General features: G+C 50.0%; 2 protein-coding genes across 8 annotated transcripts; one reads left to right on the plus strand and one right to left on the minus strand.

Moving 5' to 3' along the window:
- The first annotated feature begins 1,483 nt into the window (after positions 1–1,483).
- On the plus strand, positions 1,484–42,356 carry BPHL (biphenyl hydrolase like). Of its 6 annotated transcripts, none has more exons than XM_012521544.4 (8): positions 1,720–1,870; positions 4,400–4,531; positions 7,725–7,828; positions 10,692–10,858; positions 12,998–13,151; positions 25,393–25,524; positions 29,738–29,861; positions 41,948–42,356. In XM_012521544.4, the coding sequence occupies exons 1-8, from the start codon at positions 1,848–1,850 to the stop codon at positions 42,033–42,035; spliced, it is 924 nt and encodes a 307-aa protein (XP_012376998.2). In that variant the 5' UTR covers positions 1,720–1,847; the 3' UTR covers positions 42,036–42,356. The 6 variants fall into 6 exon arrangements, 5 of the variants coding, with proteins under 5 accessions (XP_058141163.1, XP_058141164.1, XP_012376998.2 ...); XM_071210954.1 differs by lacking the exons at positions 1,720–1,870; positions 41,948–42,356 and adding exons at positions 3,576–3,905; positions 36,905–37,067; XM_058285180.1 differs by lacking the exons at positions 1,720–1,870; positions 4,400–4,531 and adding an exon at positions 1,484–1,639.
- A 759-nt stretch (positions 42,357–43,115) lies between these two features.
- TUBB2A (tubulin beta 2A class IIa) lies at positions 43,116–46,984 on the minus strand. Of its 2 annotated transcripts, none has more exons than XM_058285178.2 (4): positions 46,843–46,984; positions 45,566–45,674; positions 45,125–45,235; positions 43,116–44,382 (listed from the first exon to the last, which is right to left on the minus strand). In XM_058285178.2, the coding sequence occupies exons 1-4, from the start codon at positions 46,897–46,899 to the stop codon at positions 43,322–43,324; spliced, it is 1,338 nt and encodes a 445-aa protein (XP_058141161.1). In that variant the 5' UTR covers positions 46,900–46,984; the 3' UTR covers positions 43,116–43,321. The 2 variants fall into 2 exon arrangements, with proteins under 2 accessions (XP_058141161.1, XP_058141162.1); XM_058285179.1 differs by lacking the exon at positions 46,843–46,984 and adding an exon at positions 46,051–46,065.
- Positions 46,985–70,281: the final 23,297 nt, after the last annotated feature.

Genomic DNA, 70,281 nt, shown 5'->3' on the forward strand with positions numbered 1-70,281 from the left:
TCCAGATATTAAAATAAAATATCAAAAGGTCCAGGTTGCAACGAAAGATTACAAAACATACAGAGAAACAGGAAATGATGGCCGGTGGAAAGGAGCAGGATAAAGCATTAGAAACCATCAATGAGCACCAGACTTGGGACATACCAGACAAAGACTTGAAAAATAGTCCTAAATATGCTCAAAGAACTAAAGGAAATCTGGGCAACAGAAGATGAACACAAAGAGAATATCAGTAAAGAGATGGAAAGCTTGAAAAGGAACCAAACAGAACTGAAGACACTGTAACAGAAATTAAAATTTCCCTCCAATGGGTTCAACAGCCGATAACAGCAGGCAGAAGAAACAGTGAACTTGAAGATAAGATAATCAAAACCATTCAGTCTGATGAGCAGAAGAAAACAACAACAAAAAGAAGAAAAGCAAACAGAAGACTGAGGAAACTGTGGGATACCATCAAGCATTCAAATAGACACATTGTGGGAGTCCCAGAAGGAGGGAAAAAAGGGCAGAAAGAATAACTGAAGAAATAATGGCTGAAAACGTCCCAAATTTAATGAAAGACGCATGTCTCAGATTAAGTGCCAATTTCTCATCAGAACCCAGGAAGGCAAGAAGGCAGTGGGATAGCACATTCAAAGTGCTCTAACAAACAAAAAGCCAATCAAGAATTTTACAGCTGGCAAAACTGTCTTTCAATAATGACGGTTTAAGGCATTCTCAGAGAAATAAAAGGTGAATACATCACCATTGGACTGGCCCTACAAGAAAGCTAAACAGAGTTCTTCAGGTTAAAAGGATACTAGACCATAGAAGGAGATCGTACAGGGACAGTAATGACATGATCAATATAAATGCCAGCGCTATTGAACTCCACTTTTTTTTTTTTAACTTAACCCTTTTTGTTCCACGGACCCCTTTGCCAGTCAGGTGAAAACCACAGACCCCTTACTAAGTCCACACTACCACTATACTGTGTGTCATTCAATAAATATATCACACCCGCACCAACAAGTCCGGGCAAGAATTAAATGTTTTTTCGAGTTTCAATTCAAGCTCACGGGACCCCTTGTTAAGAAGCCCTGTCCTACAGGCTCTGAAAAGGCAAATGCATAAAGTAACGATAAGTCAATGATTTTGGCCTCGTAATGTAAAAATGTATAATTTGTAAAGAGAACTTCATAAAAGCGGGGAGAGAGAAGTGTATAGGAACATACCGTGTGTGCGCTAAAATGCATGCTCCCTCAAAGCAAATGCACTACCTTGGGCCATCATTTACCTGGACGCCCTGGTCCAGCCTGCACCTGGATACAGGTGCGAACCGGTGGGTACAGGTGCGGGCCGGGGTGGGGCCCTAGATGACACCGAGAGAGCCAGCCCGGCGGCGGCGCGGGGCCAGGGCTGCGGTCTGGGCGAAAGCCCCGCACAGCCAGGCGCTTCCGCCGGGCCTGGGGAGGCGCGGGCGCGCGCGTTAAGGCCTCGCACCCGCGGCGGCGCCCGGCGCATGCGCACTGCCGACGGTGCGCAGCATGGCGCGGCTGCTCGGGCGGGCCTTGCTGCGGCTGCGGGCCACCGGCTCGGCGCTGACGCCCCGGAAGGCGCAGGTGCGTGGGCCCCGGGCCCAGCCCGCCGCCGCCTGCAGGTAACGCGCCCGCCCCCCCGCGCGTCGGCGCTCGGGGGAGGCCGAGGGGCTGGCAACGGGCCGGGGCCCCCGCCCCCTCGGCCTTGGGGGGCGGGCGCAGGTGGGGCCCGCACAGCCAGCCCTCGGCGCGGCCCGGGAGCCCGCCGCCCGCCTTCTGCGCCTCGCGAGCTTCGGGGCGTCCCGGCGGTCGCGCGTGCAGCCCGCGGTCATGCAGGCGGGAGAGCCGGGGAGGTAGGGTGATTGGCTCTGAGCCACGCGGCCCCTCGAATCCCAAGCCCATTGCCCTGCCTTGCCCCTCCACACCTTCCCGGGCACAAGGACCACAGTCCCTCCTGCCTCACAAAATAACCAGCCCGAGGCTGCTGTATTGAGACGGGCCCAGTCGGGGGTCCCAGGTCCCCTGAGCCTTGTTCTTTCGGAGTTGGCTGGTGTCAAACTTTCCAGTGGAGAAGAATCACCTTGGGGATCCCCTGGCGATTCTCGGTCCTCCCTGCCAGAGGTTCTAATAGTGTAGGTCTATGAAAATGCCCAGAAATCTACCTTTTTCTTTTCTGACCCCAAACCCCCTTTGAGATAAAACAGCAGCACACCCACAAAAAAAAACAAAAAACAAAAAAACACAACCACCCAAATCTGGATTAATCTCTAACCCACTGTCTTGAAAATGGGCATCTTTGTTCCCCAGAGATACTGGTCAGAAAATAGAGAGTAGCATGAAGCTCTCTTTCCTGTGTTCCCTGCAAACATAAATGCACACACACATGTGTGCAAGAAACTCCTCCTGGGGTCGGTTCCGTTGATGACTAGGAAGAAAAGTCAGATAGGTGTAAAGCTTTCCTTGGGCTAACGTGGAAACTTCTTTTTTTTTTATTTTTTTTTAAAGATTTATTTATTTATTTAATTCCCCCCCTCCCCTGGTTGTCTGTTCTTGGTGGCTATTTGCTGCGTCTTGTTTCTTTGTCCGCTTCTGTTGTCGTCAGCGGCACGGGAAGTGTGTGCGGCGCCATTCCTGGGCAGGCTGCTCGCTCTTTTCACGCTGGGCGGCTTTCCTCACGGGCGCACTCCTTGCGCGTGGGGCTCCCCCACGCGGGGGACACCCTTGCGTGGCACGGCACTCCTTGCGTGGCACGGCACTCCTTGCGTGGCACGGCACTCCTTGCGCCCATCAGCACTGCGCATGGCCAGCTCCACACGGGTCAAGGAGGCCCGGGGTTTGAACCGCAGACCTCCCATATGGTAGACGGACGCCCTAACCACTGGGCCAAAGTCCATTTCCCCGGAAACTTATGATTTGAACACTAATTTGGAAGAAGGAGAAAGGAAGAAAAATCTGACCTGCCTTTTAAGTTTTCATATTGTGACTGAGTTTCAGATCAGATTTAGGTCCTTTGACAATTACTCTTAATTTAGAATTTTTAGAAGATTTTCAGGACGGTTTTGATACAGGTGGAAAGATCTGTTAATGGCCCCAGCTCTGTAAATCAACAGTGGAAAATGAGCATTTCATCCAGTTTCTTGTTTGTAGAAAGGGACTGAGATAAGGTTCCTGTGATTGTACCAATATTAAAGTTATGCTGGGTTGTTTAGTAGATGAGGGAAGGCCCAGTCACTTAGCTACCATACTGATTCTTCTTCCTAAAATATCTCTGTAAAACAGCCTTCTCTGGATTTTGAGCTGCCGTTTTATAAATGCCGTTGCAAGTTGCCGTGACATGTAATCCAGGAAAACAGCCCGTGGTGTTAGTTGATCCTGACCCGTGGCTGCACTCCTGTAAAAACTGCATCGGAACAGCCACCCAGCAGCCTGCAGTTGTGTTCCAAAACCTTGTGCGGAACTCTGACCCATTTCTGATTTCACAATTTGTCACTGTTCCTGGGTCAGGCCCAAATAGCCCTTTGTACCTGAAATTGGACTTTGTGTTCAGTTACGGTGGTTCTAGTTTACAGAAACTGAGCCCCGGGAATAACGACCTGCCTGGAGAACCTGTTTAACCTTGGGATGCTGTGGCAGAAGCCCGTCCTGCCCTGGGGACTTGCCCCCACCCTCGTGAGGCAGTCCCAATTGACTCGACTCTCCTGGGACCTCTCACACCGTGAGGTTAGGAAAAAAGTCTGGACTCTGGTTCAAGTGGCTGCATCGCTCCTTCTGAGCCACTTCTGAGGGTAGCTAATGCTTCATTGCAGTTATTGGTTACTTTAGAGAAAATGAATATCCAGAAGAAATAATTCAACGTACAGGATACAGATAACCTGTAAAACTTTCGAAGTAAGATGAGTCTTATTAAGTAGCCCCCATTGTTTATCTCTTAGCAAAGTGTTTAAGAGCGGTGGCCCCATGTCCCATACTCCAATCACCCAGATGCTAATCTTGGCACCTCCCTGAATCCTAAGTCTTTCCTCTATTGTAAAATGAGGATAAGTATGGTATGCATCTCCTAGAGAGAAAAGAGATAAGTGGAGCTCTAATCTCATTTCTCAGATTATCTTTTCTCTCTTTTTCTCCCTGTCACTTGCTTGAGGCCATAGTTACAAACGTTACTTTTAGTTTAATTTTTGCCCCAGGCTCTGATATCTTGCCTCACCCCATGGTAGACCTTCCCCTTTGAGAGGAGCAACTGGGCCCCCTCAGTCAGGAACTGAATGGCAAGGCCTGTTCAGCCTTCCCAAAAAGGGAGTCAAGAACAGAAAGAGGCCTGACCCACTCTTGAACAGGCCTTCCCACAAACAAAAGAAAAAAGAACCCTTTTCTCCTCTTCCGAGAAATGAGCTCCGTACAGCCGTTCTCAACCTTGGTTGCCTGTTGGAACCTCCTGGGGAATTTTTAAAATTCAGACGCCTGGATTCCACTGCAGAGACTCCTGATGTGCAGCCTGGGCATCTGGAAATGGAAAGGTCTGCCAGACGATTCGCGTCTAAGTTGGAGCTCCACGGATTTAGCAGGACGGCAGCAAGTACCCTAGCAATCGCGGGCTCGGGCGGGCAGGCTTGCAGGTGTTGGGGGACTTGATATCTGCCCCCTTCACCCCCTGGTCTCCTCCACCCCCCAGTTTCTCTTTCCCAGTACTCCTCACACTGCCTAGTAAATGCTGGTGGCAAGTCTAATTATTCACCTTCCCCGATAGACTCCCAACGACAGGAGAGCCGATCTTGAGCACCATATATGAATGAATGAATCGTACAGTAGAGTTTTGTTTTGGGTGTTTTTTTTTAAGGTTTATTTTATTTATTCCCTTCCCCTTCCCCCCATTGTCTGCTGTGTCCATTCGCTGTGTGTTCTTCTGCGTCCACTTGCATTATCAGGCGGCACTGGGAAACTCTCTTTTTTGTTGCATCGTCTTGCTGCGTCAGCTGTCTGTGTGTGGCGCCACTCCTGGTTGGGCAACGCTTTTTTCACGTGGGACGGCTCTCCTTGCAGGGCACGCTCCTTGTGCGTGGGGGACCCCTACACAGGGGCGCCCCTGCGTGGCATGGCACTCCTTGTGCATGGCAGCACTGTGCGTGGGCCAGCTCACCACATGGGTCAGGAGGCCCTGGGGCTCGAACCCTGGACCCTGCATATGGTAGACAGATGCTCTATCAATTGAGCCACGTCCGCTTCCCTGTTTTGGGTGTTTTTGAAAGCAGATACTGGGGCTCTATCCCCCAGATTTACTGAATCACACTGTCCAAGGTACGTATATGTTTAGATCTCCACAGGTGATTCTGCTGAACACCTGGATTAGAGGAGAGCTCCTTAGGAGGGGAGAAAGTGGTAGAGAGGCACATTGGCAGCCCGTGGGAAAGGGATTAATTTTTGTTCTTTAAAGTTGCTGAAGTTCTGTCCTTTTTCCTACCTAAGAGTTTGGGAAATGTGATGCCTTGGCTGAAGCCCTAGTAACAAGCCAAGGTTTACAGCACGGTCTTCTTTCACCCTCCCCATGACTGTGTCTACCCAAGGTCTCAGCCACCGCTCCACAAGGCACCTTGCAAGCCGGAGAAAAAGTGCGCCACGTGCTTCAATGATCTCGTGTTTATGTGTGGAAATAAATCAGCACTCGATCACTGTTATCTTTAAAAGTAAAACGTTCCCTTCTATTTGCAGTTGATTTGCTTTCGTGCATAAACAGTTCTCTATTGTTTCCCCGGCTTGGAGATTAACAAAAGATTTTGGCAGCCTCCGTGAACCCTACATGACAGGCTGCTGGGATAATGCCATGCTCCTCCGGTGCGCTCAACATACAGGATGTTGATGATGCGGTGCTGGGGACAGTTGAAGAAAACTCATATCCCAGCTGCAAAGCCCTTCTACTCTCAGCCCCGATCTTAGCTCCCTCTTTGCCCCACAGCCCTGCCAGGCCGAAGACTAATGCTAGCTTCTTCCCACGTATGCCCCTTGCTTGTGGACCTTGGATCCTGCTCTTTTCTTCTGCCAGAAGTGCCCTCCCCACCACATTCTTTCCTCAGAATTTTACCCATCTTTGGAATTTCATCTCAAATGCTACTTTCTCTTTGTTCTCCAGTTACCTCTGCCCCATCCTGCTATGATCGCTCTCTCTCCTCTCAAGTCACCTTCAAAGTCTTCTTCCTTGGTAAACCTTTCCTGACATTTAGTTCCTATCCTGCAAAATTCTTGGCTATGTGGTTTTCCTTCTGTATGCTTCCTAGGTAATCAAAAAAGTATTGGATGGCAGTAATTAGAGAAAAAGAGCTTTGAAATGGGGAGTCAAAACACAGATATGGCACAGTGCAGAGGGAAGGTGGAGACTTTTTGTGAAAGGACCTGGGAATGCTGATGCAAGTTGAAGGAACCCTGGAAGAACAGTGAGCCAGTGCCCTGGGCTGGGTGGCCTGTGGGCCTCAGAGAAATGCAGAGAGCAAGAATGGACACCGGTCCAGGAAACAGACAGGTTTTGGACAGGTAGAAAGATGTTGATCTCACACGCATCTTTTCCCAGTGCAAAACGACTTTGACACGCTTCTCCTTGACACTGCAAGGAAGGGAGTCCCTTAAAAAAAGTCTTGGGCACAAGGTGTAATAAAGAGAAATGATGGTATTGCATGCGTTATTACTAACGTGGCCTGCAAGTGCTAGTCATTTCTGCTTAGGGAGTTGCCTCATTTTATTTGCTAAGTACTGAAAATACTAATAAGAGCTTTTACCCCAACTGCATGCCTCAAGCTCATTTTTTTCCTGTTGTATATTATCCTCCCCTCTTGGTTTGCAGAGCACATTTATGTCTTCTTTCCTACGAGATTGTGAGCAAAGCACATGTGCCAAGGAACAAATGTTCACTGAAATGAATTCTTATCAGTAGAGTGGATTTACTGACTTTCATTGTGATCCTGAAGCCACCTTACTCATAAAAATGAATTAGAGGAGTGGGACGCTCATAATTAAATTGGCAGTGGCACTGTGACGACCACGTGGCCATCTTCCTCCTTAGCATTTTTGTAGATGAGCTAATAGTCATACAGGCCTTATTTCCAACCTATTCTGGGTTCCAGAACTGCGTGTCATTTAAGCATTCTTAAATGAAATGGGTGAATGAGGCAAAGCCCCAAGAGGAGACAGGATTTCATCTTTACAGAAGTTCTCGCTTTTCAGTAATTATGGTGGCGTGGGGTAGAGGTAGTGGGTAGTATGCTTGGCTGGCCAGAAAACACAGGACGCCTACATCGAAGGGTCCCCTGGCTTCAAGGCTGCCCCCCTGCATCTTTGGGGCCACTTAGCCAGGCAGTCAAAGGTCTGAGCAGCTCCTCTAGACCCGCTGAGGCTCAGACTGATGGTGCTAGGGTCAGGTGCCCTGCTGGCTGCCAGCTCCCCTGGCCTATGCCCGTCCCTCCCTAGCCACTGATTCCAGTGGGCATCTCAGGGCTTTGAGAGGGCAGTCCAGTCTTGCAAGTCTAGTAAGGAAGATACAAACTCATGCCATTTATTTTTTTTAGGAGGGAAAGTTGAGGCACAAAGCCAAAATAATCCAAGAAGCCTGGGCAGGGTGCTGGAGCTGACTTGTTTATATAAAAAGGCAGTGTTGTCATACTAACTTTGTTGTGCTAAACAAGTTGACTTTGGGGATGGGTTTTGTTTTCTCTCTCTCCCTTCCAGCACCGCAGTAACTTTGGGTAAAGTGGACGTGAACGGCGTGCGCCTGCATTACCAGCGGACTGGAGAGGGAGATCACGCGGTCCTGCTGCTTCCTGGGATGTTAGGTCTGGAAGGTTTTTCATGGCCTCTTCTGCATGCCCTCACCTGCGACACAGTTACAGCCTGTACTGCCAACGCGTGATCATTCCAGTGCTTGGCTGAAACGGTTTAAGTAGCATTCACTATTGTTAAATTTGCGTGATGTTAAAAAGTCGACAACCTGCTATGATGCACATTTTAGAATTTCCTCTACGAACCCATTTTCCCACCTTGTGAATGCAGAGAAACCACAGTTGCCAGCAGTTTGGGGAGAGGAGTGATGGACCAGGGAGCTGGAGATGGGACGCAGGGATGGGTGACGGCAGGTGGCTGGGGGATGACGGCAGGTGGCTGGGGGATCAGCCTGGGTTTTCCAGAACACGGAACTTCCAGTGCTAAAACCAAGGAATCGGTCCCCCGGGTGGTGGTCGCTTATCTGTTTGATTTGTAATGTTATACCGCTCACCCCACGATGGCTGCAATTAAATAAACGTAAAATAACAGCTGTTCCCATGGCTATTGGGAAATAAAGATATCTTATATATTGTTGGTAAAAAAAAAAAAAAAAAAGCTAAGAATGAGCCTTAGTTTGAACCCTTCTTGAAAATCAAACTTAGATTCACCTATTGCCCTCTCTTGTGTGTGGAGCGTAGAGATGTGAGCCGATGGCAACGTCGTGTTACAGGGCAGTAGTTTATGTGGAGAAGGTTCAAGGAAGGAATTCTCAGTGATCCCAGGACATTCCAAACTGGCTTTTAAGGGTTTTAGTAGTGTTTTGTTTTTTTTTTAAATCTGATTCAGTGATCTCAATGTTATTTTCTTATGATTTGCTTTTTTCCTCCTAAAAATAAAGTGCTACATTTTTTTGATTAATTGGTGGTGCCACTTAACCAATTTATTTTTTAGAACAGTGCTGTTCTAGCTTCTGAGGCATTCTTTTCTGGATAGTACTTAGTCCCATTCTTTCCTTCGACCTATTATAATAAAATATAGCAGAGCATTTACTCCAGTGGCTCCTGTAGAGCTGAAGTTATCTGTAAAACCAGCGAACAATTTATTAGCTTAAATTTCCATGATTTCATTAGCCAGGCATAAAAAACAAAAAGATTTTAACTGTTAAAGTTTTGTTTAAGTAAATCCTTAACATGATTCAAGATTTTAAAACAACATTAGACCCTGCTCCAGCCCCAGGCCCTCCCCGCAGGTCAGCGGTGTTGATGTCTGTACGGTCGGCTGTCACACCCTGGCGCATGGTTTTACTGTCCCAGCGACCAGAAAGCAGCGGCTTGTCTGAAGTTGGCCTGGAGCCTGGCTGTTCCCTTCCCCGACCTCGCCCCTCACACCCCCTTCAGAGTAGCTCAGACCCCCGGGGCGGGCCACCAGCGGCCCGGAAGCCCCTCCAGGCGGGGCCCAAGAGAAGGGGCGGGAGCCGCGCAGGGAGCCCGCCGTGGGGTCTTGGCCTGCGCCTTCCCGAGGGCGTGACCCTGTCTTGGGAAAGGCCTGTCCTAGAAGGACGAAAAACCCCGGTCATGTTAAATCACCCCGTACCCCCTCGAAAGACATTGGCTCAGAGAGCCAGTGTGTCAGGCGAGGCGCTGAAGTATTCGTTTCTGGCCCGAGCTCTGCGTTCTCGGAAATACAGCTTCCGTTTGAAGACACGGTTCTTGGGGATCAGACGTGGCTCAAGCAGTTGAGCACCTGCTTCCCACGCGGGAGGTCCCGGGCTTGGTTCCCCGTGCCTCCTAGAACAAAACAAAACAAAAGACAGCAGGCAAATGAATGACAAAAACCGACCAGGGGGGCTGATGTGGCTCAGTGGTCGAGCACCAGCTTCCCACTTACGAGGTCCCAGGTTTAATGCCTGGGCCTGGTACCTCAAAAACCCTTACAACACAGTTCTTACTCGAGTCCATCACCGGCACTCAAGTAGGGTTCTGCTCATTTGTACTGTTTTACTGCAGCAAACTCATTTACCTTCTTCCCCCTCCGATTGGAGTGTTTTAGCCAAGTTACCGGCTTGCTAATTATAGCCAGAAAATAAAATCTGCAGGACTTGTCACATTTGCCTATGCAGAATATCTAGAATTTTGGAATTCTACTTTGAATAACTTGGACCAAATCTTATAAATTTCCCTGCAGGTATTTCTGAGATGGCTCCCCTTTGTACCAGTCATTTAAAAAGCAGAAAGAAAGAAAGTAAAAAGTACCCGGAAGTATCTGACAGCTGTACGTCCCTTTCTCTACAGTTGCATTAAATCACCCAAGACGAAGGGGAGGGGCTGAAATACAGAGGGATCAAAAGTGAGGAGGCAGTGGGTGGAGCTTGGTGGTTGAGCGCCTGCCTCCCACACGGGAGGTCCCAGGTTCGATCCCCAGCCCGGTACCTCAAAAAAAAAAAAAAAAAAAAGTGTTGAAATAATACAGGACCAAATAGAGGATCAGGCCTCTGTCCTCCTCGAAGGAGCCGCTGGGGGGAGCTAGGAGACCAGCGTGCACGCTCCCAGCGCGGGGATGCGGCTCTCGCACTCCCTCAGCCGGCATTGCTGTGTAGAAACAAACGGGCTGCTTCCTTTCAAGAGTGTGGACTGCCAGGGGGAGCACTGTCCGTGTGGTGCAGGTGCTCCAGCAGGTATTCGCCAGGCGCAGTGGATGTGCCGCGACGGTGGAAGAGGTGGTTGATGTGGGAGGGGTGGGGGGTATCTGGGGACCTCATATATTTTTTTTAATGTAACATTTAAAAGAAAATGAAGAAGAAAAAAAATAAAAATTTTAAAAAATCATGAATAATGCTACTATGGGGGAAAAAAAAGAGTGTGTCTGTGCTTTCACTGTAATGTGTTGGAAACCACAGAAGCCTTCGCCCTGGGGTAACCATGGCTCTCCCTGTAGGAAGTGGCGAGACTGATTTTGGGCCGCAGATAAAGAAGCTCAATAAGCAGTGCTTCACGGTGGTGGCCTGGGATCCTCGGGGCTACGGCCACTCCAGGCCCCCGCCTCGGGACTTCCCGGTGGACTTCTTTGAAAGGGATGCAAAGGATGCCGTTGATTTGATGAAGGTAGGCAAGGGAAGGCTGGCTGGCCTGTCTTCAGTCATGTTGTTTAATCTCGTTTTTTTGCAAAAGGATAACACAATGTGCTTCCTCTAGAAAATTCAGAAAGTTCCAATCGGTATAAAGAAAAAAGTAGACATTCCCGGCACTCCTGCTTTCTAGAGATTCCACTACTAAGACTTGGAGGCACTGCCTTTTGGGCCAGTCCCACTACCCATATAATTTATACCAAGACAGTGTCTTACCATCCATGTAATGTTTACCCAATCTCCTCTTATTGAACAAGTTTTCAAGGAGCTACTTCCACGTTATTATGTGAATTTACACCGTCTTACGATGGGTGTGTAGTATTCTAAGGCGTGATGTACCACATCTGAGCTCACCTGTCTCCTAATGGCAGATACACGCTTTATTTTTAAGTGTTTTGTTGTTATGATTATAAACAGTGTGCCACGAACATGCTTGTTCATGGACGTTTTTGTGGTTCCCAGCTTTTGTAATTACAAACAGTTCTGCTGCGGTAATCCTGGGTATCTCTCCCGGCACGCATGTGCAAGAGTCTCATAGAACTTTGGGAAGTGACCTGCTGGGTTACAGAAGATGCGAAAGCTTGTTTTTACAAGGTAGTGTCAAATGATCAGCCATAGCAGTTGATGCCAGTTAAGTCCCATCAGCTGATGTCTTGGACTGGCCTGATATTTGTTAATTCCTTAACCTTAATTTTCACTTTCATTCTATTTTTACTTCAAGGCAGCACCTCTTAGATTTATATTTTTTCATCTTCCCTGCCGAACTCATTTTCCAGGCCTGGTCGATTGACACTACAGCTAGCGTAAACCTCCCGGTGATACCGTTCCCTTCCCACCTGTCTCTAGCCAAGTCTTTCTCCAGGTGCAGTCAGTGAATTTAACAGCTGCAGCTACTTTATTTCATGTTGCAGATCTCAGGTGTGCCACTCTGCTTGCATCCTGCCAGACTGTTCTCAAAGTCCTTGCACACACACACACACACCCTGCACGCTGTGTTGGTCGTATCGGAGTACATAAAACTCATCTCTGAAAGTGGCCACAGTAGTTTCTGAGGGCAGGGAGAGGGAAGAAGAGATGTGAGGTGGGGGCATTTTTGGAACTTGGAATTGTCCTAAGTGATATTTCAGAGACACATGCAGGGCATTATATATCCTTCCATAACCCACTAGGTGGACTGGGGGAGAGAGTAAACTACAATGTAAACTATAATCCATATGGTGCAGCAGGGCTCCAAAATGTATTCACCAAATGCAGTGAATGTGCCTCAGTGATGAAAGAGGTTTTTGATGTGGGAGGAGTGGGGGATATGGGGTATATGGGAACCTCTTATATATATATATTTTTTTTCCCCTAAAGATTTATTTATTTATTTATTTCCCCTCCCCCCTGCCCCTGTTGTCTGTTCTGTGTCTATTTGCTGTGTCATCTTCTTTGTCCACTTCTGTTGTCAGCGGCATGGGAATCTGTGTTTCTTTTTGTTGTGTCATCTTGTGTCAGCTCTCCGTGTGTGTGGCACCATTCCTGGGCAGGCTGCACTTTCTTTGGCGCTGGATGGCTCTCCTTAGGGGGCGCACTCCTTGCATGTGGGGCTCCCCTACACAGGGGACACCCCTGCGTGGCAGGGCACTCCTTGCGCGCATCAGCACTGCACATGGCCAGCTCCACACGGGTCAAGGAGGACCGGGGTTTGAACTGTGGACCTCCCATGTGGTAGACGGACGCCCTAACCACTGGGCCAAGTCTACTTCCTTCTTATATTTTTTTGAATGTAACATTTAAAACATAAAAAGACCGTAGAATCAAAAAATGAAAAACAAAAACAAAAAAGCCTCATCTCTGCTGATTCTGTTACTTAAGATTTTATCCAACCAGAAGATTAGAGCACCTTCATCGTTCAAAACAATACTGTGTAATCAGATTTTTATGACAATTTACACCAAAACGCAATGAGAGAAAACCCAAGGTCATCAAATGCCCGATGCCAGGCTTTTTCTTTAATTATCAAGTGAGACTGCAGGCCCTGCCCCCGGTGTTCATCTTGCTCATTAACCCCATCAGTTCTTCCCGCAGAGAGGGGCGGTAACGCGCGCCGCGTGTTTTGTTGCATTTATCGCAGGCACTGAAGTTCGAGCAGGTCTCCCTGCTGGGCTGGAGTGACGGCGGGATCACTGCCCTCATCGCAGCTGCGAAATACCCGTCCTACATCAACAAACTGGTGGTCTGGGGAGCCAACGCCTACGTGACCGACCAGGACGAAACGATCTTTGAGGGTAGGTTCCGTGGGCTGGGGGAGACTTGGCACCCCGAACCCTTCTCCCCTCTCTTCTCAGCCCTTAGTGTTGATGTGCGTTGACAAGTCATTGCTCACCTGCTACGCAGGAAGAATTATGAATTTTTAGAAATGCAATACAGTTGAGCCCGCCTGTTTTAAAGCTTTCTCTTGGCAGGAGCGAAGCTTCGATGGCTCAGGAAAAGGCCAAGTAACATCACTGCTCACACTTACTACTGATAGTGACCCTCGGGGGAGAGGGAGGCGACATGAAGCGTTTTTAATAGCCTCGCTTAAAATAACGTGGCCGTGGACGAGGGAACGCGGTATTCGGTATCCGAGGCCTTGCATTGTTCAAGGAACTGCTGTCGCGTTTTTGAAGGTCGTCCTCGAAGCACGCCTTTGAGGGTTTTTAGGGCAGGGGTCTGCAGCCGGCGGGTCACACGCAGCTGGTTTTCCTTCCTTCCGGGCCTCCGTGCAGCAGGCCGATGCTGCAGGCCGCTTGGACCCAGCCGGGTGGCCATTCCCGGCAGCTCAGCCCCGGCCCCTGCCTCCCTTCCTGGAGGACAGCTGCGCCTTGCCGCCGCCCAGGGCCCACCCCGCGGCCCCCAACCGGCTGGCGGCTGTTGCAGTTGTCGGGCGCTAGGTCGGGACGTCTGGTCTGGGGTGGGCAGGTCAGCGAGTCACCTGCCCCTGGCCAGCTGCCCAAGGCGAGACAGCTGGGCTTCCCAGGACGAGGGGGCGCCCCTGGGGCTGGGGGCTACTGGGATAGGGTCAAACTGAGAGTGGTGACCCCACATCCCCCCACGGGCCCCAGCCCACCAGGACCGTCCCTCCTGGGCAGCCGGTGTTTGTCCCAAGTATGTCCGTAGCGGGCTGACGGCAGCCCCAGGCGGCCCATCCCAGGTAATCGAGGCCAGGGGAGGCAGGTGCTTTTTTCTCCTTCTGTTTTGCCTCTCGGCCGGCAAAACCTAAAGTATGTACTTTAAGAAAACATTTGCGGACCCTCTGCACCAGAATATTCACAGGTCTGGCTGAAGACAGGCAAGGGTCGGAGTCCTCTGAGTTCTTGTCTGTGTTACAAAAAAAGATCTGTTAAGTACACACCAGTTTAGTTAGGCCAGTAAAAAGCATTTATTGGGAAATGGGGGGGCGAAGAACAGAGCTTGCTGAGAAACAGGAGAGAAAGATGGAAATACACACCGAGATTCGGTGCAGGCTTCTCCAGGCAGAGAGAGTACCCTGGCTTCCGGGGTCGCTTTTAGTAAACTATCGATTACCCCTTCCCTTGCCGGTGGGTGCCCCACCTGGGGTGGGGGGGCACCAATGATGAGCTCTGTTGGGAATATCTGGGGCCAAGGGGAGGTCCTGGAAAGAGAAACTGGGACCTGAGTGCAATCTCGAGGTCCAGCGAGGCCCTGCAGCCCCGTGCTGTGGCTCTCTTCCCCTCCCTTCCCGTCTCACCTGCCTCGTGGTCTTTTTCAGCTCTTCTGCAGTTCACCTGACTTGAGCAAGCTTATGGACAATGTTCTGGCATAGAACCTTAGTTCTTTTTCTCTTTTTTAAAGATTTAGTTTATGTATTTCTCTCCCCTTCCTCCCTGTTGTCTGCTCTCTGTGTCCACTCGCTGTGTGTTCTTCTTTTGTCCACTTGCACCCTCAGTGGCACCGGGAATCTGTGTCTCTTTTTGTTGTGTCATCTTGCTGCGTCAGCTCTCCGTGTGTGCAGCGCCACTCCTGGGCAGGCTGCACATTTTTCTCATGGGGCGGCTCTCCTTACGGGGTGCACTCCTTGTGCGTGGGGCTCCCCTACGTGGGGGACACCCCTGCATGGCAGGGCACTCCTTGCGCGCATCAGCACTGCTCATGGGCCAACTCCACACGGGTCAAGGAGGCCCGGGGTTTGAACCCTGGACCTCCCATGTGGTAGGTGGATGCTCTATCGGTTGAGCCACATCTGCTTCCCTAGAACTTTAGTTCTTTACCCATCTTTCTGTGTTGTAACAAACTGGGAAACTCTTAAACGGTGAATCTTAGTTTTTCCAGTGCTCACCTTTGCTCCTGCTTGTCCTTTTTGCTTTCCTACCTGGTTCAGAGGACGCGTACCTGTCCTGTGAAGGTAAACCATCCAGCTTTGGTTTGGGCGCCGTCTCCTCCCATTCCATCCAGGACCTCAGACCTTTGGGCCTCTCTCTCTCTCCTCTCTTCACTTGATCTATCCTCTTGGCCTAAAAAACAAGCATAGCTCCGAAAAGCGGTGAAGCAAAATATTTCATTTTAGTTTATCTATTTGTTTTTTGGCTCTGTTTGTATTTTTTGGTGATGGCTTTATACATGTTTAACTTTTTAAAGACTACTTAAAATTAATTTTTTACCACTTCAAGTAAATGTGGAAGCATTCAGTGTCTCCTTTTCTAAGTTCCTCTGGCCAGAAAGACAGGTTTCTCCCAGGCTTTTAGCCTCCCTTGTTTGTGATGCACTTGTTTACAACTAAGACCATCTTTGGGGCAAAACGGCAGGAAAAATCAAGTGAAAAAGGTATTGGAATAAATCGACTTATAGAGGTGAAATTTGAGTAGTGGTTATGTAGGGCTAGGGAAGGCATGCCAAGGGGTGTGGAGTTTTTCTTTTTCGGAGTAATGAAATAATTCTGAAAGTTTTCGTGATGATGAATGCACAACATTGTGCTTACACTAAAAGCCATTGACGATACACTTTAGAGAGACCATGTGGTATGTGACTGTATCGCAGTAAAACTGCCTAATAAATAAAAAATTGTGCAAAAGTAGCCAGAAATAACAGCTGTGTCCAGCAGGGGAAACAGAAGATAGAGAGGTGAGGAATTTTCTTGTTTGCTTGTCTGTCTATTATTATTGAAATAATGACTGTGCTCTCATAATGAATGAAGCAATGAATGCACACCTGTGTGATTATCATTGACTGTACACTTTGGATGAATTGTACGCTTTATTAATATGTATCAATGAAATTGATTTGTTAAATATGTATGCATATGCATATATACACATGCATATGCATATGCATATACATATACATATACATATACATATAGGAGATCTCCCCCAATCTCCAGCCAATGGGAGCCACTCTTCCCGGCCTCTTTGGCCCGAGATGGGGGCCGCCTCCTCCTGCGGATCTCAGGATCTGGCCTGCCCCTCTGCCAGGGCAGCTCCAGGGAAGCTTCCCAGCCTGGGCTGGACAGGGACAGAAAGAGTGGGAAAACAGAAAGCCCAGTTTCTAGCATGCCGAGCCGCCTCTTCTCATCCTCTGACTCAATACAGAGGGCTTTCTCCTGCAGTTCTGTGTCCCCCCACTCCCACCCCACTGGCCTTAGCTCAAATTTAGGACTCACAGGAAGAAAAGGAAAATGAGAAACCCTTACCCTTTATGGGCCATTCTTCAAGTTTTGATTCAGCCTCCAGTCTCCAGCTCCTCTTTCCTCTCTGCAGTCCTTAGGGAGTTGCGTGTTGTGTTCTGGCTAGAGTTTTTAGTTGTGATTATTGGGAGAGACAGGCTGTAGCGGGCTCACAGCACCCGGCAGCCTGGAAGCCCAGGAGATGTTCAGCCCTCGCTGGAGCAGACATCTGTTATGAACTTGACTCTGTTAATCACTCCTTTATTTAAATCCCGTCCCTTGGGGCCTCTGAAACGGCATAGCTTTCTGCTGCTTCTTGTTTCCTCCCTCGGTGTTTTTTGGGGTCCAATCCTGCCCTGCCCCATCTCATGCTGTTCGTTGTCCCAGGGAAAACCATCAACTTTTAACAGCTTCTGCCCTGGCTTTTGTGCTGATGGTTTCCCAGTTGCTCTCTTGAGCCAGACGCATCCACTCCTGGAGCACCCCCTCTGGATCTGCTGTAAGACGTCCAAAGCGGCTCCTGCTCTCGACCCTTCCCCGCCCTGCCCCTGCTCGCTGGTTCCCTCCCCGCCCTGCCCCTGCTCGCTGGTTCCCTCCCATTGTCACTCCTCAGCTAATGGCCCGCAGGCTCCCCAGGCGTCCGTCTGACTAGGACAGGATTCTCTGGACACCTTCTCTCTCCCCTGCCCCACTCTCCTGGGCCAGGCACCCGGCCTCTGACGGTGGTTTGTCTTCCATGTGAGAGCTCCCGTCTAAGGCCAAACTCCCGTCATCTGGCTTAGCCTCTTCGAATCCCCCGGCGGCTCCAGTGGAGTTCGCACCTCGCCCGGGCCCTGCGCAGCCTGCCCCTGGCAGCCTTTCTAGCCTCAGCTGCCCCTTTCCTCCGTCCGTCCCGCGTGCCTCCCTCATGGAATACTTGCCACCCAGGCACCTGCGTTCTCCCTGCCTTTGCCGGTGCCTTGTGAATGGAGGCTTCGCCCACATGGCCGTTCAGCCGCGTCCTCCCAGGAAATGTGTACTTACCCCCAGTCCCCAGGTCCCGCAGCACCTGCCTTGTGAAGGCGTCCGAGCCCTTGGGTTACACTTGGCACGTGCTTTTACTATGGCCCCTTTTATAGAGCACTACCAGCTCTTCCAGGCCTCTGCCCCGGGCTCCGCTGTGTGAACTTCCTGCGCAGTGACTCTGAGTATCCCTTCAAGACAAACAGGGGGACCTCTCATAGGCCTCTCCTTCCTTCCCCGCCATCGTGCCCACTTCCTCTTACCTGTGACGAGGTGGCCCTGGCCACGCTTCCCGTGAAATCAGCACCTCGGTATTTGCAAACCCACCGGGCGTTGCATATTTGCAAACCCACCGGGCGTTGCTGCTGCCTTTTGTGTCCTGGGTCATGCCGCGGCATTTGAAAATATACACATGCTGTGTTCATTGCTCACGCTCCTCTTTCTCTCCTTGAACTCATTGACACCATGTTCTCTTTTTTTTTTAAAGATTTATTTATTTCTCTCTTTCTCCCCCTTTGTCTGCTCTGCGCGTCCATTCGCTGTGTGTTCTTCTGTGTCCGCTTGTCTTCTTGTCAGTGGCACCAGGAATCTGTCTCTTTTTGTTGTGTCATTTTGCTGACTCCGTGTGTGCGGTGACATTCCTGGGCAGGCTGCACTTTCTTTCGCACTGAGCGGCTCTCCTTACAGGGCGCACTCCTTGCGTGTGGGGCTCCCCTACGCGGGGGACACCCCCGCATGGCAGGGCACTCCTTGCGCGCATCAGCACTGCGCATGGGCCAGCTCCACACGGGTCAAGGAGGCCCGGGGTTTGAACCGCGGACCTCCCATGTGGTAGACGGATGCTCTATCAGTTGAGCCACGTCCGCTTCCTGCCACCACGTTCTCTTGACTCTCCCACTCCTTTCTCTCCTTGTTCCCTGGCATTGATGGGTGCCCATTCCTTCAGTGTTGGAACCCTCCGGGGTCATCCCAGTGCCCTGAGCCTCTTCTCACTCCTACACCCCTGGCTTCACCTGATTCCCAAATCCCGGATGGTCGGCCTTTTACCCAATTTTATTTTTCACACCCTGTTGCCCCACATGTACGTTAAACTCAGTGTGTCCAAAAAGAACCTCAAAATCTTTCCTTAGGACCTGTTCTTTCTGCTAAATTCCTGATCTTGGTGAATGATAACCAGTGGAGTAAACTATTCTCCCTCCAAATGGTATTTTTGATGACTACGTATTGCGCGGCGGGTGCGTCCCCGGGACCTGAGCTGAAGTGTCGGGTCACACAGCGTCCCTGTAAAGTGGCCACTAGCCTGTTTCTCAGACGAGGTACCCCAGGCTCAGAGAGGTGAAGCGCCCGCCTGGCCCTGTGCTGTGGTCGTCCCGTCCCCTGCGTCCTCCTCCCTGCTCCGTCTGGGAGCCCATGCCCGCCTCCGTTTCCCCACGCAGAGCGACTCACCGTCCTTTCCTCCGGCCCCCCCTTGGCCTCTCCCTGAGTCCCTTTCCTGCACTGCTCTGAAAGGAGCTTTGCAGGATACCAATCTCATCGTGCTCAAAACGCCCTCAAGGATTCCCCTGGCCCTTGGGGATAAATAGAGTCCTCGCCCTCGGCTTTGCTCACCGAGGCCCCTGCGGCCCAGGCCTCTGCCGCTGGAGCTCGTCTCTGTGCCCCCCACAGTCCCCCTTCCCTGCAGCCACCTGGAGCCGCAGATGGAACAGAAGGGGACGCCCTGCTGCTGCACCTGCTCCTCCTGCCCCCGCCCCCGTCGGCTTACTGGTGTCCTCCCCGTTAGCTCTAGGAAGCCCCGACCCCGCCGCCCCTCCCCATCGCCCTGTGTGCTCAGGCCGTTGCTCACATGCTGTCAGGCCGTTACTCACATGCTCAGGCACCAAGGCCGTTGCTCATATGCTGTCAGCTGGACTGTGCGGCCCTCGAGGGCAGCGGCCGGATCTCATCCAAGTCTCCGTCTGTGGGGACTCACACATAGCAGACTTCAGAAATTCATTAGCTAGGGAAGCTGGACTTGGCCCAGTGGTTAGGGCGTCCGTCTACCACATGGGAGGTCCGCGGTTCAAACCCCGGGCCTCTTGACCCGTGTGGAGCTGGCCCATGCACAGTGCTGATGCACGCAAGGAGTGCTGTCCCCTGCGTAGGGGAGCCCCATGCACAAGGAGTGCACCCTGTAAGGAGAGCCGCCCGGCCCGAAAGAAAGTGCAGCCTTCCCAGGAGTGGTGCCTGACACAAGATGATGCAACAAAAAGAAATACAGATTCCTGTGCTGCTGATAAGGATAGAAGCGGTCATAGAAGAACACACAGTGAATGGACACAGAGAGCAGACGATGGGGGGAAGGGGGGAGAGAAATAAATAAAAAATTAAAAATCTTTAAAAAATAAAATCTTTTTAAAAAAACTCATTAATTAATGCTGAGTAAATGGGTTTCCTTCACCCCCACTCCAGGGTTTAGCACAAATTACTTGCAAACAAATACTAATATATCACTTTCTCTGAGATACAAATATTCTATCCTGGATCCACAAGCGATTTGATTCAAGTGGTTATTTGGGGAACTTAACTTTGAAACACAATTGCTACTTATTTTTTAGTGGTAATAAGGCTTTGAGGTAAAGTGGCTTCCTCTTGAAACAATACAATAGAAATAATATGTAAAAATACATGCAATATTGCCCGAGTGCTTGGTACGTACTAGACACCATTGTTAGCACATTTCATGTATTAGCTTATTTCATGTATTAGCTTACTCTATTCTACCTGTATTATTATAATTCTCACTTTTCAAATGAAGAAACTGCAGCACAGAAAGGTTAAGGAACTTGCGTAAGGTCACAGAGCTAGTAAGTGCCGGCGATGGGATTGAAGCCCCAGCGGCCTGACGTCCAAGCTTATGGCCTTAACCACAGGGCCTGCTACAGCACCTGCCTTAGCTCGGCTGCAGCGGGAGGTCCCCGTCCCTGAGCTCTAGATACTCCCTCCAGTTCCCTCTAGATACTCCTTCCGTTGCCACGATGCCTCTCACACCACATACCCGCTTTCACCGAGTGGATTTGCTGTAAGGATTTCTTGCTGTCCCAGGAGGAGGACCTTTCATTTTAGCAAGAAAAAAAAAAACCCTTCCCACGGAACGCCAGCCAGCCTGGTCCTGGAAAGGTCTTCACCTTCAGGCCACAGGCGACTTTTTTCCTAGTGGAATTTTTTATGGGGTTGGGTAATGTTTGATACGTAGAATGCAGTACACGCGGCATGCTTGAATGATGACCTCTGCCAATGCGCCACGAACCACGGACAGACCAGCGCGCAGTGCATGTGTCCTTCTCCACCATGGCACCGGAGTCTCCCGCGTGCCGCTGTGAACCCGGTGCCTCACGTATGTGTGTGTTCCTGAACAGTGTGGTAGTTGAGTCTGATTTGGTTTTGAGCTTCACGAAGTGATTTCATCCCGCGTAGTGTCCTTTGACCAGCTTGCCATCTCTATAAGATTCACTCAGGATGTCGCCCGTAGCCGTACTTCCTGGTTTTCACTGCTGTATTGCAATCCACTGGATAAATCGGCCCCGTTTTATTGGCCCATCCTTTCATCGACAGACGGTTGGTTTGCTTCCAGCGTTGCTGTGAACATTTTTGCCCCTGTTTCCTGGTGCTCATGAGCAGCGGGTCTCTCCAGGGTGCGTGCCTGTAGGCGAAATTGCCGAGGAGGGTGACAGGTGAGGAATTGTTTCCCAAAGCAACAAATTTACACCTCCCCGGGAGACTCCTTCGTTTACCTCCTCAACAGAACATGGAGTTATCCGACTTCTAAGTATAGCCAGTCAAAGGGTATAAAATGTACTCTTATTATGGTCTTAAACTGTAATTTTCTATTACTAGTAAGGTTGAGAATCTTTTTGTGTATCTGTGAGCCATTTGGATTTCCTTTTCTATGTTATGACTACTCATGTCTTTTTTTTTTTTTTAAGATTTATTTATTTCTCTCCCCTTCTCCCCCCACCCCCACCCCCCCCCCCCCCCCGCCCCGGTTGTCTGTTCTCTATTTGGTTGTCTGTTCTCTGTGTCTTTTTGCTGCTTTATCTTCTTTGTCCGCTTCTGTTGTCAGCGGCACGGGAATCTGTGTTTCTTTTTATTGCGTCATCTTGCTGTATCAGCTCTCCATGTGTGCAGCACCATTCCTGGGCAGGCTGCACTTTCTTTCGCACTTGGCAGCTCTCCTTGCGGGGCGCACTCCTTGCCCGTGGGGCTCCCCTATGCGGGGGACACCCCTGCATGCCATGGCACTCTTTCGTGCATCAGCACTGTGCATGGGCCAGCTGCACACGGGTCAAGGAGGCCCGGGGTTTGAACCGCGGACCTCGCATGTGGTAGGTGGACGCCCTAACCACTGGGCCAAGTGCATGTCTTTTTATTGAATTTTAAAAATTATGTAATATCTGAAATACATAACGTGTAACAGGTATAACTTATGACGTGTAACAACAAAGCAAACCCTCAGGGAGCCTCTGCAATTCACTAGAGCACTGCCAGGACACTTACAGTGTCATCGATTTGCAGGACTTTTTTCCTGATCTGATTACTGGTAGGTTTATACATGTTGTAAATATCTTTTCACAGTATGCAGCTTGTCTTTTCACTTCCTTTATGGACGGAAATGTTTAATTTTAATGTAAGGAAAATTGTATACTTTTTTATTTGATCATTACCTTGGTGGGGCTGTTTGTTTTTAGATTTACCAATATGTTTGTCAATTTTTTTACCACCCCCTCCATTCCTTCTTTCATCTCAGATATGTCTTCTAAGATCATTTCTTTATTTTTAAAGAAGCTTTAGATTACACAAAAGTTACATCAGACATACAGGGGATTCCCATATACCGCACCCCTCCCACCTCCCATTTTCCTCTATTAACAACATCCCTCATTAGTGTGTACATTTGTTACGATTGATGAACACATACCGAAGCATTGCTGCTAACCATGGACTACAGTTTACATTATTGCTTACACTTTCTACCGTTCCATTGTATAGGTTTTGACAAAATGTATAATGGCTTATATGTCATGGCAGTGTCATGCAGGACAATTCCAGTGTCCCCCAAATGCCCCACGTTACCCCTTTTCCTCCCTCTCCCGCCCCTCAGCACCTTGCCACCCTCATCCTGGAAAGCTTGCTTGGCCGAGGCCAGAAGTCTGAGTGGACAGTTGTGTCCTTTATCTTCCTCCCGCCTTCTGCCTCCTCTGACTGCTGCGGAGGGGTTTTGGTTGGGCTCACTGTCCTTTCTTGGAGAGAGCCTGTCTCAGCTCTCTGGTTACTTTTCACATTTTCTCTGCATCTTTGGTGCGTTGCAGTTTCACTGTAATATGTCTGCGTGTGGCTTTCTCTTTATTTATAAGGTTTGGAATCCCGTATTTTCTTCAAATATTACATCTTGTCCCTTCTCCCTGTTTTCTTCTCCTTCCAGGATTGATGAGTCTCCATTAGACCTTGTCTTTCCATCCTACATATCGCTCTTTCATCTCCTTGTCTCTCTGTGTGGCAGTGAACATAAATTGAGAATACTTTCCTTCAGGGAGAATTTGTATTTGCTTCTCTTGGAAACCAGGAGGCAATCCTAGTTTGGGGCCACTTTTATCTCAGCTTAATCCAGGAATCTCAGGTTGAGCGCTCCCAACCCCCCATGCTAATATTTACATTTCCCCTTGGAATGGCCCTGGCTTTTGTGGAATCTGAATAGTCTGCTCTTGGCTCTACTTTCAGGCTTCTCTTCCTCTTACACACACACCCACACACCTATACACTCTTACACATCCATCTCGTAGCTTCCGTAAATTACTGCAACTCCAACAATGCTGCGAAAATTACGTCTGATGAAGGAGAGAGTTGTTTCACTGCAGAAGCCCCTTGCAGAGGGTGCGGCCTGCTGTGCACCCCAAGTGGAAGTATCCCTGGGGCTGGGGAAGTTGCTGGCCGTTATTTCATTTCAGTAAGCACATACTGGGAGCCGCCCCCGCCCCGTGTGCCTGGCACTGTCCAGAAGTTCTGTATCCATTGTCGTTGGATGAGAGCACATATCGTCAGCGGCCATTCAGCAGAATCGCTGTATCGAGGGCTCCCATAGACAATATTTAGCAGGCTAAAGAGGATTCGAACCTTTAAATTCTGATGGAAAGAACCAAAGAAAATGGAAAGGAATGAAATTTAAAGAAGTGCCAAAAAGTGTAGGCTAAATAACTGAATTCATTCATTCATTTATTTTTAAGATTGATTTTATTTCTTGCCCCCCCCCACCCCCTCTCATTATTTGCATTTGCTATCTGCTCTCTGTTCTTCTGTTTTTAGGAGGCACCGGGAACCAAACCCAATCACCTGAGCCACCTCTGCTCCCTGATTGTTGTGACCCTCATTGTGCTTTCTTGCTGTGTCTCTTTGTTGTGTCATCTTACTATGTCATCTTATTGCATCTGCTCGCCATGCCAGCCCTTCACATCAGCTCACTGTCTTGTTCGTTATCTTTAGGAAGCACCGGAAACTGAACCTGGGACCTCCCATGTGGTAGGCAGGCACCCAGCTGCTTGAGCCATATCTGCTTCCCTCGTTTATTTTTTTTTTAAGATTTATTTTTTTGTTTATTTTTCTCCACTTTCTCCTGCCCCTCCCCCCCATTGTCTGCTCTCTGTGTCCATCCACTGTGTGTTCTTTGCTTGCATTCTTGTTAGGCAGCCCCAGGAAATCTGTGTCTCTTTGTTATATCATCTTGCTGTGTCAGCTCTCTATGTGTGCGGCACCACTCCTGCACAGGCTGCGCTTTTTTCATGCAGGGCAGCTCTCCTTGCAGGGTGCACTCCTTGTGTGTGGGGCTCCCCTATGCGGGGGACACCCCTGCATGCACGGCACTCCTTGCGTGCATCAGCACTGCATGTGGGCCAGCTCACCACATGGGTCAGGAGGCCCTAGGTTTCAACCCTAGACCTCCCATGTAGTAGGTGGACGCACAATCAGTTGAGCCAAATCTGCTTCCCTCATTCATTTTTTAAAAAGTGGTTTTTAGTGATTACTTTCTTCCTAACAGTGAATCGGCTGTAATAGAATCTGAAGTTAGGAGCTAATGATTTAGGCCCTTATTTTTTCAGCAGTGGAAATGAGAATGAATAGTCTGTGTGCTTTCCTCAAGCAACAAAAATACAATTCTTCTATATCAGTCTTATTCAGGAGAACCTCATTAGAGGACTGTTTTCTTTTGTAGCTCCAGCAGAAAGCATTACCTGCAGCTCTCATTTCCTTCACCTGGTAGGTATTTACCAGGTGCCCGTTTGTGCCAGCCAGTGTCGGGCCCAGGGGTTCCCTGGTGAACAAAGCCAAGTCCTGCCCCCGTGGAACTTGCAGTGTGGGGAGAGAGACCGGCACACCTGTAGGCAGAGGAGATGGAGAGGGCAGCCCGGAGGCCCCTGACACTTGACCGGGCGCCGGGTGGGGTTGGGAGTGGGCCACAGTCCCACCTGGGGGCAGCGGGCAGGCAGACGGGCAGCAGGTGCACAGGCCCCGGCAAGCGTGTGCGCGGAGCACGCGGAGACCTCAGGACGGAGCCAGCCGCCGCGTCCACGCTTCCGGTTTTTTCGTTTTGTTTTTTTCGGTGTTGCATTAGTATTCCTTTAATGCCTGTGGAATCAGCAGTGGTTTTCCCTTTTTCATTTATTATATTGGTGGTTTCTGTTTTCTCTTTTTCTCCTGATCAGCCTGGCTAGAGGTCTACCTTTTTTTTTTTTATCATTTTTTTTAAAAAGATACATAGATCACACAAAATGTTACATTAAAAAATATGAGGTTCCCATATACCCCACTCCCCACACCCCCTCGCTTCTGCTTTGCAGGTATCCGCGATGTCTCTAAATGGAGCGAGAGGACCAGAAAGCCCCTGGAAGCCCTGTACGGGTATGACTACCTCTCCCAGACCTGTGAAAAGTGGGTGGAAGGCATCATGCAGTTCAAACATCTGCCAGACGGTAGGTCACGTGAACTGATCAGTGGTTCCTTTAAACCAGAGAGGGTGAGAGAGGACGCCCGAGCGTCTCCCCTGGCATTTCAGAATTCCCCAGTGATCCTTGAATTCACTGATTATCTTTGCATGTCGATGGGAAAAAAGAATACTAGTATTGTTTACAGCACAAGTTGGTGTACATTTAAATCTGCCTTAAACTCGACCCAGAACTGTGTATATAAAGGTTCATATTGTTCAGTCTTTAATAGCAGATTGTTCTTATTTCGTCCCAGTCCTTTGTGTATGTGTGGTGAAAGAAATAATTCTCTAGAAGCCTTGAATAGTTTTGATTTTCTCATTCCTGCATAGATCATTAGAAAACAAAACAAGCCATAACATATCCCATATAGTTTTCCTTTTCCCACATCACATCCTCTGTCACTAGGACATTTTTTTTCTGTCATGACCCTCAGCCTTAGCAGAATTAGCAGGAGGATGAGAATATTCCATTATTTTCCCACCCTCAGCATGACGGTGTATGACTTTGGCCATGCACAGATGTCTCTCTGTCTATATTTGAAAAATTAACTAGTTTCCTCTCAATAAGAAGAATTGACATTTTCAAGAGAAATTCTGAATTAACATTTACATTTACAATGCTATTTATGTCTGTACCCTTTTCATTTTTGTTGTTAATTGCTGAAAGAATAGAGTAGTTTAATCTTGGTGCATACTCAATTACAAAAAGACTGTCATTGAAGGACTGGTTTGATCTATTAGGTAGTCATTTTCAGAATGAGTCATTTGTCAAATCTTTCACAATGAAAAGGATATTTGGAAATGTTAGTCATTTTGGTATAACTTCAAAACATTGGATATATGCTTTGTAATGGTCCTATTCAAATGCATTATTCATACATAGAAGAAAGTACTTGAACTATGTTTCCCTCAACTCTTAAAATAAAAAAATTCCATAAAGCAATAAAAAGGCAAATTGATTAAACGTTAATTATGTTTTATTGAAGGGAACCATGAAAAGTAAGAAGATTCAAAAGTAGAAGCAAAATTAAATTGGCGAAAGTCACAGACCTGGGTTTGAATTCTGACTTTGCCACTTCCTTGCCATCAGAATGGATTTGGCCAGATTAGGTTAGCTTCTCTAAGCCTCAGTTTCCTTATCAGTAAACTAGAGGTAGTAATACCTGTCTCATAAAGTTGCTGTGAGGATCAAATGAGATCATATATGTTAAGCTTTGGTATAGTACTAAATACAGATTAAATGTCCAATGAAAGATTAGTGTTACAATTACTATAAAGATAATTAATTTTAAATTATTGTACATACCAAATTAGTTAGAACATGCCACTACTCTAGGTGTTCAACAGGTACAACATTGTTGGAATAATTCCCAACACATGGTGAGTGCTCAGCAATACTGGCTTAAACCATTCCCACCACCACCATCATCACTCCCATTATCACCATCCCCACCATCCTTACCCCCACCACCATCACCATCAGCTCCATCAACATCACCATCCCCACCATCCCCACTATCCCCACCATCCTACCACCATCACTTCCATCATCATCACCATCACCATCCCCACCCCCACCACCATCACCATCAGCTCCATCATCTTCACCATCCTCACCACCTCCATCAACATCCCCATCCCCATCATCCCTACCACCATCACTTCCATCATCATCACCATCCCCACCATCCCTACCACCATCACTTCCATCATCATCACCATCCCCACCATCCCTACCACCATCACTTCCATCATCATCACCATCACCACCATCCCCACCCCCACCACACCTGCATCGCCTCCATCATCATCACCATCCCCGCCATTCCCACCACCATCACTATCACTTCCATTATCACCATCACCACCATCCCTACCCCCACCACCACCGCCATCAGCTCCATCATCTTCACCATCCCTACCACCTCCATCATCATCACCATCCCCACCATCCCTACCACCATCACTTCCATCATCATCACCATCACCACCATCCCCACCCCCACCACACCTGCATCGCCTCCATCATCATCACCATCCCCGCCATTCCCACCACCATCACTATCACTTCCATTATCACCATCACCACCATCCCTACCCCCACCACCACCGCCATCAGCTCCATCATCTTCACCATCCCTACCACCTCCATCATCATCACCATCCCCACCATCCTACCACCATCACTTCCATCATCATCACCATCCCCACCATCCCCACCCCCACCACACCTGCATCGCCTCCATCATCATCACCATCCCCACCATTCCCACCACCATCACTATCACTTCCATTATCACCATCACCACCATCCCTACCCCCACCACCACCGCCATCAGCTCCATCATCTTCACCATCCCTACCACCTCCATCATCATCACCATTCCCACCATCCCCACCCCCACCACACCATCACCTCCCTCATTATCACCATCCCCACTATTCCCACCACCACCACCATCACTCCCATTATCACCATCACCACCGTCCCCACCCTCACCACACCATCTCCATCATCTTCACCATCCCCAGCATCCCTACCACCATCACCATCACTTCCATCATCATTGCCATCACCACCATCCCCACCCCCACCACACCAGCATCACCTCCATCATCACCATCCCCACCACCATCCCCATCACTTCCATTACCACCACTACCACCATCCCTATCCCTGTCACCATCACCTCCATCATCTTCACCATCCCCACCACCTCCATCAACATCACCATCATGAGTGTCATCATTGTCATGTAATCAGCAGGTACGTGTCAGTCCAGGACAGGAAAGGGCAGCTGCACAGACCCAGAGAAGTATTTCTTTGGTCAGCATGTTACCATCTCACAGCAAGCAGTGACCCCCCTCCACCACCACATGTGGAGGGCAGAGGCCTTCTTGCCTGGATAGCACCTATGTGGCCTGTTCAAAGCATTCTCAGTGGGGAAGCGGACTTGGCCCAGCGGTTAGGGCGTCCATCTACCACATGGGAGGTCCGCGGTTCAAACCCCGGGCCTCCTTGACCCGTGTGGAGCTGGCCCATGTGCAGTGCTGATGCGCGCAAGGAGTGCCCTGCCACACAGGGGTGTCCCCCGTGTAGGGGAGCCCCACGTGCAAGGAGCGTGCCCCATAAGGAGAGCCACCCAGTGCGAAAGAAAGTGCAGCCTGCCCAGGAGTGGTGCTGCACACACGGAGAGCTGACGCAACAAGGTGATGCAACAAAAAGAAACACAGATTCCCGTGCCGCCAACAACAACCGAAGCGGACAAAGAAGAAGACGCAGCAAAAGATACGGAGAACAGACAACTGGGGTGGGCAAGTGGGCGGGGGTGCGGGGGAGGGAGGGGAGAGAAAGAAATAAAATAAATTTAAAAGAAAAAAAAAAGCTCTCTCAGTGATGGAAGCAAAGGAGGAAGGGAGGGAGAGAGGAGAAAAGGAGTTTAAGCTTTGGAGCATCTGTAGGGTGCCAGGAACCTGAGATACAGCCACACGCCAACCGCAGGGAGCCACAGTCACCCGCAACTGACCCAGGAGGAGGCTGAAGCTCCCAGTGGTTAGGGAAGCCACCGAGATCACACAGGCAGGAAACTGCAGTCCAGGAACTAGCACCCAGGCTGTGTGCCTTCAACAGCCGTATTCACTTTGGAAATTTTGTTGCAAATGGTGGGCAGCGAGGTCTTGGTAATCTCTTAGAAGTCTGTTAGTCAAAGACATAATGGAAGCACAGTGGATGCAGAGAAACTCACCATGTTTAAGTTGTAACTTCACGGTGAAGCATATAAACTTTAGAGAGAGGACTAGCTGGAACCCAAACTGCCATTTCAGACACGGTTTCCAAGGAAAAGCTTTTTGGTGCCCACCATCTACCATCAGTTTCTAAACTGGAAACTTTTCCTACATAATTTAAGGAGTTGTGGGTTTTGGGGTTTTTTTTTTGGTTAGTTTTCTAACTATTTTGCATGTGTTATGCATTTTAATGAGGTATAACTGCTTGTATACTAATAGAGCTTAAAAAATAGCAGAGAAACCAAAAAGAAGCCCACAGAATGTTAGCATCACTGAATCGAAGCCATGTATTTCTCAGAAGAAGACACCACGGTCAGAGAGGGTCAGTGACCAGCCAAGTCCTGTGTCTCACCTTGTTGTATCATGTGGAATGGCTGCCGTAAAGCAAGCTCTTCTTACTGCTTCCTTTTCAGGTAATATCTGCCGACACTTGCTGCCCCTTATTCAGTGTCCCACTCTGATTGTGCACGGGGAGAAGGATCCTCTGGTCCCTCGTTTCCATGCCGACTTCATCCATGAGCACGTTAAAGGGTCACGGTAAGTGAGGAAATAAATGGAACAAGGGAAAGAGAAGCAAGAAGCTGGGGTTTTCTAAGGCATCTACTCCTCCGCTATATCTGTCACCCAAAGGGCTGCTGATGCAAAATACCAGAAATCGGTTGGTTTTTATGAAGGGTATTTATTTGGGGTAGGAGCTTACAGATACACACCAAGCCATAAAGCGTAAGTTACTTCCCTCACCAAAGTCTGTTTCCACGTGCTGGAGCAAGACGGCTGCCGACAGCTGCGAGGGTTCAGGCTTCCTGGGCTCCTCCCTTCCAGGGTCTTGCTTCTCTCTGGGTTCAGGGTTCCACGTGTCCCAGGGCTTGCTTCTTCCCGGGCTCAGGGTTCCTCTCTTCCTGGGGCTGGCTTCTCTTTCCTCTGTGAGCTTAGTTCCCTGGGCTCCTGCTTAATTTAAGACTTCAGCATCAAACTCCAACATCAGAAACCCTCAAAATATGTCCTTTGCCGTGACTTTTATCACCCTAATAACATGGCCCAATCAAAGCCCTAATCATAACTTAATTTCACCCAGGTACAGACCAGATTACAAACATAATCCAATGTCTATTTTTGGAATTCATAACCATATCAAACTGCTACACTCCACCCTCTGAATTCTAAAAATGACAATATTAAAAAAAACCTTAAATCAATAACAATGCAAGTACTAAATCATATCACAACTGATTTAAAGAAATACAGTTTGTCTTGGAGCAAAATCCTGTGTGCTATAGACCTCTGAAACTTACAAAACAGTTTATCTGTTTCCAATACACAAATGGACAAAGGACAAACATTTTCATTACAATAAGGAGAAATTGGGAGGGAAACATGAGTCATGGGTCCTCTACTGTTCAGTAAACCTGCAGGCATCCTCCATTTATTTCAGCCTGAGAGTCAGTCATTCTTTTTTTTTTTTTTAATTATTTATTTTTAAAAATTACATTAAAAAAATATGAGGTTCCATTCACCCCCACCGCCCCCACCCCCCACTCCCCCCACAGTAACACTCTCTCCCATCATCGTGACACATCCATTGCACCTAGTAAGTACGTCTCTGAGCATCACTGCACCCCATAGTCAGTGGTCCACATCATAGCCCACACTCCCCCACGTTCCATCCAGTGGGCCCTGGGGGGATCTACAATGTCCCGTAATTGTCCGTGAAGCACCACCCAGGACATCTCCTCGTCCCGAAAACGCCTCCACATCTCATCTCTTCCTCCCATTCCCCAAACCCAGCAGCCACCATGGCTACCCTTCCCACACCCATTCCACATTTTCTCTGTGGACATTGGATTGGTTGTGTCCATTGCACATCTATGTCAAGTGGGGGCTTAGATTCCACATGGATACTGGATGCACTCCTCCTGCTTTCAGTTGTAGACACTCTAGGCTCCATGGTGTGGTGGTTGACCTTCTTCAACTCGATGTTAGCTGAGTGGGGTAAGTCCAATAAATCAGAGTGTAGGAGCTGAAGTCTGTTGAGGCTCTGGGCCTGGGTGTCATATTATCAGTCCAGAGATTCAAATCCCCTAAATATATCTAAAACCCCAGCACCAACTACAATTCCATTAAAGTAGCATGCAAGTCTTGTGAAAAGAGATCCCCTCTGAGTCCAATTCCATCACGCAGAAACACCAGCTCCAAAGAAGGGCCATCTGCCATGGCAGTGAACCCCATCTGCCATGACCATAGAACCCGTGGGTCTCTTTATTCCTCAAAAGAACCAATACCTGGGGTTGTATCTACTTTATCTGTGAGAGTCATTCTTAAGATGATGGTTTCTTCTCCTTGGGGCCTTATGGGAACCCACCCATTCCACATGCTTGCCCAATGGCCATTTTCTTGGTTCCATCCTCATCAAGCATCTGGATATCAACCAAGCTCTAGACCTCTCCCTCCAAGAGTGTTGGGGTGATTGTTACACCTTACCCAATCTTTGGGTTAGAGTCTTAACCTCCCTAGTACAGTGATATGAAGACAGCATTCCCCCTGACCTTTGGCATACAGGCTCAACCCACTCAGCAATGAGATGAACACCCGGCCTTCCCTAACCTTTGGCATACAGGCTAAACCCTCTCAGACCAACGAGTTGACCACCTGGCCCTCCCTAATTCATGGGGGACAGGTCCACCCCTCTCAGACCTGTGGGGTGCTGACCTTAACTGCCCTAATCCTTGAGGAATGTGCCCCACCCTCTCTGCACCCTGGGGTAGCAAACTCTCCCAGAACATTGGGCAGGAACATCCTTCTTCAACTGCTGGGGCAAACTCACATATGGGTGGGGTTTCTCTCTTGGCCCAAGGTTATGTCTTAATTCCAGATCTCAGCTTCCATGGTTTTCATCTTAAAGTTGTTTCTCTTTCAATCTCTCCTTTCCATGTCCCTTTTAGTCCAACCTGACAGTGGTTTTGTTCATACAACTCTCTCAAAAACCTTGTTGGTGTAGCATGCAGGAAGGAAATATCCAAGCCATCAGACAGTAAGACTTTCCACAAATCTTTCCAAAATAACTGCCTCTTCAATCCTGATTTACAAGTTCCAAGTTTAGGTAACTCTAATGGGGCACTTTCATCTGCGAGCTTGAGTTCCAGAAGCTTGGAATTTCCAGAATCAGTTTCTGTTTTCTTTGTGCCCAACAGTTCAGTCCCCAGCATATCTCTCTCATCTAGCATTTTGCTATAAGCTGCAAGCAGAAGCCAAGCCTCATTCTCTGGGTTTCTTCTGGAAATTTCTTCAGCTAAATTCCTAGGCTCACCATTTTCAAATTCTGCCTTTCATAAAGCACCAGGAGTTAATCTTGCTAGGTTCTCTGCAACTTTAAAACACGGATCCCCTTTCCTCCAGTTTCCAGTAATAGTGTCATCATTTACTTCTAAGGCATCATAAAAAGTCTCTTTAGCATCCATATTGTTATCAACAGCCTCTTCTTCAAAGCACTGTAGGTCGTTTCTTCCAAGCATCTCACAATTCCTTCAAAAATACCCCTTATCCATTTATAAAACTGTTCCGGCATTTTGGTAATTGCAAAAGCATTTCCCCACTCCTTGGTACCAAATTTTGTATTAGTCAGTCAAAGGGTTGCTGAAGCAAAATACCATACATTGGTTGGTTTTTATAAAGGGTATTTATTTGGGGCAGGAGCTTACAGCTACCAGGCCATAAAGCACAAGTTACTTCCCTCACCAAAGTCTATTTCCATGTATTGGAGCAAGATGGCTGCCGACAGCTGTGAGGGTTCAGGCTTCCTGGGTTCCTCCCTTCCAGGGTCTTGCTTCTCTCTGGTTTCAGGATTCCTCTCATCCCAGGGCTTGCTTCTTCCTGGGGTTTGCTTCTCTTTCCTCTGTGAGCTTACTTCCCAGGGCTCCAGCTAAAGTCCTCAGCATCAAACTCCAACATCAAAGCTCCAACATCAAAAACCCTCAGTTCTGTCCTTTGCCATGCCTTTTATCTGAGTCCCCACCCACCAAGGGGCAGGGACTCAATGCCCTAATGATGTGGCCCAATCAAAGTCCTAATCATAACTCAGTCGTGCCCAGGTACAGAACAGATGCCAAACATAATCCAATATCTGTTTTTGGAATTCATAACCATTCAAGCTGCTACAGCCACTCACCATTTTTCCAACATCAGTAACAGAACCCCTGTTTTTAGGGTGCCTTGGAGAACAGGACAAGGAGCTATGCTTGTGGGTGTCTTAGTTTGCCAGGGCTGCTAGAAAAAATTACTACAGACTGGTTGACTTAAACAATGGAAATGTATTGTCCTACAGTTTTGGAGGCTAGAAATCCAGTGTCAAGCTCTCGACAGGCTGTGCTTTCTCCCAGTGTGTAGTGTTCCGGTGCTGGCTTGCCGCCGGCCTTAGGGTTCCCTGACTTGTATCTCCGCTTCCGTCACGTGGCTTCTCCTGCCTTCTCCTCCTGCTCAGCCCTCTGTGTCTGTCTGGATGTCTTCTCACTAGAGGGACTTTATTCCTATGGATTCAATTTGGCCTCATCTAAATAGAATCTTGGAAGGTCCTGTTTCCAAATGGGGTCACGCCCACAGGATCAGGGGTTAGGATTTGAATATGTCTTGTGAAGGACGTGAGTCCCTCCCCAGCAGCAGGTAACTGATAATCTAGAGGAAAGAAATCCTCAGATAAAGTCTCATCTTCTTGTGGGACTGGCAAATGCACTCCTAGTCCTGTTGTAGAATGTTGGTGACAATCCCTGTTAACTAAGACAATTTTATAGAACTTGGGAATTTTCAAATTAATTTTTCATCATTATAGAAGTACTGTCTACCCAGTGAAGAAAATTCGTAGAACCAAAAGAAGAAAACAAATCATCCATAGTTTACCACCCGTTTAATTACTACTGTTATTAGCACTTGTGGGGTTTTTTTCCTAGTATTTTTAACATTGATGTAATCACATTCTATCACAACTCTGAATCTTCCTTTTTTCCACTTAAAATTATGTTGTAAGCTTTCCATGTTATTTCAGCCGTGTGTGTGTGTGTATATATACATATCATTAGAAACCTGTTACTGAGAACCACAAAATACCAACCTATACCAGGACATGTCACTGATTTACTCGATCAAATAACAGGAATATGTCGCTTGTTTTTTCATCCTTATTTCTGCCAGTCAGCTCTGGCATCTGAGAACCTGACATGTCAGCAGAAATTCTGTTATTCAATCCCGTCGATTTTTTGTATGAATTAGAAATCTGTGTTTTAAATATTTGGACTACCATGGGAGTCAGCTTCCCATTACTTATATCAAGATGAAAATCCAAAGTTGTATAAATTTCCATGCTGTGGATGTATACCCTGAAGGAAAAAATGGGATGGATCTGGGAGACACATAGCGTGGTATTTTTTACCGAGGTTCTAGAAAATAAGCACCCCAGTGAACCTTGATCCCTTCAGAGATGAGAGAGTAATTCCAGAGGTGCCGTCTTTACTCAGGACTTCTTTAGGATTCTGTGAAGTTCTTTTGAGAACTCCTTCCTCTTTCCCTCTGTCCCTCCCTTCTCCCCTGCCCTCTGTCAGCCCACTTCTGAGGGCCTACTAAGTGCAAGCCCTGCTCGGCGCGCTTAGTAGTACTCCCTTCAACCTATTTGTGAGGGCCTACTAAGTGCAAGCCCTGCTCGGCGCGCTTAGTAGTACTCCCTTCAACCCATTTGTGAGGGCCTACTAAGTGCAAGCCCTGCTCGGCATGCTTAGTAGTACTCCCATCAGCCCATTTCTGAGGGCCTACTAAGTGCAAGCCCTGCTCGGCGCGCTTAGTAGTACTCCCTTCAACCCATTTCTGAGGGCCTACTAAGTGCAAGCCCTGCTCGGCGCGCTTAGTAGTACTCCCTTCAACCCATTTGTGAGGGCCTACTAAGTGCAAGCCCTGCTCGGCATGCTTAGTAGTACTCCCATCAGCCCATTCCTGAGGGCCTACTAAGTGCAAGCCCTGCTCAGCATGGTTAGTAGTACTCCCTGTCCACAAAGTCCCCACAATCCAGCAGCAAAAGCAGATGGAGAAACAGTCCTGTGCTTCCCCATCATAGTATTTAATGATGAATCTTAACCCCACATTCCTCTGAGAAGTTTACATAAGGAAAATACCTTATTCTGCAATAAAACATAATGACTGTAAACCTTTATTAACCCTGTACCCATATAGCATTTTGTATTTTAAAAAGAGTTTTTACATAAATCTCATTATATCTCACAACAAACTTAGGAATAAATATGACCTTCACTTTACAGATGACAGAATCAAGGCTGAGCGCTTGTCACCCTCCCACGTTTCATAGACACAGCCTAGATTTTTTTTCTCCTACTAGAGTACTCGCCCCCTTCCATAAACGTCCCCGTATTTGAATGTGATGGTAAAAGAGTTGGATTAATACGCTTGGGGACCCAGTTCATTGTCTTATAGTTCCAGAGATTGTACAGGTTTTTGCACACAGATGGTTATAGTAAGTGCAGTGTGTCCCCTTAAAGAGCAAGTAAGTTCAATAAAAGTCAGCCTGAGAAATAGTTTAATTTACGAAGTCTGTTCCAGACCCATCTCCTAGCAACAGAATACATCAAATGGCAGAAAAATACACACTTAACCGTCAGATGGTACTAATCTCAGTAGACTGTTTACGGAAGACCCTTTTCTCCTAGCAATATTCTTTTGGAAGTCATGGGTTCTAGGTAAAATGTTACCAGCCCTGCTGTGTGAGAAGCTACACTGGACATTGTAGGTTCACTCTGGACCCCACAAAAGGAAGGTGGGTTCCTTGAGTACCCAAATCACCATGTGCTGCTTGTGCACCCGGCCAGCTGACAACACGGCAGCCGGGTACATTTATAATTATAATTAAACTTCCAGACACAGTCTGCCCCTCAACGCTTTTACCAAGAAACAGAGACCACAATGAAACAAATACCCAGCTACCTTTCCATCCTCAGAGTGAGGCAGAATGTGGGATGGAATTGTGCAGGCCCTGCTTCCTGCTTGTTAATTTCTCTTTCTCTCTTTGTGGGAGCAGGAGCAGGCTCTCTTGGAAGCAAAGAGGCCTTAGAGAGCATTCAGGTTCTGTGGTTTTAGCATTTATTTGCTGGCAGTTGAACGCCTTCCCCTAACGGACCTGTATGCAGAAGTCCAAAATGTAGAACCTCAAATAAGAGCTCCAGGGAGTGAAACTGACAGGGCCAGCGCCCGGCCTTCGGCTTCCCCTTGAGCCGGCCGACCCTGACCCTGAGTCTTCTGGCCCCTTGAGGTCCAGCTCTCCCTCCCTCCCGTTGTTCTCCAGCCCCTGCGCGGGCGCCCTCTGCGCCACCCCTGGAGCCCCCAGTCTTGCTCTCTGGGAGCCCCGGTTGCGCTGAGGCTGGCACCGATTGGACCCATTGATGCTGGGGTGGATGGGCCCCAGAAGGGCCCGGGGCTTCACTCCGTCTACTCAGGGCGCTTCAGGCCCAGCTGCGAACGCCCGGCGCAGGGCACAGAACCCCCCCTGTCCCACTTTCTAGGCCTGACCCAATTTCCTCTCCTTCGAGTCACAGCTGGGACAGAGGCGTCCTCCCCAGTGAAGCCCCCACCTGTTGGCCCTCCTCCCGCCCCTCCTCTCCCCAGGCCACTCGGCCCCTTGCACAGGAGCAGCCCTTCCCACCAGGCGAGCACCAGGGGCCCCCTCAGGATCTGCTCTCCTAGCTCAGGTGCTCAGTCCATGGGGAGAGGGAGAGAGGCGAGAGCAGGAAGGGCACTCCAAGGCTGGGCCCCTGGGGGACGGGGTCAGCGGCGGCGGCTCAGGTCCAGGTGCGGGGTGCAGAGATCGGCTGCCTGAGCCCGAGCCCTGCTGCAGGACAGAGCGGAGGGGTGCCCGGGCCCACCCACAGGGTGCAGAGACTGGCTGCCTGAGCCCGAGCCCTGCTGTGGGACAGAGCGGAGGGGCACCAGGTCCACTGCGGGGTGCAGATGAGTTGCCTGAGCCGGAGCCCTGCTGCGGGACAGAGCGGAGGGGCACCAGGTCCATTGCGGGGTGCAGATGAGTTGCCTGAGCCAGAGCCATGCTACAGCACGGAGCAGAGGGGCACCCAAGCCCACCCACAGGGTGCAGACCAGCTGCCAGAGCCCGAGCCCTGGCGCAGTCCACAGCGGAGGGGCTTCCAGGCCCACTGCAGGGTGCAGAGACTGGCTGCCTGAGCCTGAGCCCTGGCGCAGTCCACAACGGAGGGGCGCCCAGGCCCATGTGCGGGGTGCAGAGTCCGGCTGCCCCAGCCCTGCCGCAGTCCACAGTGGAGGGGCGCCTCGGGCTGCGTGTGCGGAGCTCCGGCGCCGTAGGAGAGGAATCACTGCTCTGGGGTCTGGAGCAGTGTCGTGGAGGTGGCGGGTTGGCGCGCCGGCAGGGCCTCTTACGGCCCGGGTGCCTGCCCCATGCCTGGCGTGACATGCCTGGCGCTCCTGTCCCTCTGTCTCCTCTGCCAGAGCAGGAGGAGGAAGGAAAGACGAAGGTTGTGTCCCCGCAGACGGAGCAGGAGCTCATGCCGCTGGGCGGGTGGGGGGCCGGCGTTGGCACCGCTGGGCAGCCCCCGGGGATGCCCAGGGGTGGCTGATGCAGGTTGGGGCAGGTTGCCCCCTGACGCATTCCCCGAGCAGGTGTACGGCGTAGGGGTCTCGGCCGCGTGCTGTGCCCACGAGGGCTTGGGCTGGTGGTGACTTGCCCGTGGGGCGCGCTGGCCTAGATGCTGTCCTCCGTCAGAATCCCAGGGGAGGCCAGGGCCTCTCTGCAGCGTCTTTGGCTCTTCGGGATTGGCCCCCAGTGGGGAGGGGTCCCAGTCCTGCTCGGGGGCCGGTGGGAGCCAGCACCGGCAGGGACGGCGTCAGCCCACCGAGGAGATGGCTCTTGAGGACCAAGGCTGTTTCCAGTGTAGGGGAAAGTTGAGGCCAGGTTCAGGGTCGTCCTGGCTGGAGGGAGGAACCTGGGCTCCGCCTCCAGAACCCCCAGCCCGGATCAGCTGTGCCCTCCCCACCCTCTCCCCGCCTCAGGCCCTCCCCCTCCTCCTGCCGCTGCTGCTCCTGCGAAGGGAGAACTGCCTGCCCAGGCCTGACCTGTGGTCACCAGCCTGGCCTCTCCCCACGGCCGGCCAGGGCCTCAGGCAGGTGAGTCCTGGTGCCTCAGAGCGCCGTGTCGCGCCCTTTCTAGGCAAATCTTCCCCGCGGCCCCTCTCTCAGGGGACAGCCTTCCAGGGAGGGGAGAGCCGGCACCAGTGAATAGGCACATCCTTGGAGAGGCGCCCTGAGCTGGCTTTTTAAAAAATTTCTCTCCTCTAACCCCTCCCCGCCCCGTTGTCTGCTCTCTGTGTCCATTCGCTGCGTGTTCTCCTGTGACCACTTCTATCCTTATCAGCATCACAGGAATCTGTGTCTATTTTTGTTGTGTCATCTTGCTGTGTCAACTCTCCGTGTGTGCAGTGCCATTCTTGCACAGGCTGCACTTTCTTTCGCATTCTTGGGCAGGCTGCATTTTCTTTCGCGCTGGGTGGCTCTCCTTACAAGGCGCGCTCCTTGCACATGGGACTCCCCTACACGGGGGACACCCCTGCTTGGCACAGCACTCCTTGCGCACATCAGCACTACACGTGGGCCAGCTCCACACGGGTCAAGGAGGCCCGGGGTTTGAACCGCAGACCTCCCACGTGGTAGACAGACGCCCTAACCACTGGGCCAAGTCCGCTTCCCCTGAGCTGGCTTCTTATTAGCAAACTGTGTAGAACGAGAACCCAGACCAGGAATTTGCCCTGTGACGTGCGGCGCGAGGACAACGATACCACAGCAGCAGGTACCCCCCAAAGCTCCCCTTGGGACAGTAGACCTCTTGTGGGATCTCGTGTCCTCCGCAGAGCATCCTACGGGGTAGGTGTTGTGATCCAGGTGAGGAGCTGGGCTCAGGGAGGCGATGTAGCCTGCAGGTGTAGTTTCCACGCTGGCGAGCCCAGGCCTGGGCCCCGAGGCCGTGTCCCTGCTCTGCAGGCAGAGGGCCTCCCGAGTGAGCAGCGCCCAGACCTGCCCGGGTTTAGCTCTGGCCTCCACACGGGGTTTAGCTCCGCATTCCAGCAGCCCCCGCTGCCCGGAGCCATCCCTCCAGCTGCAGCACTGCTCAAAGCAGACTTTGGGGTGCTTTTCTCTCTTTCAGAGACTCAGTAGACAGGATCCCATTGAGAGCAGGAAAGTGGCGCCTCTGGCTCTCCTCCAAGAAGCTGGAGTCCCTGGCCAGGGCAGGGTGCTCTCTTCCCCAGTAGCCCCTGCCAGCCGGAGGGGCCCTCCCTCAAAAAGCCTCCACGTCTGAATAAACCTTGGCAGCCAGGTGTGAACAGCCTCAGAAGGAAGTAATGGCTGGCCAGCTTCATCAGGTAGAACGTCATCGAGGTAGAACAACCCGTAGCCTCTTTTAGTTTTCAGTTTAGAAACGGCTCTCAGCCTTCCTGGAAATCGTATGGGTTCACAGATAATTTTGAGTTTTATTACATTCATCAGAAGTGAAGAAAAAAAACGTTACAGCTTATTCTTTAGGGATGCAGGCTTCGTTCTTATCTACAGCTGCAGAAGGTTAGAATGAAGAAGGACAGTAACGTCGCTGGGTCATGTCAAAAAAAAGAACATTCGAGGAGGACTGTGTCAAGCAGAAGTCAAGGAACCACCAAATGTGCACTGTGGAATGAAACCTCTTTTAAGCCCCCAAAAGACCTGGAATCTCTTCCCTTTTTCTAATGCAGTAAGGGGCCTTGCCCGGCAATGGGTACTTGCTCGGAAACTCCCGGAGGCCCCTCCATTTCCCGTGGTTGGGGCTGGGGTTTTCCTCCTACTTTCCTGCAGAAGGCGATTGCTGGAAAACCATTCTCCATGGAGCATGCGAATAGATCCTTTTGTTCTATGGTGAGAATCTAGGTCACCAGCAGAGTTGCGGACAGCTGTGTGTTTACACCTGTCTTTTGCAACACTGTTCCCAAAGAGGACTACACGTGGGTTTTAGGTGTAGGGAATCCTGCCTGGGACCTCCAGGAGGAGGGTTTGCCCAGGACCTTGAAAGGGCTGCTGAAAGGCATCCAGCCAACAGCCATTTCCTTGGCGCCCTCAGTTCTCCCATTCCCCCAGCGTCCGGTGCGGTCTTCAGCGCTGCCTCAGAACACGTGCTGAGGGCTCCCCTGTCCGTAAGGAAGAGGGGCTGGCCTTGACTCCCGCAGGGTCTTGGAAACCCTATAGGAAGGTGCAGACAGCACTGAGCAGCCACAGGTAGCGGTTCACGTCGGTGTCTCTTTCCTTCCTTGTTGGGCATGGGAGCAAACCATGGGAAGGGGACATAGACTGCAATGACGGGCTTGGACAGCCACAAAAGAGGGCAGGTGGGGTTCCCTGCCTTGGAATCCAGCTTAGAGCAGATTAGCACATGCGGTTTAGCCTGGACCTGCCCTTCTGGGACCTCTCGGCACCCTTGGCGGTGTTCTGTTGCCCCTCCGAGAAAACAGAGGCCCTGAGCTTTCTCGCACGCCTGCCCTGGCGTAAGGCAGCCGAGGTCTTGCCTTAGGGTGAGCGCCGCTCGTCCTTCTTGTCGTTGAAATGCATTAAACTATATTTAGAATTTCCTGGCTGTTCCGATCGGCACCCGAAAGATGCCAACCGTCTATGCTCCTCTCGAGTAGACTGTCGGGATTGTCTTGTTCCTTCCCTCCGTTCCCCAGTGACTGCGTTGCAAGAGGCCCGGAATTTTCCAAGGACGGTTCTGCTGCGCTCAGCCTCCCTTTCCCCACACACCATCCCTGGGGCTCACCGAGGTTCTCACACTTCTCAGCCCCTAGTTGCTGAGAGAGCAGATCATCAGACATGGGGCGATGATCCTTTTGCCCCAGTAAGTCCTTGTAATGTCCACTTGTCACGGTAGACAAAAATAGGTTGAATTTGCATTTACATCCTAGAAAGCTTTAATTTTGTTTAAAGCTTCTGCTGTTTCTGAGCATTTGGGGCACAAATACAATGTCGCGCTCAGAGAAGGCAGCTTTTATTAAAGAAGAGGCGGCCCCAGGAGCTTGTGTACAGGCTGATTTGTCCACCACTCTGTCCTATAAATGCCGTGTGTCCAAAAATGTGGGGGGGATTTGGAACCTTGAACAGCAGCCTGGGGGTGGCTGGGAATTGATTTGCACCCCTGCTCTCCCTACCCACCCCAAGACACACCTGCCCCAATCCAGTGGGTTCTGGACAGTTCTTATTTTTTGGTCATCTTTCCAACCTCTCAATAGCAACTTCATTCAATATATATATTTTTAAGTAACCAGATCACATCCCTCTCTCAGCCAACTTCAGAGTCAAACCATTGGCTGCACAATGGAACTCCACATTTAGGGGGTGCGCTGTGCTGCTCAGGGAGGTGACTCAGAGCCACCCACAGTTCCAGCCCGCCGTGACGGCCGCGGAGGGCTTACCTGAAGAGCTAGACTGGCGTCAAGTTCAGGCCGCTTGTCTTACATTTTCTCCCCAATAGCAGTCACTGTAATGTGAAAGATTTTTAAATGGACGGGCCACTGGTTCCAAGCTCTGTGTTTTTTTTTCAGGCTGCACCTGATGCCGGAAGGCAAGCACAACCTGCACTTACGTTTTGCAGATGAATTCAACCAGTTAGTAGAAGATTTCCTACGCTGAAAATGTCCCTGAGAAACGTTGAGTCCTGCTGGTTCCTTGTGTGGGGCTCATCATGTCGCCTCCAACCCCTGCCTTTGAAACCCCCTCCCGTTCCCCTGGCCTCCCGAGCCTCTCCAGCCTCCCAGCATCTCTGTGCCAATGGCCTGTGATCAAATGCTGAGTTGCCTTAGCAGCCAAGGAAAGCATGGCGTCTTAAAAGACAACCTCTACAGAAGTTAACATCTGATTGTTTAACATGGAGTAGTGAGTTTCTACCATTGTCTTAAAAAGCACATTCATACCATGATTTACCTTACTTTCAAATAAAATTTCTCATGCAGAGCTTTGTTGTGTTCTGTGTGGGGACACCACAAATTCACGCCGTGCCTTCGACCTGAGAGGTGCGGTCATTCACTTGCCTGTGTATTTAGCACATCGCTCAGAGGGAAGTAGAGGTAGAGAAGACCTTGGCCAAGGGCCTCTGCCTGCAGATCCACAAGGTGGCTGGGAAGACAGCAAAAGAGGGGCACAGGTTGGCTGTAACCCCAAATCGCTCAGCGCTCCTGGGTCCTTATTTTACTACGGGGCCCGTGAAAGGGCAGGAAGGCCGTTAGTTAAAACTACTCAGCAGAGGCTTGAACTCAGTGGGCTCTTGGCCTCAATGTAAGACTCTAAGCCAAAATGCACATTGCTCATCATTAAGTGGTACTTGTTGTTCCAATATTTCCGCTGTTTCTCCAGTATCAGAAAAGAGCAAAACAGAAAACAAAACATGGGAAAAATCAGTGTGAACATGGGGTTTCCTCTGTGGGCTTGAGGGCTCATTTTTGTATACAGAAAGAAGCTAGCACTGTCCTCAGTTCACATATCCATTCCTCCCACATGTGATTTTCAGGTATCTGCTCTATGCAAAGGATAGTACACATCATGGACTTGCTAAACTGTGACTTTTTAAAAATGAAATAACTGAGGAAATCCTATCCATTAGAAATAAATGGGCTTAATTTTCAAAAAACAAAGTCCCTCAGCCCTGGAACTTGATGCAAAGGTTTTGGGGAAGGAATGAAAATTCCCTGAAGCGACACTAAAGAGACCGCTACATTCTGGACACATGCTTTTTTATTAGTATAGATATCTTAGCAGACAATACTGTACTTTTTAGAGGAGATCCACGTTGTTACATCAACAGTGTTGACTTCTGACAAGAGGCAAAACTGAGCACCATAGTGTACAAATAAAAAAAAACAACCATGCTTGAGGACGACAGTCAAGTTCACGAAGGATGCACGATCTACCCAGAGGCCTCCTCAGGCCTCGTCCTCGCCCTCCTCCTCCTCGAACTCGCCCTGCTCGTCGGCCGTGGCGTCCTGGTACTGCTGGTACTCGGACACCAGGTCGTTCATGTTGCTCTCGGCCTCGGTGAACTCCATCTCGTCCATGCCCTCGCCCGTGTACCAGTGCAGGAAGGCCTTGCGCCGGAACATGGCCGTGAACTGCTCCGAGATGCGCTTGAACAGCTCCTGGATGGCCGTGCTGTTGCCGATGAAGGTGGCCGACATCTTGAGGCCGCGCGGCGGGATGTCGCACACGGCCGTCTTGACGTTGTTGGGGATCCACTCCACGAAGTAGCTGCTGTTCTTGTTCTGCACGTTCAGCATCTGCTCGTCCACCTCCTTCATGGACATGCGCCCGCGGAAGATGGCGGCCACCGTCAGGTAGCGGCCGTGCCGGGGGTCGCAGGCGGCCATCATGTTCTTGGAGTCGAACATCTGCTGGGTGAGCTCGGGCACGGTCAGCGCCCGGTACTGCTGGCTGCCCCGGCTGGTCAGCGGGGCGAAGCCGGGCATGAAGAAGTGCAGGCGCGGGAAGGGCACCATGTTCACAGCCAGCTTGCGCAGGTCGGCGTTGAGCTGGCCCGGGAAGCGCAGGCAGGTGGTCACCCCGCTCATGGTGGCCGACACCAGGTGGTTGAGGTCCCCGTAGGTGGGCGTGGTCAGCTTGAGGGTGCGGAAGCAGATGTCATAGAGGGCCTCGTTGTCAATGGAGTAGGTCTCGTCGGTGTTCTCCACCAGCTGGTGCACGGAGAGGGTGGCGTTGTAGGGCTCCACCACCGTGTCCGAGACCTTTGGCGAGGGCATGACGCTGAAGGTGTTCATGATGCGGTCGGGGTACTCCTCGCGGATCTTGCTGATGAGCAGCGTGCCCATGCCCGAGCCCGTGCCGCCGCCCAGCGAGTGGGTCAGCTGGAAGCCCTGCAGGCAGTCGCAGCTCTCCGACTCCTTCCGCACCACGTCCAGGACCGAGTCCACCAGCTCGGCCCCCTCCGTGTAGTGGCCCTTGGCCCAGTTATTCCCAGCCCCGCTCTGGCCTGTCAAAGGGAAAGGAGAATATTAGGCACTAAAACATAAGGAATTCTGATTGCCAGAATTTTCACTTTGGAAGAGAATGTAAGATTTGCCTTAAAGATGCAGATACTTCTCTTTATAGATCCTCTTTTTTTACCTAAAGATAGTTTTCTCTGTAGCAATGACCCTCGAAAACATGGAGGATCATAAACTAAAAACCAAGTTTAGTTCCTATGAGGCTATTATTTGAAAAAGAAGGTGGATTGATCTAAATCCCACTGGTTATAAAATTAAGAGACATGACGATGTACATCCTCAAATTACACGCAATTAAAAAGCAAAGGCAAGAGTACAATGTAATCAGATGGAAAAGACCGGTCTAAGCAGGTATCTGAACTGTGCTGGTTACAACCTGTTTTTTGGCTTTGGGCTTCTCTCAGCAGTTACCTGTTGTCACCGGGCCTTTGAAATTACCTGTAGCCCATTAACTTGTGTTTGGAGCCCTTTCATCACTCCATTCTTAAACGATCTGAGGCTCGTGGAGATGGGAATGTCCGGTAGCCCACCGCAGGCTGTAAAGTGCTTTGAGCCCTCGAATGGCCAGGCAAGCAGTGCTCGCTGGCCCGGGTGGGGTCAGGTAGAGACCTGGGGTGCCCACGGACACACAGCTCTCCACGAAGTGCTAAACTCTAAGAATTGTCATGTTTAGGAAGAAAGAAAGTGAAGCACGTAGCCAGCCAGTTCCAACTGATCACCACTACTCACCAAACACGAAGTTATCCGGCCTGAAGATCTGGCCAAATGGCCCGGATCGAACCGAGTCCATCGTTCCGGGCTCGAGGTCCACCAGGATGGCCCGAGGTACGTATTTGTTACCTGTCGGGGCAGAAAAGCAGGACTGAGACCTGCAGTGGGCAAAGCAACCGTGGGAGAGAGGCTGTGCCCCCTGCAGCTTTCACATCCAAATTCAGTAGAGAACATTCCAGCACCTGAGACAAAAGAGAATTTTGTGCTCTAAAAAAGAAGATAATTAGCGTGTTCAGCCATGGCAAACATGCAGCAGTCTTAAGGCATGACAAAGTGTATTTTTGAGCAGTGGGCATTTAAGATAAATGCAAGAAGCGGTTCTTGGTCCCATGTATGTTCCCAACACATTTTTGTCTGCCACAGTATGGAAAAACTATGATCAGAAAAAAAACTCATTACCAGCAGCTTCATTGTAGTAGACATTGATTCTCTCCAGCTGCAGGTCACTGTCGCCGTGGTAACTGCCGGTGGGGTCAATGCCGTGCTCATCGCTGATGACCTCCCAAAACTAGCATTAAAAAATAGAAACGGAGCCACCCATTAGCCTGGCATCCCACCTGTCCCTGAAGATGCCCTCTTTCTTCCTCCCACCTCCTAGCCATCAGCCACCGTGGGCAGGCAGTTCCTGAGCCAGACAGACAAAATAGCTGCACGCCCGTTTCCTCCAGCAGCTGCTGCGGCGGCGCCTGGAAAATCCGCAGCGCAGCGCCATGTTATGGCAACAGACTGGCAGGCAGAGCGTGGAAGGAGCAAGGTGGGCGCTGCGGAGCCCCTTTTAGAGGAAGCTGGGGAGCCAGGGAGGCTGTGTCACCGCCCTCCCTGGCGGGGCTGGATGTCCGGCATCCCCCCCTCCCCCCCCGCCCCACCTCCCAGGATCCGCTCACCCTGCTGCTGCCTCCCCAGGGTCAACGTCTCCTGGACACCAGAGCCCACCCAGACCTTCCAAGCTGGAGCCTGACCTCCAGGCACGGGCCCCGCGGGGAGGCGCGGAAGGGGCAGGGCAGGCGGGAGCAAGGGTGGGCAGCGAAGGAGCTGGCCGCGAGCACGGAGGAGACTCCATTGTGACTTCACGGCAGGAAAGGGGGCGGGGGTTGGGTGGGCAACATGGCGGCTTGGAGAGACCCCATCCCTCTGCAGACGGGCGCGCGCCCACACCCCTGCGCCACTGCCCGCTCGGCGCCGCCCGACCCCGCCAGTAACTGACAGGCCGCCTGTGCATTCCCCACGCGCCTCTCGCCCTCTGTGTCATCCGCCCCAGACATCGGTGCCCATATTAAGAGAATGGACCCGGCATCCTTTTCTGGGTAACCTACCTCTCTACAGCATCTGTCACCCCAATGACATTGCACTTTATTTTCATTCAAACGACAGACCGAAATACGCAAATTGAAATCCCACCCGGAGGCCCCCGGATCAATAGGACCCCAGCCCCTCTCCAAATCACCGAGACTCCCCTGCCCGCGGGGACTGCCCCCTACACCCCTCGAAAGGGTCGTGGCCGACTCCAAAGGGCCTGGGTTCGGGGCGCCTCGCGGCAGGTCGGGCGGCTTCCCGGGCCCCGCCCGGCGGCCAAGGCCAAGCCCCCGCGCCCACCCCGGCCGCCGAGCCCGCCGCGGGGACCCCCGGCCCCGGCCCCCCAGCCGCCCTCCGGCCCCCGCCGCGCGCGGCGCGCCCACCTTGGCGCCGATCTGGTTGCCGCACTGGCCCGCCTGGATGTGCACGATCTCGCGCATGGTGCCGGCTGCGGAGCGGGGGGTGGCGCGGGCCTCGGGGCTGCGGGCGCAGGAGGACCGGCGGGCTGGCGGGGGCGCAGAGACCCCGCGCGCCGCCGCCGCCGCCCTTTTATAGCAGCGGGCGCGCTCGCCCCGCCCCGGCCCCGCCCCCGCGCCCCCGCACCCCCGCCCCGAGTGAGGTAATGGGGCGCGGCGGCGGGGCGGAGGGCTGCGGCACCGCGAGGGGGAGCCGGGGCGCGGCGGGGCGCCCGCCAGCCGGCCGGGGAGCGCAGTCTGGGGGCCCGCGGGGAAGGGCGGTCCCCATCTGGGACCCGCCAGCCGCCCCCTCCCCAACCCGGCGGTGCCGCCCCCGGGCCCCGCACCGGCCCCCGGGGAAAGGCCGCAGCCCCCGGCGGGCCCCCGGCTCCTTGAACCCCAAGAGGGGCCGGAGACCAGGTCCCGGGCCCGGGCGGCGGGGTGCTGCCTCCCAAAGGCGCCCTCGGCTTCGGGGGTCGGCGAAGGCCACCGAGGACCCTTTCCGGAGTAGGGAACCGAGAATTGACGCGGGTCTCGGGGGGACTCTACAGCTAGCTCTCCCCGGGCGGGGTCCCCCACGCCCAGCCTCGCTCCCGGCCTATTCCGGCGAGTGTAGACGCGGGGAGAGGCTGGGGGGAATGGGAACGGAGGAGACCCCCGGGACGGTGGGGGGAGGAGAGGGACCCCCGGGGAGAGCCGAGACGGGAGGGACGGGAGGGGGTGCATAAACGTCAGGGTGACGGTGGGCTGGGGAGGGGCTGGGGAGGGGACTCGGAGGCCTCGAGCTCGCTGTCACGTGTTTGCTCTTGGGTCCTCGGAAAGACGACTTAAAAGTGGAAAATCCTGCGTGCGGGTGTGGGCGCGCGCGAGAAGAGAAACAGAGGCCCGCAGCCCCGTTGGCGCGTGTCTGAGCTCGGCCGTGTGTCCTCAGCCTCGCGGCTGTCCCGGGGCGCACGCGGAGCCGCGCGAGCCGTCAGCACTTGGACGTGGCTGGTTTCATCTGCGGCCTGCTGCTGCCGTAAAGGCACATCACACACACACACACACACACACACACACACACAGGATGTCCTAGACCTGCTGCTGCCGTAAAGGCACATCACACACACACACACACACACACACACACACACACAGGATGTCCTAGACCTGCTGCTGCCGTAAAGGCACATCACACACACACACACACACACACACACACACAGGATGTCCTAGACCTGCTGCTGCCGTAAAGGCACATCACACACACACACACACACACACACACACACACACACCGGATGTCCTAGACCGAGCACAGGAAAAGAATGTCAAATACCCCATTATCAATTTTTTTTCATTGATGACACGTTGAAATAATATTGTGGGGTCTGGTGCCTGAAATACCCTTTTTGAGAGCGTTGCACTTGTTTCTTTTTAACGTTAACACTTTAAGATTGGGTTTATGTGGCTCTCCTGCGGGGCTGGCACTCGGGGTCTCTTGACCGGAGGCTCTCTCCCGAGCCAGCGTTTATTCCTTCCCCAGTTTCCCAGCCTGGAGAGGAGGCTTACGACTAGCCCCAGAAGCCAGTAAGTGAAGGGCCCAGAGGAAGGAGCCTCTGCAGAGGTGAAAGGCTCCTCGAGCCAGGGAACCATCCTGAACGGAGGGCAGCTTTTTGCCCCCTCCCCCTCCTCTCTGGGGCCAGTTTCTTCAACTACAAAATGATGGTAATTATAGGTACCCCCAAGCCGGCTTTGTGAGGAGGAAATGAGAAGCTGCTCCTGAAAGCACGTGGTGTTTATGGAGGAAGGATGTCCCGTAAAACCCCAGGATGCTGTAATTATACATGATATTAATCCTATCCGCAGCGTTTATAGTTGGCATACCTCAGGGGTGTAAACTGAACGAGGTCGGCTATGAGTGGCCCTTGGGTCAAGTCATGCCCTCCTCACGCCCCTGTCCAGGCCTCCCAGCGGGCGCGGGGCGCGCCCGGCACCCCCGCAGCCTGGGGTTGACGCTCTGGTGCTTTGTCTCGCTCTGGTACTTTGTCTCTCGTGCTCCCCTTTGGCCCCACGGGGCCCTCACCCAACAGCCCACCTGGCCTCTCCACCCTGGCCCCAGCCCACCCAGGCCTCCCACGCCTTCGGCTCCTCAGACCTGTTAGAACATCTCCAGGGGTCCTCTCTCCTCCCAGAACACGCCGCAGACTCCACAGTCCAACAGAGACTTTGCTGGGAGAATTACCTCTTGGCCTTTGTTGTGTCATTCGAAGTGGAAATGTGGGGCCAAGCAGGAGCAGAGGAGGAGACCTGGACAATACCTGGCAAATGGGGATCCCTAGCTGCACCCCCCCCCAACAGGTGGGCAGTGTCCCTCCAGGTCTGGAGTCCCGGCGGGGGCTCCAGGCGCTGCCCACTCTGCCACTTCCTAGCTGGGCTGCGGTAAGCAAGTCGCCTAACCTCTCTGAGCGACCAGTCACCCTCACCTGCAAAACGGAAATCTCATGGGGAAGGTGGGGAGAGTGGCTGTGACCCTAGCATGTAGTGCACCTGCTGTCGAGAAACAAATGGCAGCCTTTTCTGGGGCGGTCCAGGCACGGAGGGTGATCTGCTTTCAGGATTACAAGCAGCCAGTGTTCTTCCCAAATGTGTCTCCTCCTGCCACCCCTGCTACATCCCTGCTAGGAGGACCCTTTCACCCTCTCCCCCCCCCCCCCCCCCCCGCCCCAGCACCTGCCCTCACCCCTTTGTCTATGAGTATGTAGTCAGAGCAACACACGCACATTTTAAAATCCTGCCTGCCCATCTAAGGGTGACTCACCTGCAGGCGGCTCTCCTCCGCGGTCACAGATACCCCAAACACCGCCCCTGTGTCACAAAGCAAATGCAGCCAACCGCCCTTCCCTAGTAAAAGTCCTGGGGCACTTTTATTTACTTCTCTTTGTTTCTAAAAAGGAGCAGCTCTCGGGGCTCCTCCTGGGCCAGGGTGATAGGGGAGAGTGCTGAAGGTGGCTGGGCAGAGTGCCGTCCTGCAGCCACATGTCATTTCCTGCTCTGGATCTGATGTCACTAAGCATTCGAGTTCACCACCCCTACCCTGCAGGCATTTGGAGGTGACAAACTCAGACTAGAAAGGGGAGGATTGAATTCCGGGTAGCAGGTTCAGCTGGCCGTGTCTGTCTTTGACACAGGGTGCAGGAGCTCACCTGCTCCGCGGAACCTTCCTCCACGCCTGCCTTCAGAGGGCTCCGACAGGAACGTTCAATGGAGAGGGCTCTGCCGAAGGGGATCCTGTGCAAACGTGGTCTTCTGAGGGTGATGTGTCACTGTTAAGTCCATGCCATGTCCAAAGATGACGGATAGGATCTATTAATAGTTGAAATACGTGTTGTTGGTCTACGTAATTTTAAATTTTATTGTGGTAAAGAAAAAAATATATATATATAACATAGAATTTGCCATTTCAACCCTTTTGAGTGTACAATTCAGTGGCATTAATTACATTCACAATATTGTGCCACCATCACTACCATCTGTTACCAAAATTTTTCATCACCCCTAATAGAAACTCTGTACCTATTAAGCACTAACTCCCCCACCCCCTCCCCGCCCCAGGAACCTCTAGTCTACTTTCTGTCTCTATGAGTTTATTCTACATATTTCAGGTAAGTGGAATCACACAATGTGTGTCCTTTTGTGCCTGGATTCTCAGAATCATGCTTTCAAGGTTCATCACTGATGCCAGGTGCATTGGAACTCCACCCCTCTTTATGACTAAATAATATTCCACTGTGTGTCTGTGTCATGTTTAGTTTTTCCATTCAGGAATTGATGGACATGGGGTATTCCCACCTTTGGGCTTTTGAAGATAATGCTGCTGTGAACATTGGCATTCGAGTACCTGTTTCAGTTGCTATTTTCTGTTCTTTTGGGCATAGCTCTACATGTAGAACTGCTTCTGAAATTTTGTAAACATCTGCTTCCTCTGCAGAATAATGAAAACTCAGGAACCATCCCAGCACTGAGATGGTCTCAGCTGCTGTGGAGACAATAGCACATCCTATTTGTTTGTCACAGAGAAGGCCCAGGGAGCCATATACCCCCAACTTTGCTTTCCTATGACACACATCTAATGTGACCAGTCTGCTCCTACAACCGTGAGCAGTGCGTTGACAGGTTTTAAGGAAAAGCATCTCTTTATGAAGAATTACAGTTAAAGTATTTAAGGTGCTTCCTGTTTTAAAAAGAATCTCTGAAATACAGTCTGCACCCCAATTTAATTTACTTTAAGGATGCCCAGCCCCACAAAAGTACACAATATTTTGCTTCAGATGACAATAATAATTGGGAGTAAATATGTAGCATGTTTTCCAGACACCTTCTGGAATGTATCACATCTCAGTAGGCATCATTTTTATGACAGTTGTCAGTCTGGGCCTTTCAAAACTAAAGATGACACTCATGGCCAGATATCAAATTCATATTTAAGCTACATCTCAATAAAAATGTAAATATATCTGCACACATGTATGTGTATATAATACACACAGACATTATACAAACATGTATTATATAAACACTTTATTAGAAAATTTGGAAGTGCTAAGGAACACAAGTATTTCACCATTAAAGTTTTGATGTAATATCTTCCCTTTTTTCCCTTATTTGTGTATTGTTTAGGTGTTTTTGTTTGTTCCTTTTAAACATAAGCTTTTTTTTTTAAGATTTATTTTTTATTTATTTCTCTCCCCTTCCCCCACCAACCCCACGTTGTCTGCTCTGTGTCCATTTGCTGCGTGTTCTTCTTTGTCCGCTTCTGTTGTTGTCAGCGGCACAGGAATCTGTTTCTTTTTGTTGTGTCATCTTGTGTGTCAACTCTCTGTGTATGCGGCACCATTCTTGGGCAGGCTGCACTTTCTTTCACTCTGGGCGGCTCTCCTTATGGGGCGCACTTCTTGCGTGTGGGGCTCCCCTATGCAGGGAACACCCCTTGCGCGCATCAGCACTGTGCATAGGCCAGCTCCACACGGGTCAAGGAGGCCCGGGGTTTGAACCGCGGACCTCCCATGTGGTAGACGGACGCCCTAACCACTAGGCCAAGTCCGCTTCCCAACATAAGCTTATTTTTGCCTTTGACATTAAGAATGAAGAAATACTCTATTTTCTAATGCCATGATTTAAATCAGGCACCTCACAGATTCTTCTCCCAACTTCTGCCATTTGCCCCATAAACTAGAGTATCTGGGCCACATGGAATTCTCTGAGCAAACGCTCTCTGCTTCACCTGGCCAAGGAGTTTCACATGACAAGAGCAAATTCCCACCACCCCCACTGCAGTCCACCTCCATTCCCCAAGTAGGCGGTGGTTAAGAGCTGCGGTCTTATGGTGTGAAATCCTCTCTGCCTCTTAGTAGCTGAGCAACCTCAGGCAAGTTACTTAACCTCTCTGGGCCTCAGTTGCCCCATCTGACAAATGAGAATCCTACTATCTCCTGGGGTTGTTAGAAGGACTGAATGAATTACTGTGTGCAAGCGTTTCGAGTGCCACCTGCCCCATGGGAAGTGTAATAGAAATCTTCAACAATCACAGTGGGTCTCGTCCCCTCCCCCTCTCCCTCTCTTTCTGCCTTTCCTTCTGGAAGCTCCGTACGTAAATCAGGACTGAGCTCCAGTGTCACTTTCTCTGCCAAGTCCTCTGGAGGCAAAAAGTCTGCCTCCCCACAGTGCTTGGTAGACATCTCTGTGTTAGAACCCGCATCCCGGGTCCACAGGGCTGTCCACGGCAAGGAGAGGTGGGATTGTCGGGGTGGACAACTCCATGCTCTTTCCCCCAGCAGCCTCCCGGGTTTTTTTTGGCAGTCCAGCAAGGAGGCGCTACTTTGGGTCTGCCAGGAGAATGGGCTCCGGGCCGGAATTTGGGTGTGGCCAAGTCTACTGGCCTCCGTCTGGCCAAACCTCCGTGTGCAGAGGATAGAAAGGGTGCTGGCTCTGTCCGCTTGGACGCTGCCGAGCTCAAGTGTGTTCTGTTTTCCTTCGAAGGCACAATGGCAATTACAAGATGATTTACTCCGACGTCTCCCTCCTCAGGTTAGGAGCCGGTGAGGTTGCAGAGAACTGAGTCGTTCTGTCTTCCAATTAAAGCGTGGGAGGAAAATTAGTAGTTCAGGGAGCAAATAAGCTCTGGCGGAGGAGGGGTCGGCCTGGGACTGACCCCCTGTGTGAGTGGCACCACTCAGCTCCTCCCTGCCAGGTACCACCCTGTCTGCCTGACCAGCTCCGCTCACCCAGAAAGAATTCCACTCCTAACCGGTGCCCCAGCCACCCTGCTGGTATTTCAGTATGTAGCACCGAGCCACCCCTCCCTGCCCCACTCCCACGTGCTCTGTAAAGCTTTCCAAACAATGGACTTTGCAATAGGAACAAAAATATCAACCACCACCCAACTCATAAAATACCTGGGACGGAAATGGACTCAAAAGATGAAGCGCCCGTCTTAAAAAACTCAAAAATAATATTGAGGCACATTTTTTAAAGCATTTGTTGGGGCCAAGAGTGTTTAAGATAAAGAAAAATCCAGTCTCTTGGCTCTTTCTCAATTGCACAGCAAGGGTGTCCAGAGAAGCCCCCAAATTATTTCTTGCTCCTCTGGTTCTCTCCTTTGTTTCTTGATGAAATTCCTGAAATACTTAATTTGAACCTATAAAAGTGCCATAGCATTTATAGTCAGTATTTATGTCTAATTGTCAGGTAGTACAAAAATAATCCTAGGCATCATTTAAAATATGTGCTGGGTTAAGTTAATTAAATTTATTACTTGTTGACAACAAATTTTGTTGAACTCTTGTCACTCCATCTTATGTAACATGGATGCCAGTATATATTTTTTTCTTAATTAGAACAAACATTTGTTATTTCCAGTCTTAAGCAAATCGGCAGGGCCAATTTCACCATTAGAAATGACAAGTGTTATGTTTACTAGTTTTCAAGATCTAAGAGAATCAGATCTGGGGGTAAAAAAAGGTAATGACTCCAAAATTTGAAAATTGCTATTAAGGTCAAATTAATAAGTGTTTAGTTAAATGTGTACAAAATATTTATGTCAATTGGTCAAATGCAACTTAGCTTTTATATCATGTATAAATTATTCTTGATGAAAAAAGCTTACAAAATAAAATTTAAAATATTTTTTATATGATGTGGAGTGGTGCCTCCAAAAGTTAAGTGTGTAGGTTCACAAATAGATGATTAGGGGTTTTTTTAATAGCTGGAAGAAGAAAGGAGATTAAAGGAGATGGAGGCAAATTTGTGGGAAAGACTTCATCTGAGAGAGATTTAACACAGCTGTGAAAGTTGGAAGAATATAAGGAGTATCTTGTGTGCACAGTTGCCTTGGAGGAAATTGAAATTGAAGGTGGTGAGGAAGGAGTCATTGTGCTGTCTTTCCCCTCCCTGGCCAGCAGGTGGCTCACTGGCCAAGGACAGCTTGGTTGCTCTGTGTGTGTGTGTGTGTGTGTGTGTGTGTGTGTGTTTGTATGTGTGTGTGTAGAGGGAGGGGAGAGTTAGGCCTTTTGGTTAATGACAGGATAGAGAAGGAATGTGCTATCATATGTTTCTATGTATGGGTGTTTCAAAGTTAAATATTCTTTAACTTATGGAGTACTGGTATACTGAGCAGAATGACAGATGACTTTTAAGGTTGGAGAGTTTTGTCATTAATGAGATGTCTTCGTCTGCTGCCACGGCCATGACAAATACCACACGATGGGTCGGCTTAAACAATGGGAATTTCTTGTCTCATGGCTTTGAAGCTAGAAGTCCATGCCTTCTCCTGGGGTAATCTGCTGCTGGCTTGCCACAATGCATCTCTGCCTCCATCACATGTTCTCCTCCTTTGGCTTTCTCTGACTTCTGGCTTCTTCTCACTGCTGTGCCCAATTTCCTTGGCTCATAAGGACTTCAGTCATGTGGATTAAGGCCTACCTTGATTCAGTTTGGCCTCGTGTAAATAGGATCTTGGAAGAACCCATTCACAAATGAGTCTGAGCCTTAACTAATAATAGCATTTTCCCAGGTCCTATTTATAAATGGGTTCACACCCACAGGAATTTTTTAATTAAGACTTGAACCTGTCCTCTGTGGAGAACATGATTCTGTCCCCCACACAGGCTGAGCCCTCCATGGTTGGAAAGGGCATGGAAAAAGCAAGGGAGGACAGAGACCAAGAAAGATCAGGAGCAGAGTCAATTAATGAGCTGTCCACCTGCCCACAGATCAATGCAAGCACTGGAATCTGCGTGCAATTTTATATCTGGGCTGGAAGGAAGTGAAGAAAAAGCACAAGGAAACCAGAAAGCATGTGTGAGAGGGAAGTTAGAATGGGACCTCTGCCCTGCAGGGCTGCATGTGAAAATCTTAGGTTGCAGCTCCCAGCCCAGCTGAAGACAGAAATTTCCACTGTTGCTACCCATGGTTGCAATTTTAACTTCTCAAATCAGAACTCATATTAAGTGAAATTGTAAGGGTAATTTTGTTTCCTTCTTATTCTTTATTCCCCCTTTTGGCTATCCCTCCCATATTTGAATGCCCAGGCTCCATCCTCTTATCAAAATCTGTACCAAGAGAGTAATTGAATATTAACCAATTAAGTCCCCATTCTGGTGTGTAAGTCTATTACTTCTCCTAAGGGAGTCTGCCAAAACTTCCATGGTTAAAAATGAGCTTAAAATCTTTATATCTGAAGGTTAAAGAAAATTCCAAAATTAATCAATGTTAGTTCCCCCTTTGCAGAATCCCTGACCAGAAGTCATGGAGCTGATCATTGAATTCCTCCCTTGACAGGGTGCTCACTACAGAACTATTGATCAATTATCTCCCTACTATGTGAGGGTCCTTTCCATCTGTTCTTTCATTTAACCCTCCCAATAACCTTCTGAAGCTGGTACTACTTTCACCATATTCTGGATTAAGACATTAAGGCTCATGGAGATTACAAAACTTGTGTAAGGCCAGACAGCAAGGAGAGAAACCAGCGTCTGAACACAGGTTCACCTGGTTCCAAACACCATGCTCTTTCCACTCTGCCAACCATGCTTCCACGGTGGGCAGAATTCTAAAATGTCCCCAAGATTCAGCTGCCCTTGGTGCACACCCACCTTCTCACAAAGATGCAACCCAACCCTAATCTAAGGCTCCAATGCAATGATATTTTGCAGATTTAATTTAGGTTCCAAATGACCTCATCTGAAAAGAGGGAGATTATCTGGGTGGGCCTGACCTGATCATGTGAGTCCTTTGAAAGCAGAGCCTTTTTCTGCAGGTGGTGGCAATAGGGGAAGTGGGTGTTTCACACAGCAGAGGGGCTGTGGCAGGGAACAGGTGAGTTTGGCAAGGAGGTGAATTCTGCCAACAACCACTGAGCATGGAAAAAGACCTTGGGTTCCAGATGAGCAGGCAGCCTGTGCCCGTCAGTCAAGGGGGAGCCCTGGGTGAGGCCTGGCCAGACTGGCTTGGGCTCCTGACCCATGGAAACAGGAAGATGATAAGTCTGTGTCCCTAGAAGCCACTAAATATGTGGCAAATTATTATACAACAAACATACTGTCTCCTCTCTGATAAGTGCCTTGGGTTGAGTTTCCCTGGAAGCAAACCCTGAGATGAAGACTGGAGTGTAAGCAGTTTATTAGAGGGATCATTCCAGAAGCACCATTTGAGGAGTGTACCTGAAAAAGAAAGGGAAGAAGTTTCTGCTGCAAGGAGGCTGCTTGGAAGTTTTTCCCCATCCATTGGCATTTAGCTTCGCGCCGTTGCCCTGGTCTGGCCCTTGAGCTGACCACGTTTATCTTAGTGATTCCTGCAATTTTTATCTATCCCAAGAGCCCTTTACAAAAATTTTTTTAAATAATACTTTTTATTTTATTTTAAAAGTTTTACTTTCATGTTTATATTTTATTTTTATTATTAAATTTTTATTTTCCTGTTTTTTTAATTTGTTTATTTTGGGGCTTTGTTTTGGGGAAAGATTTGGATCACAGAAGGGTCAGAACTGTGGCAGGGGAGGATCCTTGGTGTTGGGTGTCAGTAATGGGGGGAGGTGTGGGGAGGGGTGTACCTGGGGCATGCCTCTGTGGCATATGAACATGTTCAAATGGTCATGGGGCATTTTTCTCAGTGGGTGAGGATCCACATGATAACTAAGAGTGGCTAGAATCCCCTGAGTGCATGGGCAGTGCCTAGCAAAGGAGGACAGACCATTATGCCAGGCCTTCGAATTTTTTTTAAGATTTTAAGAATTAATTAATTAATTAATTAATTAATTAATTTACTTACTTTATTCCCCCCCATGTTGCGGTTTGTTTTTGCTGTCTGCTCTCTGTGTCCATTTGCTGTGTGTTCTTCTGTGTCTGCTTGTCTCCCTTTGCTGTGTCATGCTGCGCCAGCTCTCAGCGTGGTGCGGGCCATCAGGTCTCCAGGGGTGCCAGCCAGCCTGCTCCCAAGGAGACCCTGGGATGCGAACCCAGGGCCTCTCATATGGTAGATGGGAGCCCAATCGATTGAGCCACAGCCACTTCCAGGCCCTTGATTTTGATGGTTGTACTTTTGAACCTTTTCTTGTGAAACTGAAACTTAGCCTAGTATTATATATTGCCTAAAAGCTATCTCCTGAAAGCCTCCCTGTTGCTCAAATGTGGCCTCTTTCTAAGCCAAACTCAGTATGTAGACACACTACCTTTCCCCTGGCATGGGACATGACTCCCAAGGATAGCCTCCCTGACACCAAGGGTTAATTACCAAGCACCAACTAGGAATGCATTTGGGAAAAGCTCTCGACCAAAAGAGGGAAATACTAAATACAAATGAGTTTCTATGGCTAAGAAATTTCAAAATGAGTTGGGAGGTCAATCCAGAGGTTATGCTTACCCATGTCTTAGCAGCAGGATCTCATTGACTACCACAGTAAACAATGCCTCAAACAGCAGGACTCCTGAAGGCTTTAGAGACATCTAGACACTATAGACAGGGCAGGAAATCTCAGAAATTTGGAACCCTGTTAAGTATACTACTTTGGAATACATGCTCCCCAATGTAACAGAGTTAGGCTCATTTATAATTTCCCTATTCATGACTCTTCTGCCCCTTATATTTGAACCTATAATTAGCAATATACGTGTTAAATATATGTCTCCAAGACTTAAATCTTCAGTCTGTTCATATGCTGGTTGAGCCCTGAATTTCAGCAGAGTTGCAACACCTACTCTCCAGGTCACTGGACTTGCCCAGGACAACTAACAAAAGGATGAAGATGGACAATACCCTTCCCTAAAACCAAAGAGTATCTACAACTGCAAGCAAGATAGTTCCAGCCATCTGGTCCATGAGATCTATACCCCCCTCTCAATCAGAAACAGAGTGGGCATCGGCATCCCCAAATCCTCAAGATTGAGGAATGAACAAACATAAGGGGAAATCCAACTATGGGCCAAAGTAGACTTTACTATTCTAGCAATGGAAGAATTTGTATCATTGATATAAAGGCAGTGGCTACCAGAGATTCTGATGGGACAGAGCGGGAAGAAGAGACATAACATGGGGCATTTTGGGAACATTAAAATTGTCCTGCATGACATTGCCATGACAGATTTAGGCCATTATACATTTTGTCAAACCTATGAAATTGTATGGTGCAATGTGTAAACCAGAATGTAAATTATAGACCGTGGGTAGTAGCAATGCTTCAATATGTGTTCATCAACTGTAACAAATGTAAACACTAAGGGAAAATATTGTTGATGGGGGAAATTGTGGGAGGGGAGGGGACAGGTATATGGGAATCCCCTGAATTTTTGATGTAACATTTATGTAATATAAAGGTGCTTTAAAAATAAAAATATATTTTTAAAACAGAGTCCTTTTCACAAGCTAAGCATTCCCCTGTCACTTCCTGGACCCCCCATGAAGCCGGCTTTTGAGTCTTCATCACCTGGGAAGGAACTGCATTCAGAACTGAATGCCAAAGTCCAAACTCTGTCCTCCCTCCTTCAGCAAGAAGTCAGGGGCTCATTTGCTTGTTCTTCATTGAAAACTAATATCAATGCAGTTCTGACCACGTCAGTTTGGGGGCAGCCTCATCACGGCTGGCTCATATTAAGCTGTCTTGGTTTAAAAAACCATACGTCTTTGATCTTCCTGCAGCTGCTAAGAAACATCTCGCCCCTCCTGTCCCTCCGCCATTAATGTTAGGATTTGAGGGAAGGGAATTACATTTTATCTTACCAGAGGTAGCCAGCTGGGCTTCAGAGCTTCTCTCAAGGCTGGTTTTTTCCTCCACGAATAATGGAAAAATGGTGATGATAATTTACAGTTTGCAAAAATTTAATATGTGCCAGACACAGAGCTTTACATTTGTTTTCTCATTCGATTTCACAAAAATCCCTCAAGGTAGATGCTATTGTTCACATTTGACCAGAGGAAAACAAGGCTTAAAGAGGTTCTTTAATTTGCCCAAAATGAGTGTTCTTAAGTGGCAGAGCTGAGAGCCACACTCTCAAAGGCCTGACAAGGAAACCTGCAGGGCACGTAGATATTCTTATAGACTCAACAGCTTTCCATAATCCATAGTGAGCTTGCCATGTACATCTTCAATAAAGACACGCTTAGCTGTGAGGGCGGAGCCTCTCGAAGCTGGCTCCTAGGCACAGCTAATTCCCCAGCAAGATGCTTAAATAACTTATGCTAAGACATCTTCTGGGTTTTATAGCTTGTGTTTCCTCCCCACTTGGGAAACCAGGAGAGTTCCCTATTCTGGCATCATTGCAGTGGCAGAAATCCTCAAAATGGACCCATGAATATCTCCAGCTTCTCCCTGGCATGTAATTCAGCCAGACCAGGAGCCTTCAATTGTTTAAAGCAACCAGATGCTCTCTCACAGTGACCCAGCCGGGACTTCCATCCTCCTTACAAAATATCAGCTACCTTGTTCAGTACAGAGATGATTATCCTTTACATAAAAGTAATAATAGCAAGACATTTTGACTACTTACTGGATGCCACACGTTGTCCTAAGCATGTTATATGTCTTGAGCACTTATTCCTCACATCTTCTCTGTTTCAGTTACCTGTTGCCATATAATAAAATACCCCAAACTTAGTGGTTTAAAACAATGATCATTTCCTTTGGGTCAGGAATTGAGACAGAGCACAGTGGGAATGGCTTGTCTGTGCTTGATGGTTGAGGCCTCAGAAGACTTGAAGCCTGGTAGCCGGAATCATCTCAAGTTTCATTCACTCACTTGTCAGGGAGTTGGTACTGCCCATTGACTGGTTTGACAGCTGGAAGCTGTAAGGACCCCAGAAAGTCATTCCTGTGGGTGTAAACCTATTTTAAGGAAGACTGTGTGATTAGGCTACTTTAGTTAAAGCGGGGTCCAGGGTGGGTCTTAATCCTTTTACCAGAGTCCTTTATAAATTGGATGAATATGGAGAGAAAAAGCCAGGAAAGCAGGAATCTGAACATGACAAAACCTACTGGAGAAGGGAGAGCCCAGCAGATGCTGCCATGTGCCTTGCCATGTGACAGAGGAGCCCAGGATCAGCCGCAGCCAGTCTTTGGGGAGAGAACATCACCTGATGATTCCTTAATGCAGACATTTTTCTCAGCCTTGAAACTGTAGGCTTGTAAACGAAATGAATTCCCATTGTTAAAAGCCAGCCCATTTTATGGTACCTGCATTTCGGCAGCTGTAGCAAAGTAAAACAACTGGGAACATCGCTAGGGCCATTGGCCACCACACACACTTGGTCTCTCCATGTTGTCCGGGCATCCTTGCAACATGGTGGCAGGATTCCCGTGACAAGCATGCCAAGAGAGACAAAGAGCCAGGCAGAAGCTGTGTTGCCTCTTATGATCTAGTCTCAAGTCATGCAGTGTCACTTCCACCACCATTCTACTGGCTGACGCAGTTCCAAAGGTCCATCCAGGCCCAAGGGGACGGGACATGGTCCTGACCTCTGGATGGAGGGAGTTAACATCCTATTGTACAGAGAGCATGGGATAGGGAAGCGGATGTCGCTCAATGGATAGAGCATCTGCCTACCACATGGGAGGTCCAGGGTTCAAACCCCAGGCCTCCTGACCCGTGTGGTAAGCTGGTTCATGCGCAGTGCTGATGCACGCAAGGAGTGTCGTGCCACGCAAGGGTGTCCCCCACATAGGGTAGCCCCATGCACAAGAAGTACACCCAGAAGGAGGGCCGTCCCTTGCAAAGAAAGCATGGCCTACCCAGAAGTGGCGCCGCACACACAGAGAGCTGATGCAGCAAGATGACTCAACAAAAAGAGACACAGGTTCCTGGTGCCGCTGACAACAATGCAAACGGTCAAAGAGGACCGCACAGCGAATGGACACAGAGAGCAGACAACAGGGCAGCTGGGGGGGGGGAAGGGGAGAGAAATAAATAAAAAATAAATCTTAAAAAAAAAAAGAGCATGGAATAGGGAAGTGGCTGTGGCTCAATCAGTTGAGCACATGCCTACCACACGGGAGGTCCCAGGTTCAGGTCCTAGTGCCTCCTAAAGAAGACAAAGACACCGCCCACAGGGAGCAGGTGTGGCTCAGGCCATTAGGCACTCACCTCTCATGTGGGAGGTCCCACGTTCAGTTCCCAGTGCTCCTGGAGAAGGCGAGCAAACAGTGAGCAGACAGATGAGAGAACCATCTGGGAGAGAGGGGATAAATAAAGAAAAATGAAGTAAACAAATAAATCTTAAAAAGAAAAAAGAGCATGGGATAGATATTCTTGCAGCCACTTTTGGAAAATGCAATCTGACACATCCTCTGAGATAGGTGCTATTATTATCCCTATTTGCAGATGAAGTAACAGATGGCCAGAGAAGTTAAGTAACTAGATCAAGACTGTTCAGCCCACTACCGAGGCAGGATGTGTACCCAAACTCTCTGGTCCATATTCTTTTATTTTAAGATTTATTTATTTATTTATTTCTCTCCCCTTCTCCCCCTGCCCCAGTTGTCTGTTCTGTGTCTATTTGCTGCACCTTCTTCTTTGTCTGCTTCTGTTGTTGTCAGCGGCACGGGAATCTGTGTCTCTTTTTGTTGCGTCATCTTGTTGTGTCAGCTTTCTGTGTGTGCGGCACCATTCCTGGGCAGGCTGCACTTTCTTTCACGCTGGGCGGCTCTCCTTACAGGGCACACTCCTTGCGCGTGGGGCTCACCTACAGGGGGACACCCCTGCATGGCAGGGCACTCCTTGCGCGCAGCAGCACTGCGCATGGGCCAGCTCCACACGGGTCAAGGAGGCCCGGGGTTTGAACCACGGACCTCCCATGTGGTAGACAGATGCCCTAACCACTGGGCCAAGTCCGCTTCCCTGGTCTATATTCTTAACCATGCTACTAAAGTTTCTTTGCATCATCAGTCATCATGTCTTCCTTGCTCATTTTATTCTGAACATAATCCAGGCACTGTCATAAACTCTAAAAGACTTCTTTCCTCCAAGGTGCCCCGTGTTTCCGCCACAACACATCCCATTATGTTCATTATGTTGTGGTTGAAATGGAAGTTTCTCCTCGTAGCTCTTCGCCCTGATGCCTTTCCCTCTTCTGGCCATGCCCTTCCCTATGGGAGATCATTTGTTGAGCCAAAGTCATGTCCACCCAAAACCGGCCCCTGTCTCCTGGACCATGGCCCCAAACTCAGGAGGCGCCTTGGCTCGGCAGCTGCCTCCACTCAGGGAGAAATACCTGTAAGCAAGAGGGGTCACAGAGGGCAGCAGCAGGGGCTACTCGAGGCCAGAGACAGGCCGGGGATTCTCTGGGCACTGGAGAGGGTTTGAGGGAGTCAGAGGAATGACGTCATTGTCACGACTGCTTCTCTTGTTCAGGCAGAGAGGATTAAAGAGGAAAATCCAGACGGAAGTCTATAACTTCATTCAGAAAAATGGGCAGTTGAAAATTTTAAAAATTAACGACGATTAGCCAAAGTAATCAGTTCAGAAGCTATGCATCGGCCATCTACTTGTAAAGCCTGAGCCAGATCTGAAAAACTACAAAGTAGCTGTGTGTAGTAAAAATTAAACTTGACTGTAAGTAGGTCTGGTCTTTGCCCTTGGCTTCTGCGTAATCTCTAAACCCTTGGAATATCAATACCCAAATAGGATTGTGTGTGTTTCCTGTGGATTTGGGTCAGCTGCACGGTCTAAAAATGTGATTTAGGGAGGGGGCCATCCGTGCCATAAAGTCTTAGTGGGGGAGCTGGCCATACCAGGGAGACCAACTACCTGATGTAGGGCGGGGGCTTTGGGTCATGCTTGGCCCCTTGGATGGTGCCCTAGAAACAACTCTCTATTGACCAGCAAAGAGCGGCTGGGTTTGTGGATGGCAGTTCCAAGGTGAACAGACAGCTGCCACTCTGACTGAAGAAGGTGAAACAATCAGCTCAGCGGGCTAAACCGCATGCCGGTTTTACCAACTCACGGGCGGTGGCCCACAGCCTGGCCATACGGTCAGGCGAAGGGCCAAGGGAAAACTGGCCTCATTCAAGGATACTGGTGTGGGGCACACTCCATGGAAGTCACTAGGGAATTCCAAATTGGAAGGGTTTGGGATCAAGAAGCAGATATCTTGGTGAACTCACTTGGGCAGCCACCTGGACCCCTGAAGCAAGCGGGCATGGAACTGTCACACTGAAGTTAGACATGTCACTCTTTCACTGTCTGAGGCACTCAGTACCAGTAAGAACTGCCGTGTCTGCCAGCTAGAGAGACAGACTGCAGAGGGCTACGGGGACATTCCTGGGTAGATGGCCCTGCCCAGAGCTGGCAAGGCAGACTGACTCCTGGGGCTGCGGGAGCTCCAAATGGGCCCTGACCACAACAGGCACTTTGCCTACCTGGTGGTGGATGCAAATGCCCAAAATAATATAAAAGGCCTGCAACAGAAGATAGTGTACCAATTTGGTCCAATGGAGTCACGTTTCTTTGGACCAAGGAACATGCTTTCATCCTCAGAGTAATGGTTTGATAGAGAATTGGAATGAGCAGTTGAGACATTTATTGTCTAAAATGGGGGGCAGGGGAGGAGATAAAGATGGGGGGTGGGGGATGAGTAGAATGAAACGGCAAATGTGACAAAACGTTAAAAGTTGGTGGATCTGGGTACGGAGTACGCTGGAACTCTCTATAAGGGTTTGTAATATTTTTGCAACTGTCCGGTAAGTGAAATTCTCTCAAAATAAAAAGTTGAAGAATAGAGAAATGGGGGAAAAAAAAGATAATAATAATGAGTATGTCAGCTTTTGCCGTGTAACAAACCACCCCGGTTTTTAATGGGTTTATTTCCCCCAGCTTTTGCGCGACGGCTGAGCGGTTTTCTGTTCTGGGCCAGTTCCGCTGGGGCTTGATGCCTGGACCGAGCCTCACCTCCTGCCCGGTGCTCGGCGGGTGGGTTGGCCCAGTGGAGGCCTCGCTGTCACGTCTGACAGCTTTGATGTCAGCTGGAGCGGTAGCCGCATGTATTCCATCACCCACTAGGTCAGTCTCTGCTTGTTCCTGTGGGGGCAAAAGGACCCCCCGCGGCGGGAGAGGGCAAGCCTATGTCACAAGTGCTTCCCCCACCTTCGCTTGCTGCCGTTTGCTCGTGTCCCATTGGCCACCTTTTGGCTGAGTGGCAAAACCGTATTGCCAAGGCACAACCATTCAGGGATGGGAGGAATGTATAGCCATTGATCAAGCTGACCATGGGTTTCCCAGAAACAACTCAGCTCACCCCGCCGTGAATTCCACAGTCAGAAAGCCCTGCCTGTGGGCTCCGAGCTTCCAGTTACTTTCTTGGTGCCTCTCTCTTACAAATGAGCAGATAATTAAGGATGACCGGATGCATGGTGAAAGTCTCTATCTTGAAAGAGACCCAAACAAATGAAGAGAAAGGAAAGAAAGGAGGGAAGTAGATGTGGCTTAATTGATAGAGTGTCTGCCTACCATATGGAGGGTCCAGGGTTCAAATCCCGGGCCTCCTTGACCGGTGTGGAGCTGGCCATGCGCAGTGCTGATGCGCGCAGGGAGTGCCCTGCCACGCAGGGGCGTCCCCCGTATAGGGAGAGAGGAAGCCAGAGGCTAAAGCAGTGAAATCTGCAAGAGAAGGGAGAGACCAGCAGCTGCCTGCAAGAGAAGGGAGAGACCAGCAGCTGCCTCCAGGCACCCGTCTTTGGGAAGAAAGCGTCAAATCCCATTGTAAAAACCAACCCATTTCTTTTTGTGTGTGTGTGATCTATAAACATTTTTAAATTATTTTTTTCTTTTTTCTTTTTTTAAAACACTTTTTAAAAATTAAAGTTAATAGATCACATAGAATGTTACATTAAAAAAAACATGAGGTTCCCATATAGCCCACCTCCCAACCCCCCATCTCCATCATTTTTATAAATTGTATTTTTTCTGAAGATACGTACATCACAAAAAGGGTTACACTATAAAAAACATAAGAGGTTCCTGTATACCCCCCACCCCCCTCACCCCACTCCTCCCACACCAACAACCTCCCCCATCAGTGTGGCACACTCATCGCACTCGGCGGACACATTTTGGAGCACTGCTGCCCTGCATAGATAGTAGTTTACCCTGTAGTTCACACTCTCCCCCAGTACATGCAGTGGCCAACTAATTTCTGATATATTGCCTCTGGCGGCTTTTGGCAAAATAAAACAGTGGCCCAATATCAGATTAATAGGAATTCTACAGAGAAGGAATAGAAAACGAACGGAGAGGAGAAACATGATTATGTCAATAGGTCAAGAAAAATGATCCAAGAGCACGCATGTCCAGATACAATTCTCCGTGAGGAAGCCCATCGCCTTCTTACAATCTGTGCCTTAGTTGCTTTGAAAATTAATTGACTTTGCCCAGCTCCTGGGGAAACAGACTCGGAGACAGAGATTTGCACAAGAAGCTATTGGAGGATGGAGGAAGCACGGTTGGGGGAAGGGAGGAGTTGAACTGTGCAGTCGCGATAAAAGTCTCGGTCGGTCCCCGGAGGCTCCTGGAAGCTCAGATGACCCTTCAGAGATGCTCCAAATTGAGGCAGGAGGGAGGAACCTCTGTACACCCTTCCAGCATTGCCGGCTCCTGCTTGGAGGCTGCACCCGAGGGGCGTGACTTTGGGTGAGGACGCTCTCTGCTGATGAAGGCTCAGCTGAGAGCCATCAGCCACCCAACACCCAGCAACTGGGCGAATGCCCTGGAAGGGGGGCTCTGGGTGGAGCGCAGGGCCTCCACTTCCTTAATTCAATCTGACACTTCTAATTTTAACTCCTCTGAACTCTTGAAATACAAACACGGGTCAACAGCCTCTAATTATTCTGCTGTCTTTTCACAGGGGCTGCCCCAGAGGGGATGTGCTTGGCTGATAAGGTGGGAGTGGCTGCAGGCTTCAGGGGCTGCTGCAAGGGGGGTGTGAAGTCTTTTCAAACTCTGGGGGGCAGCCTTGGAAAACCTATTGGCCGGTCACGTTCTCCAACCTGCCCTTGATCGGCAAGAAGGCTGCCATTTCTAGCAGTGCATCCAGCTGCCATTTGGCGCCGAACCCAGCAGAGGGAACGCTGCCCGTTTGCTTTTTCAAAGAGCATCTACAACGTGATGGAAGAGGTTGTTGACGTGGCAGGGGTGGGGTAGGGGGGTACATGGGAACCTCATATTTTTTGAATGTAACATTTAAAAGAAAATAAAGTGGGGGTATATGGGGACCTCATATTTTTTTAATATAACATTAAAAAAATAAAGACAAAAATAAAAATAAAAAAAAGAAAATAAAGAAGAGAAAAAACAAAAAAACCCATTCAATTAAAATATTTGATATTTACAAAATATCACCCAAACCCTCCAAGGACCGGCTGGACCCTATACATGGGACTATAAGGGGCTTCGCACTTCAACGGAGGTCCCATCTTGCATAGTATAGATCTCACTTTCGTCAACCAAGAGAGTCCACCTCAGAAGGTGAGGATGTCTGTAAGTGGGTGGCTGTAAGACTCAGCACACACTATGGGTGGAAAACCCAGGAATGATGTCCCTGGGATGGGGTTGTCAAGGAATAACAGGAAACTCAGAAGCAACATAAGGTGCACCACTACGCACAGAAGTTTCCGGGTTCAGTTGTGGTTGCTATGGGTTTACTGCATCTGGAAGGATTGTGGCTGTTTTCTGCCTACTATAAGACACCTGGAAAGGATTTCAGGGTGGGGAACACTTCTAACCTTAAAGTTCCAGTGTCAAATCTACGGACAGCTCCATGGACAGTAGTGTCTCCTCCAAACACAGCAGAAGGAAAAGCAGCACCTATAGAGCTCAAGCCCCCCAAGGCTTTGGCAGCGTCATTGTGGTAGGTGCCTATTCCACCGCTGTTTCCAGGGTCCACCCTCCATCTGGTCAGAGCTCTTAGAGTCTTTGAGAGCAATCATTATGGGATTCTCCTCTGGGCTTGGAATGCACGACCATACCGTGAGGCCCACACAACTCGTCCTGCACAGGCTCCTCACCAGAGGCAATGTGGCTGGCAAGGGAAGGCCTCTCTGATCTGCGGTCTACTCTCCTCTCACAGTGCCTTCAACCATACATGCCAGAACTTCAGGGACCATCCTCGTGGGAACTTTCCCCATCTCCAGGATGCACTGATGCTCCAGGGACCCATGTCCTACGTGCATGTGCAGATGACTTCTGTGACACTGAAATGGCAGTCATGTCCTGCCCATGCCCAACTTGGGGACCATGAATGCAGCGAGCCCAAGCCCGGAGGGTCCGCGTTTTACCTGGCCAGAGCTCTCAGGGCCTTTGAGAGCAATCCTGATGGAGCTGAGAAGGACATCTTCTGGAAGCAGACTGTCATCACTGTCCCCTGCACAGAGGAGCCACCAGATGAGCTCAGGCCCTACCACCTGGGTGCGGAGTTCCCATTCTCCTCTGGGCTTGAAATGCACGACCGTACCACGAGGCCCACACAACTTGTCCTGGATAGGCTCCTCACCAGTGTCTTCGGCCATCCATGCCAGAACTTCGTGGACCATTCTCGTGGGAACTTTGGCCAGTGCCTGGACCCATTGATGCTCCAGGGCCTGAACGCTTTCATGGCTCCAGCTCCTGCTACAGCACCAGCACAGGATGGTCTGGAGCCGCTTCCATTTTCGGATGTTAGACTAGGTTTGGAGTTTGAAGAAGCATCATGGTGCGTTCATGGAACTCCAACCCTGAGTTTTCACTTCGTGTCTGTATCTGAGATGTTGGCATGTATACCACTATGGCCAGAGGTTGAGCTGGATACAGCACCATTCCCGGCTCCCACATCACAGTCCCCAGGAGAGCCCTCTAAAGAGCAGGAAAAATGCCTGCCAGAAGACCAGGGCTTAGCGGTATGTCTCTATCTTGGGCCTGCTCAAGAAAAAGAGCCATCTTTTCCCCCTCCTGAGCAGGTCATTTTATTCTTCATTATCACATTTTTGTTCTTTATTTTTCTTTGTCGTATTTACTTTTTCTTTTTAGGTATGTATTAAATTAATATTTATTATTGGGAAAAAAAACCAAAATGTGACAAGGTGCAAGGTTTTGCATTTGAAATGAACTTTCAATTGACAAAAATATGTGCATTTTAATGCCACCTCCTGAACTTTTTGAAATTAAGTTTTAAATATCATTCCAGGTCAACAAAATTGAATTAACCTTTCACTACCCAAACCGTTTCCATAGCCCATCTGTACCCCAAGGGTGCCTCTGCGGGGCAGCAGGCTTGGGAGGTGAGTGGGAGAGAAGGTAGCACACGACGTGGAACTCCTCCCGCGTTCTCCCGCAGCAGCGGGAAGGTGCTTTGGGCACACGCTCGCACCCACACGCACGTGTGCGAGGTAGACGCGTTCTCTTCCTTGCACAGGAGGACGCAGCCTCCCAGGGGCTAAGCAGACCGCCTCGCACAATGGGAACGCAGCAATTGCTTCTCCTGCCGCCTGACAGCACATTTCCTGGCGTTTCACCGCCAAGCTGTTCCCTAGGTAACCAGCACACAGCCTCCAGGACTGTCTGCCTAAAAGGGAGGGAGGGGGAAACCGTCCAAGTTCCACTTTCCCCCTCCTTCCCAGCAGTGATAATGCCCAGCCCTTTGTTGGGACGTTAACGCCGGGCAAACAGAGAGCCCGAAGCTTGGCGGTGGGATTGTTTTCCAAATGAGCCCGGATTCACCGCCAGCGCTGCCGGCCAGGGCTCCGAGGCTGCTCCATTTGCATTCACTCCCTGCCCTTCCCTCTGCTCCCACGCGGCTCGTCCTTGCACCCATGCCCCTGGCCAGCCCGCTGGTGGGTGCTCCTTGTTCAGTGCGCCCGGGTGCCTGGGAACCTCGAGGGTCTCCTTCCCCAGGGCAGAGGGCTTTGCACAGTGCTCCTGTCCACTTTGCCTCCAGACCCGTCATCCTGGCACCGTGAGTGGCCCACGGAGGCTGGCACTTAAAGCAGATGCCCTAGCCCTCCTGCTACAAAGAGAGGACCCACAGCAGCAGGGACCCTTGAGAATCCAGCATGGGGAGCCCCCGCCTCCCACATGGGAGGCCCTGGGCTCGGCTCCCCCTGCCTCCTGAAAAGCACAAAAACCAAACAATAAGCAAAACAAACCAAAAAACTCAGGGAAGCTGATGTGGCTCAGTGGTTGAGCACCAGCTTCCCACATACGAGGTCCAGGGTTCAGGAAGAAAAAAAATCAAGAAGTCTGCTGCCTCCCCATCTTGGACACACTAATCAAACCCATCCAAAGAGTTTCATTCCCATTCATGGAGAAGCTGGAATGCATTTTGCTTTCACGAGCAGCAAATATTAATGACACCCAAGCTCTCTGGGTGCTGTTGGAAGCCATTTTTTTAAAGATTTATTTTTATTTATTTCTCTCCCCTCCCCCTGTCCCAGTGGTCTGTTCTCTGTGTCTATTTGCTTGGTGTTCTTCTTTGTCTGCTTCTGTTGTCAGCAGCACGGGAATCTGTGTCTCTTTTTGTTGCATCAAATTGTTGTATCAGCTCTCCATATGTGCGGTGCCATTCCTGGGCAGGCTGCACTTTCTTTCGCGCTGGGCGGCTCTCCTTACGGGGCGCACTCCTTGCGCGTGGGGCTCCTCTACGCAGCAGGGTACTCCTTGAATGCATCAGCACTGCTCATGGGCCAGCTTCACACGGGTCAAGGAGGCCCGGGGTTTGAACCGGGGACCTCCCATGTGGTAGGCGGACGCCCTAACCACTGGGCCAAGTCCGCTTCCTGGAAGCCATTTTTCTTGGTAGCAATAGGCGCAAAGAACAACTTGAACATGGCTGCGGCCGATGCTTCACATCTTCGCTTGCTGTTTGGAATATCAATGGGCAGCT

The sequence above is a fragment of the Dasypus novemcinctus genome, chromosome 22 (genome assembly GCF_030445035.2).
Source record: "Dasypus novemcinctus isolate mDasNov1 chromosome 22, mDasNov1.1.hap2, whole genome shotgun sequence".
In the NCBI taxonomy this organism is placed as follows: domain Eukaryota; kingdom Metazoa; phylum Chordata; class Mammalia; order Cingulata; family Dasypodidae; genus Dasypus; species Dasypus novemcinctus.

Excerpts from the sequence above, each read along its gene's own strand:
- BPHL (XM_012521544.4), top strand. The coding sequence starts at position 1,848 with ATGCAGGCGGGAGAGCCGGGGAG. Across the intron at positions 4,532-7,724 it reads GGGCATCTGGAAATGGAAAG|CACCGCAGTAACTTTGGGTA; the intron begins GTCTGCCAGACG and ends TCTCCCTTCCAG. Across the intron at positions 10,859-12,997 it reads ATGCCGTTGATTTGATGAAG|GCACTGAAGTTCGAGCAGGT; the intron begins GTAGGCAAGGGA and ends CATTTATCGCAG.
- TUBB2A (XM_058285178.2), bottom strand. The coding sequence starts at position 46,899 with ATGCGCGAGATCGTGCACATCCAGGCGGGCCAGTGCGGCAACCAGATC. Across the intron at positions 45,675-46,842 it reads GCAACCAGATCGGCGCCAAG|TTTTGGGAGGTCATCAGCGA; the intron begins GTGGGCGCGCCG and ends TTTTAATGCTAG. Across the intron at positions 45,236-45,565 it reads CTACTACAATGAAGCTGCTG|GTAACAAATACGTACCTCGG; the intron begins GTAATGAGTTTT and ends CTGCCCCGACAG.